The sequence below is a fragment of the Scleropages formosus genome, chromosome 20 (genome assembly GCF_900964775.1).
Source record: "Scleropages formosus chromosome 20, fSclFor1.1, whole genome shotgun sequence".
Taxonomy (NCBI): Eukaryota; Metazoa; Chordata; class Actinopteri; order Osteoglossiformes; family Osteoglossidae; genus Scleropages; species Scleropages formosus.
Genome location: NC_041825.1, coordinates 11586201 through 11643792, shown reverse-complemented (window position 1 = coordinate 11643792; position 57592 = coordinate 11586201). Strand labels below are relative to the sequence as shown.

Genomic DNA, 57592 nt, shown 5'->3' with positions numbered 1-57592 from the left:
GAGGACAGGAATTACACAAATACTGGAACTACTAAACAAATGGCAAGAAGGTTTTGAATGAAGAGATGGACCTTATGGGTTCGTGCCCATTTGGGATTTTGATCTCAGTCGCCAAACTAAATAAGAGGACAGCAGCAGTTTCTCATCCATTGGAATATATCTCATGATTAATGAACCACTTTAAGGCTCTTTCTTCAGTCCTGCATGTCAATGGCAGCTCTAGGTGATCACTTTGTGCACTCCAACTCGACACTCCAACATGCAGGATACATCATCCGTGGCTTTACAATATAAACACACACATATGCATGACAACCTCACAAGTAAAACTTAACTCATAAGCAGAACAGACACGAGGTGGAGAACTACTCCCATCGCTCCCACACGTGCCATGGCTGATACAAGCCATTGTAAAAGCCAGGCTCTTGACCAGAGAACCTCAGAGGGCCTCTGTCGATGCGCTGCTCACCGGGCCCCTGGGCCCCTATGCTGTTTCCACTGTCGAGCATGCCTTCCCCAACCCCGCCTCTGTTCCACTCAAATGCCAACACTAAAATCACCTTTATTTTGCTATTAAAAATAAAAATGAGCAAGTCTTCGGCTTACCCACAAAACATGCCAACACAAAAATTTGATTTTATTCTCCTCCATTTAAAAAAAAAAAAAAAAAAAAAAAAAAAAAAAAAAAAAAAAAAAGCAAAATCAACAAGGTTAACAAACAAAACCTTGACACTTCCACAAGACTTGTAAAGGAGATTGTACACATCTCCCATCAGCAGCTAAGGCAGTGGAAATGACTCAAAACTACATAAAAATGCGGTTCAGCTACATTTACCATTTGCACGACTGGCTTCCCTTAATTTTGAACATGCACAAAAAGTGATTTATGCATTCCATGCATATTTCACACCACCCACTCAAGTGCAAACCGCAGTCCCTATCAGCACACGTGAAGACACAAGGAGTTTGCGCTTGGCTCGCAGCAGCTAACGGAGTGCTGGAATGCTTCCGTTCAGGCTGTAGAAACAGAGGTGCGAACGCTTGAAGGATGAGGTTGATCTCTTCCAGAGACGCGCACATCTGGCCCCATCGGAACAGACCTCAGACTTGCCAAGAACTTGGGCACAAAAACACTTTCCATGTTGTCCTGCATATTGGAGCAGAGCTGACGACAGCAATCATCTCAAGCACCTAGAGGCTAACTCCCTCTTCATACCTTGTTTCATGTCAAACGCTGCTATCCAAACAATGCACAAAGATGCCACTTACCAATTAACAGAAGCTTATTTCAATGCTGCATTTCCAAACCAAATATTCTAAATGGCTTAAACAAGAAAGGTAATGATGTGATTCACCAAGTTAAACAAGTCTTAGACTCACAACTAGAGTGAAGAGGACACTAATTACTTGTCCATTGTAACAGAGTTACAATGGGAGATGACACCAACACAATGACCCCATCTATTACTTTCTGGTCGCCATGGCCCAACTGTGAATTACAAGTCATAGCCTCAGACTAGAACATAAATCATCTTCATCACTAACGGCAGCTAAAATAAAGCTATACCAAAAATTTAAATGGAACAGAGTTAGTTTTAAAAGTTCCATTTCTAGTCTCATGTTCTCCATACTGAAATGAGTTTCCAGCCAATTTTGGTTGTTCATTCCACAGAGAGCTACTGAAATTAGAGCTTTTAAAAGTCGGCAAACCATTCCGCTAAGTACATCCTTTTGAGTTCGTGACTTTTCCCTCCATGCAGTTTCAACGCACTCACACTTCACTGGTTTATTTCACCCAGTTCCCCACCATTATTTATCCAGCATTTAATTACGATCAAAAATAAGGCTGAATTTAGCACATTCTCATTACTACAATGTTCACGACTACAACCTAAAATGGAAAATTCATACTGGGACCAGAGACAAAGTTTTCATGTAATCCATGACGCTTGCAGTTCCACAAGAAAAAAAAAAAAAAAAATATTCACAGCTTGAAGGTGAAAAGGAAAATGGGAGACAGTGTACAATTAAATACAAAATAAGAGACACAATAGCACATGGTTCACAAAGCCAAACAGTTGGAATCATAAGGAAAAAGGTGAAAAGGAGGAAAAAGGGCAGAAACAGGTGCTCCTGTTGGTGTAGACAGCTAAAATGGGTGAAATCAGAGGCGCGTGACAGGGGCAAGAGAGAAGTTAGCTGCCAGCTTCACTTTGTTGCGAGAGGCCCTTTTACTGGGGCTGTCGGTCAGGCAGGCCTTGGGAACGCGGGGCTTGGTCACTGGAGAAGCTATCTCCGCTTTGAAGGGTTTGCTGTCCTTGACTGGTAGGGGAGAGGGGTCATCATGGCATGGGGCATGTTCGCAGATATCTGGTGCAGATGCAGGAGGCTCTGGGGTCTTTTTGCCTGCATTTACCCCAGAGAAAAGGGGAAATGGTGATTGAGGTGAGGTTATTATGATGTATTAATAACATCAGACCACAAAGAAAAACCATAACCACCATTCAATTGTGGCTTAGCTAACATTTTACTATTCGGTATTTTTCATTTGTATCCTGCACAAGGAATACTATAGTAGGTCTACTTTTGGAACTTGCAAACTTCAGGTAAAAAGTTCACATACTGAAACACTAGCTGCTTCCTCATTCACAAAACAAACACATTAAACCATAAAGGCTTGCTTGGGTTCACTGCTTGCTGGCACACCTGTTGTCAGTGAAGGCTGCTCCTCAAAATGGATCAGATCTGTGTGCTGCAGTAGGACAGGGTCAGGATGTAGCTGAGGAGAGGGCAGGCATGAGGGAACTGGACCACAGAGGAGGTCCACAGGTGAGTTTGAGTTCAGGCACAGCAACTCTGTCTCCACTGCACTGGCAGCTGGAAAACACAAAAGTGACCCCACCCACAGAGTGAAACGCATTCCTTCTATCAGATCAATAGGGTGGTCCATTATTCAGGTAGCGCAAGATATTCTGGCATATCACTTTAAGGTAATATTGTTTGCACGCTATAAATACCAGGATGAAACAGGTGTCTCAAGTTGCATAGCTAGTAATTTTCTGGAACCAGGTGAAGTTCTTTACACTCTGCCTTACATTAAAGCATCTTTATCATCAGGGTAATACACAAATGCCACAATACATCCTTATATTGTGCAGGTTTCAGTGGAGTCCTTCCTGGATTTTACCTGGACTCTGTTCCGCATGCTCTGTGGCTTTTTTTGCACTCTTGCTGCTCTCTCCTTCCAGCACCAGGCTCTCTACTGCAACTGGACTACAACGTGCTGGAGACACACAAAGAACATATCGAGAACGCAGAACTTGTGATAGGACATGTCTTATGATGAACACCCAGGAATCCGCTGAATTTACCTTTCATATCGTTTTTCAGAACGATAATCTTCTTGTGTCCGTGACCTTTAATCCAGACAACCTGTTGGAATCAGTGCCATTTACATTAGACATGCAGCACACTCACCCAAGCCACTTTGGTTTTGGCTGTACTCTGCTGATTAAGTGGGGGTGAAACCAGACACATATTTGGTATGTGCACCTGTGGAATCGCTGCCAGCAGCTCATCAACAGTGCTGTATCCATATGAGCGTGGCAACAAGCCTTTGCCTGTATACTTGCTGAAGGCTGCAGGGAACTCAGTCAAGAAGATCTGATGGTAATGGTAAGTGTGCAACAGAGCCCGCACGCTGCGGGCAAATTGATAGAGCCGAGTCAACCTGACCTGTTCCTTTCCATCACCCTCCTCACTCTCGAAAAGCTTGGGGGGGGGGGGGGGGGGGGGGGGGGAGAAGAGAAGAGGGGAAAAAAAAAATATTTTATATATAGTCCACTTTCAAGCATACTGTAGAGACCTTAGAAAGCAGGGTCTCTTAGCACAGCTATAGGAAGAATTCATAATGGGAGACTGCGGTTTGATTCTCCCTGCAAGTACTCCCCCAAAGGGTACACGCAATACATTTGACATTTTTTCCACATTCTCTGATCACAGACAATAAAACTGGATTTCATGTTAGAGATCATACAAGAAAAAAAAATTCTGGGAATACCTCTACCAGGTAAGGCAGACTCTTGAGGAGCTCACTGAGGGAAACAAAGCCATATTCACAAGGATTTAAGGGAGCACCATGCGTGGTTTCATACTGCTGGCTCAGCTCCTCCACCGTCACAGAGTTTTGCTCGACTGGCAGTGACATGAGTAAGGCCAACAGCTGGGTGGTAAGTGAGCGCAGGGACTTCCTATTGATTAGCTGCACCTCTCGACCATTCACTCCATCCACCACCTGGAAGGAGGCAGGGGTTGTTGGTTCTTGTCTTTTAATACAGCCAAGATTTTACAAATACAGTAGTCAGATCACAAATACAGTAAAAAACAGTTTCTGTAAAGTGTAAGAAAACACTCCCTCTAGTGGTCATGTGTGGCCATACCTTGACCACATGACACAGCTTCTGCAGCAGGGCTGGAACAGAACTGACGTCAAAGTCCTGGAGCTTCAGGCCGTAGCCAAAGGTCTTGCTATACTCAGAAAGCAGATCACTCATAGACAGACTACTGTCCTTCTGGGAGCGTAAAAGTTTCACAAACTGGGCAGCTAGCGCCTTCAACTTCTCCATCTCTGTCAGGGTTAAGATCTTCTCCTCTCCACACTCCAGCACCTGGCACACAAACCAAACAATAACTTGTCACAGGGATCACCAGAAACAGCAGCTGACAAACCTAGAGTAAGTCAGTGAGAGGGTAAATAAAAATGAATGCTTAGATGCCTTCATTCAAAGAAAGATCATATGTCCAGTTACCCAAGTTACACTTCAGCAAATTTAGACTGAAGTAATATTGGTCAAATACATTGTTCAAGGATTTATTTGTAAAGCCCTAGGGATTCACATTGCCTGATACCATATAAAGCTAACATGGTGTTCGTTCCACAACGCACCAGCAACACATCAGGAATAGCCTCAAAAAGCTCCATCAGTTTGGTAAACCCATAGTAGGTGAGCTTGCACTGCCGACCAAAGTGATGGTGGTAGGAGGGGATGAATTTGCTGAAGGGCATACGGCAGTGGGGCTGGTGGCGCAGGAGGTCTACCACTTCCTTAGCAAACTGCTTAGTTCTCTCCACCTCCTCTGGGGTTCGCTCTGCAAAGGAAAGGTGTTAAAATGAATGTCAAGGGTTCAAAAGTAGCTAGAGTACAGAGAAGCATTTGATATCCTCTGTCCAATAACCTCTCTTAGGAATAGAGACTATGGTGTCTGCATCTTGCTGGGTGATAGTAATTGTCGTATCAGGTATCTCTGCCAGCAGGTCCATGAGGTCACACATGCCATAATCGACCACCCTCCAGTCCCTGGAGAAGCACCTGAGAATACAAACACATATGGTTAAGTATGATCATCCCACACAAATTCCAAGTCTCCCATTTAAAGAGTCTGTCCTCTCAGAAACCACACCACAGTACAGGTTCCTGCTTTTACACCAAGATACTGACCAGTGGTAGGCCTGCATGAAGTCTCTGATGACCACCTGCTTGCTGACCTGGAACTTGAGCAGTTTGAGTAGGTCCTGCGTGAAGCGCTTCACCTGTGCACGGTGAGTCAAGGTGAGCATTCTCTTGGACCCCATGCCCAGGATCTGTAACCAGCAAGATGTTCAGGAAATAATGTTGAAGCAATATGCTTACAGGTACACTGAAAAAAGCAACACTCAAAAGTACTAAACCACACTACATTTCACTGTGAATCCATGTTCATAAATTTTATTATACCCACAATTTTTGTAAATATCTAAATATACAAAACATAAAAACCCAGGACATCGACCAAATGAATGTCTGACCTGCAAAACATGGGGCACGGCCTCAAGCAGTTCCAGTAGCTTTGAGTAGCCATAGTCAGACACACGGCACTGCTTTGCAAAGTGATGATGGTATGAGGGGATGAACTTGCTGACAGGCATGATGCAGCAAGGCTGACTCTTCATCAGGTCAATGACCTCTCGGCTAAACTGGATAAGCTGCGGGTTCCCTACGGGGCTCTTGCAGCGCTGAACCCAGGGGTCTGTCGGCAAAGAAAAATGCACCCTGTACTTTCTTTTGGGTCCACACTGCAGGTGGATATGACGGTTTACTGTTCAGGTTGACCCAGCAGGAGCTGGCCACATTCAACATCCCCAGCCTCCACTCACTGTGTGCTCAGCTGCAAGTCCTATGAGGTATATTGAAAACTGAAAAACTGGAGGCTTGTGCCCAGACTCAAACATGTTCTACAGATTGCATACACAGCAAACGATCTAGAGCATTAACTTCTACATACCTGCATTAGGTGCTGGTGGCTTGTTGTGGATCCACTTGATAACCTTGAAGCCATTCTGTGAAGTTACGATATTAATGCCTGGGATGCAGGTAATCAGGTGTTCCAGAGGTACTCCTCCCTCCAGCTCTCCTTCTTCACCTAATGTAAGTGGGCTGAATTCTGCTGCATAACACTCTGGGAAACTGGAAGGAATTTACCAAGCATTTAATAAGACGCAATAGCCGTTTTAGATCATACAAATTTATTTGTATGGAGACATGCTGGAGAAAAATATGGTTCTAGAGCACACCTAAGCAGTGGCACAGTTCCCTCGTGGGTCTGTAGTAGACTGTGTACTTGAGCAGAGAAGGACTTCAGGGACAACACGACAAATGGGACCCTGTATGAGTCCGGGTCGAAGTCAGACTCGCTGTCAAGATTAAGAACAGAGCGAACAAGAATGTAAAGGCCTAAGCATGCCGAGTTCTAAGCAGACCAAATTCTAAGCACAGCTGTAAGCAGCCTACCTGAAACTGTGCTGTGGGTGGTGGCGCTTGCACACTGGTTCGTGGTACTCAAGCTCCTCAAACACCACAGGGCTGCTGCTGGTTGAAGAGCCATCATGGGACTGAGAGGAGCCCAAGGGGCTCTGGCGTGTCTGGCTGCTGGGCAGCAGGCATACCAAACGGCTATTACCCTGATCACGTACTGCCACCACATCCGTCAGTCTGTATAGGTCACTCACTGCCAGCTTGCGGCTGAACCTGTAGAGCACAGCAGTCACGCAAAAACATGGAAGAAAAGGCAAACAGCTACAGCAGCACAAGGGTGTGTTCAGTTCAAAGGGAACCACAGGCATTTTTGGGGCTAACTGAAAATTGCAAAAAATATCAAGCACAAGCCATCCCTTTTCATATGGTTAATAACTAAGAGGGTAATACTGCAGATGTGGGAGAAGTACTGCAATAAATGCTGAAAAATGACTGATAGCACATCCACTATTCCATACCATAAATTCCATTAAAAGGTCTTCAATAGATGAAAAATAGACATGTAAAGATGACGACAGGTCGCATCAAAAACATGCAAATAAAAATTAGATTCTTACTTTTTCTCATAGATCTCAGTAAACTTGAACAGTGGTAGGCAACAGGCTGGAGCATCCTGGAGAATGCCAATTATTTCAGAGCTGCAGAAAACATAAAATTTTGACCCCATAAAGATCCAAAACATACTATTTAACAAACCAGAGGAAAAGTGAAATGAGTACAAGGTTTGTGGTACATACCTGAGGGGAGCAAGAGACTTGCTGTTGGCACCAGTGACCAGGGAAACATGGATGCGCTTACTGCCGATCTTGTAACGGTGCAAGCTGCTGACGGCACTAATGGCCTGCTGCAGGGAGCACATCTGCACGGTAGCCTTTAGCTGGTAGTCTGTGTGTGGGCTCAGCTCCACGTTCTTCACCTGCTAGCACAGTGGGAACAATCAGCTTACATATTAAAGGCCAGATGTGTGCCGTCATGTGCATTTCCCTTTGGTTCTCCAACAAACTGGGAGGAAATAAATGACAAGTGACATGTGATTCGCTGCAGAAGCACTGGTGTAGCTTTTGTATGAGACCCTGAGCCTTATAAGCATTCAGCAGACAGCCGCAGCGACGGAGACCAAAGGTCAAGGGAAAGTGCTCTTACCCGGCCATGCTTGGAAAAGGTATTATACAGGATTTGCTGCAGCTCCTTCCGAGACATCCTGTAGTCCATGTTGGCCACCTGGATATCCACGCCATCAGAGAAGGGCTCTGAGCTAGTATCTGGGATAGGGCTGCGAGATGGCACGGTCAGGGGGGAGGAGCGGTTGGACAGGCAAGGCGATGCACTCCTGCACAAAGGAGTAACAGTGAAAAGGCGATGAGCAGGCAGGGGGGCAAGGGCCAAAGCAAGCATCCATCAGGTTGCATCCACCTGCAGAGCTGTGTGCACCATAAACTGGAGACATGGGCCATATGCTCAAGGTGCAGCAGTTCACTTGACAAAAGATAACTCACCTGGATGACCAGGACCCTTGAGAGAGAATGAGAGGACTGAATGTTTTCTGCAGACTGAGTTTACTGAAGGCAGAGGGAGTGCTGACCTGGAACTCCACCCCGCTTCTATCAGTCCTTTCCACAGGTGAATCAGACATGCTGCGTGGGGTAGAGCAGTCCCGTCTGAGTGCAGAAAAAGGTCACGATCAGAATTTGACATTATGCAGAATGAGTGGTTTTCAAAGCAGGGACTTCTACGGAAAACTCAACCTTACCTTACACCGGCTCGCAGTGTTGTGTCTAGCATGCTATTGATTTTGGAGGACAGTTGGACCGTGCTCTCACCATCATTCTGAGAGGGCACAGTGTCACCGCTGCTCTTAATTTTGGGCTTTGGTTCCAAATTGCACAGCTCCTGGACAAAAGCAAGATGAGATATTCTTACTACTGAATGTGTCACCCATAAACCTCTACTTAGCCCTTAAAAAAAAAAGAAAGCTTAAAGCCAAGGGGTCAAATCACATAGCTTAGACAGAAAGAGAAATGATTACATTGCAGGGTACATGCATGGAGAATTGTAAAACTTTCAAGCAACCAGTTATGTTGCAGTAAAAAATTGCTGTTGAAAAGCCACCATAGCATTACACTGAAACCTAAATGCTACATTACTGCAGCCAACATGCAACATATGACTGGGTACTTCATTTTACTTTTCTCCAGATCCCGTTTTTCAAAACAAGGACAAATGCAACAGAAGCGGCAAGCAAAAGCCAGGCATGGTGGTTATATTCTGTTCTGCAGCAGAGGAGGGTTAATCGTAAGCGGGATGAGCTGGGATGAGGCCGTGGCTGGCAGGCTGCTGACCTGGAAGCTCCTTGCCGCAGGGCCACCAGCTGCAAGTGTGCATGAACCCTTCCGAGGGCTGAAGGCCTGCTCAGGGGCGGCATCCCGGCTGCTCTGGCACAGCCGGGCCACGCGACCTGTACGCCTTGGGGACCGAGGCTTCTCTACAGGCACAAATGTGCTGGCCAGGGGCAGTTTGGTGGCTTCCCCCCGCAAGCCCTCTTTGGCACGCGGGTGGAACGACACGCTGATGCGGTTGCCAAAGACGTCCTCATTCTCCATGCGTTTGCTGGCGCGCTCGGCAGCCTCCTGGCTGCCAAAGCGCAGCACGGCACAACCCGCCGAGATGCTCAGCACTTTTCCACCGCAGTTATCCGACAGGCGACGCAGCCTGTTGCTCACACTCTTGCCATCCCGGTTGGTTGGGAGGTTGTAGACATATAGCAGGTTGAAACAGGGCTGGTAAAAGCAAACAAAAATGTACGGCCTTTTTCTCCCCTTCTCGATTCAAGAATCCCTCTGGTCTCCCGAGTTAATTTCAGAGAATTCTAAGCATAGCATATCTCCGTTTATTTCAGTTTGTTCTGCAGAGGAAACCAGTTTGTGTTTTCTAGCATGGCACAGAATTTGCCATTTCCTGATAAAACCAAGTGCGATCAGAAAGTAGGCTGGAAGTGAAGTACGAGAAAGACAATCACACCACACAGACTTCCTTCATATTTTTTGTATTGAAATATAAGCCATATGTTACAAAATAAGGCAGCCTTGCTTCAGTGAAGCAATTTCTTTGGAGGTAGGGAGGAGCCAGTTAGTACGAGTTTCTGCATATCACGCAAGGTAAAAACTCACCTTACAGCAATGTGGGTTTCCAAGTGTGAAAAATGTACCTCTTATTTCACTTGACAGTATAAAGACAGTTATTTTGGTTTGTATAAAGAAAAACACAATGAAAGACAAGTTCAATACAGCTTAATCCCATCTATAACAGACAAGCCAAATATATTTATTTTAAAAAAGGAGGGGGGGGGACCACTTATGTTTCCAGTATTGTCATTAGGAATATGATTGCTCATCTCTGTGGCATGAGGATCAGAGGCCTACCTGCGATTTCATTGGCATTCTGGGAGGCAGGTCAGACACAAAGTCCTCGAAGGCCACATGCTGGTGTGCGTGCTGCAGCAGAGCTTCAGAGGCCTGATTCTTGTGCACCAGGATGACCTGGAAGCCATGTCTGTGACGGAGGTCGCTCAGCTCACTCGCAAAGTTCACGTCGGCTGCAAACAAAAGGAGGGCTCAGTGTACAGCATGGCTCACTGACCTTCATGCACAGCACGAGCAAAGATGAAGGCAAAGCTAATTCTTGCATTTGTCCTTTTTAGGGAGAAACTTACAGGAAACGAGCACCACGGTGGCAGGAGCTGTATGCGTGTCAGCAAAGCGGCGAAGGCTCTGTCTCAGCTTATCGTCTGCTGCATTTTTGGCAGTGGCATTAATGTGTGCCACTGTCACCTGAACAACATGATGAGCCTCTTATCTAAAGTGCCAAGCCAGTCAAGATCTATCAAATACTGCCAACAGACTCTTGCACATCATGAAACTCAGATTACAGTTCCTGTGAGAAACACCACATGACTACACAATTAGACCACGGCTATGAGTCAGCCACAGTGTGTTGAAGCACCTGGCAGTTGTTGAGCTCCTGGATGACCTCCTTATTCTCCTTGCTGATGTCACAGACGCAAATGAACTCTGCCTCACGGTGGCCCTGGAAGAAGTGGTTGCGAATCCTCTGCACCACAGCCCCAGCAGAGCGGCCGCTGGGCACAGAGCAGTTCTCAATATCCCAGAAGACCCCAATTGGAGGGAGGTTCTCCTGTCCCCCACCCTCTGGAGAACCTGATCCATTAGGGAACAGCAGACAGTCACTTCATTGAGAATAAAGTAATCCAATCTTCCCTAAACCACAAGATATAGATTTTGCTTAGGAAACTTGAAATCCTGATATAAAAAAAGTTACACACAACAATCAGAGCAGGTAAGTATGACTCACCATATTTTTGGCTGCTTTTGCCAAGGCTTGTTCCAAGCAACAAAAAGCCATCAGCTGAGGTCCCAGGGACACCGCACCCGTTGCACACAGGGATGGGTACGGGGGCCGACTGCGTTGCTGGAGGGGGGATGCTAGGCCATGCTTTTTTTGAATCTGTCACCAAACCTCTGGTGGACTGAATGGAAAATGAGGTGATTAAGTCATCAAAAATCACACTTGCTTTACCTATAACACTAATCTAAAATGACAAGTATAATAACATAACCAAAGGGCACATGCATGAGTAAGCAAGTAAACAAGGACTTTACTCTTCAATAAAGCGTCCTTTAAGTCCCTCCTTACACAGCTGCCTTAAGCACAAATATGGAGAGAACTTTGACATCTTACATTGAGATTTCTTTATATGCACAAACTTGCTCTAGCCTGTACATGCTGTCAAAACTAGCAAAACTATGTTATATGCAAGTTTATTCTAAGCTATGTGGAACACATCTACTAGTAGGAAGTTTGAAACCAGTTCCTTCAATTCCTATTGGTAGTACTCAAGTACACAAATGAAACAATTAAAAGGTCTAAAAGAAAAATTGAAATCCACAAACCTTTGACAAACACTCTCTGCAGTAGTGCGTGCCTTTCAGACAAACTGTGTGTTCAACATTTAGGTGCGAAGGATTGGTGCAAAGCTGTGTTGAAGTGGCGAGATCACCATGTGTCAGGAAATGCTGGTCCCCTCTGGCTCCAAGACTGTATTCCACACCACAGGGGTAAAACCCTGAAGAGGTCAAGCAGCCCCCATGCAAAGGGGCAGAGACAGAGGGTGCAGTGGAAAGGAGCTTGGACTGACCACAGGGAGGTGGAAATGGAGGGAGCGGGTGCACAGGCCTCAGTAGCCCGGTGCAACAAGGCAGGTGCTGGTGAGATGCAAGAGGCTGTGAGGTGGCCACTGAAGATAGCTGCAGCTCACAACTGCCTGAGGGATGGGCTTGCAGGCAGGCATTTGCCAAACCTGGGTAAGACGGTCGCAGGGTAGAGGTCCCTGGACACGTGAGCTCATCTCTTGTACCTTCAGGTTTAGAGAAATGAAGAGAGAAACTGCTACTACTCCCACCACCACAACTAACACCGCCACAACCCAGCGCCCTGTTGCCCTGCCTAGTGTCAGCACCTAGCTGAAAGTGCAGGTTCCCCTCACAGTGAGTGCACGCGCTTACTTTTGGGCTACTCAGCGGCTGCTGCTTTTGCGGGGATTCCTGGGGATAGGGCTGGAGACAGGGAGGGGGCCGAGGAAGGGAAGCGAGAGGGAAGGGTTTTGAAGAATCATGACGGGGAGGAGGGGGAATATCCTTCAATTCCAAGACAGGATTTCTGTTTTCCATGTACTCTTTCTGAAAAGCAAAGGAGAACAAAGCTAGTAGTTATGACAATTTCCCTTTAGAAACACACTAACACAGAAAATGCCTGTCAGTGTACATGGCAGGCAACATATACAAAAACAGCCTATGTTCAAACCAAAGGTTTCACATGTTTTTCTTGTTCTTAAAATGAAAAGAAATCATGTGCAAAGCAGTCCATCATCCCAGCCACTTTTATAAATAAAATAAAAAAAAAAAAAAAAAAAAAACCCTTGACACACAGACTATTATCATTAATTGTCCATAGTAGAAAGCATTCTGTATTCTTCATATGGTAAATTTGACCTGCATTTTGCCCAAGTCCTGGCATCAGTACAATTCTGGATTAAAGAAAAACTAAACTTCTCTCCGCTTATACTCCCCACATTTGGTTTAGAAAGTTGATCCCTCAAAAATGCAAAACAGTAAGTGTAACTCTCCAAAGTAGAGCCTTTACAAAGAATGCCAGAGCCTACCATGTCCCATATTATTATTCTCAGTGATGCATTAAAAAATGAGCAGGACTGTACATTAGTTATGCTTCTCACTAATGCTACTTATCACATATACATAAGATACACTACACTGAATCATTCACTCCTCAGTACAGGAGATGAATGCAACAGACACACATCAGAGTCAAGAATCCACCTGAAATTTTTTTTTTTAACAACTGTAGGAGGAAACCCATATTAACACAGGGAGAACATGCAAATACCACACAGACTGAGCTGGATTCGAACCCACAACCAAGGTAACAGCACTGTGCCACCCAACTATCCCCCGAAAAAATGGCTAAACTCCAAAATCAAGGTTTTCAGTTTGCTCTAGTTATCATGCCATTCTGGAACGACTGGAAGTGATTTAATCACGCCATGTTTGGAAAATAACTGCGATCGGGCAAAGTACATCTCCCCATCATGCATAGCTGCCGTGTGCTATGATTATTAAACACAACAGTCAAAGGCATGAGCTCACAGATGAGCAATAAAGACAAGCGTAGTTGTTTATAGGACCCAGGATGCGCTCGTGCGCGCGCGCGCGCGCACGCACACACACACACACACACACACACACACACACACACACACACACACACACGGCACCTTGCCTGTTTATCGGGCCGGGGAGGACTGGGTTCCGAGGAGGAGAAGCAGCTGGAGAGCTCCCACAGCCTGGAGGGAGCCTCATTCTCTGCTCCCTTCAGCCACCTGAAGGGCCTGGCAGCGCAAACAGAGCCTTCCTGTCCCACACCTTCCATGGCAGAGCCGGGCAGCAGACCTCACCATCCTCTCGAACAGCTGCTCGCTCATGCTTCCCTGAAACAGCAAGCCATATCTCAAAACAAGGAAGGGCACCGAAACGTGTTCCAGCTTTCCCGCAAGAGCTTAGATAGAGCCACTCTTCTCATTCCTTCATTTCAATCCATGTGAATAAAATTGTACGATTTCGATTACTGTGCAATGAGTGCCTGATGATGGTATAGCCCAGAGGACAGCTGGTAGCCAAGTGGTTAGATTACTGTCTTAAAGGTCGCAGGTCTGATTCCCCCCTCCGACTGTGACTGTGGGACCTCTGAGGTACTTACCTAAAATTGCTCTAGTAAAATTACCCAGCTAAAATGGGTAAAAGATTCTTTACAAAAAACACATTGCCATTATGGCATAAGTCGGGCAGAGGAAAAAAAGTAGCAGCTAAGAATAATTAATTTCAGTACACGCACTTCCACTGCTGCAAGATGAAAACTCGTATTAACACACACAACGTCACAAGCCACAGAATCACTAATTACCCGTGAAAACCAGAAGAACCAAACGATAAATTTACTGCTACCAAGTGTGGAGAGACGTGACGACGACGACGACGACGACGACAAACAAGGCAACTACTACTCACGAGCTCCCGCTGCGCTGTTAATTACAACACACCGGCTAAATAAGGAGCCAGAAGCAATGTATTCTCGAAACTGAGGAAACTTGTACGCGTACACCAGTTTAGTTTCGCGCTTAGTTGAACTTGAAGTGACGGAATCGTAAAACTATTATCCACTGTCTGTGTGGACCCCAACTTGGCTCGTCTCTTCTTAGTTATCGACCCGCCGTCGCGAGCGGGACCCGCGAGGCAGCCCAACGACGACGGGCTCGCGACAGACGACCGCGACGCTTCCCGACGCATGCTTCCGGATCCCTTGTTTACCAGCTATTGCTAACGAGAGAGGTACCCCATTCCGTAGCCTCACTACGTTGTTAGATGACGAACGTTACTTACGCGGTTAGCTATCGCGTTTTCAGGAGGATCACCGATGTTTATATATAGTTTCTGGTAATATCTTTTATCAACACATAAAGTTGTAACGAAAGTTTAAGACCGGAACCTTAAAATTTTACCTTTTCTTTCCCTTAATTCTTCATGGCTTTCTCCCTCCAGAAACTCTTGCTTTCTCCTTCCTATTTCCTTGGAAACGGGGGCCGTTTTCTAACCTGCATATGCCGCCAAACCAGGGCCCACTGTCGCAAAACGGCAAGTACGCCAGAATAACAGTGTTTTCAGTGGGCGGTCTTCGTAAACATCGGTTAAGCCCCCAAAACGCAACAAAAATATCACATCAAATCAACTGTATGGCAAACAGTTGATTTACTTACTAAACTTTCTGTCGGCGACAGAAAAAAAACGGTTGTTCTTTATGGTAGTAATATGGTTGTCTGGTTTACATGATAAGAGAAACAAAAATTTTCGCGAAGGCGTGGTGGTACAGCCCATTTCGTGCGGCGTTGTGTGTGTGTGTGTTGTTTTAGTTGTGTCTTAGTGAGCGTTTACGTATATTGTGCGAATTCTCTTGCGTTACAGTCACCGGATGTCTCATGGTGCAACTGTGTATTTGTAATATTATGGCTCACACCCAGTTATGTTGCACGTATGATATATTTCGTGAGTTTGCGTGAATCTGCTGGGTTAGGAGAATAAATGCATGGGAATGTGTTTCAACACTAGCTCTGTTTTTTTTCTTACATGACATGTTTTACATTACATTCTTCATGGCGATGTTTCAATTAAGATTGAGTTTTTAAAGTCTTTGGTTGTTCGTGTGTGTTATATATGAAACCATGTTTTTAGGACACATTTCCTCCTTAACCGTTATATGTTTTTTAAATCATAGAAAAAAAAAAAACGCCTAACTGCAGTACACTAATAATATTAATTGCACCTAGAGCGAGGCACTCCTGCAGTCACATGAACTAGTCCTATGCCAGAGTGCAATGACCAGTTGGATTTCACTCACTCTTACCAACAAACAGCCTATAGCACGCTGGCCAATCTGAAAAGGCTGACCAATAACGCGCTGAATCGTCACGATTCAGCAGCCAATAGCGCTCTGTGTCGTTAGACACTTCGAGCCAATAGGGCGCAGTTCCTGTTCAAGCTGTTAAGGTTTGGATTTTGACGGTGAGTAGTTGGGGGGTTTTGTCTTAACTTGCCACGGTGGTTTTCGGTTTAATTTCATTGTGCTTTATCGACTTGTTTAACGGTGTGCAGGGAATGAGAGGTAACTGCTGAATCCGTGTTGGGTTTTTTAGGTACGTTTTTATTCGGGCCTCCAGTGTTGGTGCGGATCTTCTGTGTGAAAAGAAACGCCTCAGTCTGTTACGACGACAAAGCCGCCGGGGTCCAACTGCCGCTGGTAGAGAACAGACTGGAGACCGACTACACACACGGGGTAGATATATGACACGTTTGGTACAGATGTGTAGGACGCATCGATATAATATATGTGGGGATAAGTTATACACAGACTCACTGGGCAGAGATGACGACAGAGGCGAAAAAACAATCGCATGGCATGATCATGATGGGGCGAGACAAAACAAGACTAGTCTAGTCTCAAAAATGATCATCAATAATTGTCGTTCTTGTTCGAGTCGATTTGACTCCTGGTGAAATTTACTTACTCACTACTGCGCCCACTTATTTATTTTTTCCGGTGCATTCTGATTCTCCTGTGTAGCCGCGACTTGTGTACAGTGTGTAGTCGGTTAATTCTTGTTGTGGCCCGACAGAGATGTTCTTGTTCACACACATCTAGTGAAGAGTGAAGTTATGTAGCCCCATGAATCATCGCGACGAGGGCAGCTCTTGGCCGCGGGTGACCGGGTCTCGGCGGTGCCCGCAATGGGGGGGGAAAAAAAAAATAACTTAATAAGGTGTTAAGTGTCCATCATCATGGTGGCGGTATTATAAAATATCTTCCGAGCTCTGCGGTGCTCCTTCACAGTACGATAAATGAATTAACTGGGAAAAAAATGTAATTCGTTAATAAGAGCGGAACCGTTATGGATAAACCCTGTGTTGATCATCATCATGTCTGTCAGAAGCTCGTCCTGCTGCGCTTAACTTAAGCAAACTCCGGCACTAAGGGGTTATCTTATTTCATTGCTGCTTTTTTTTAACTTTTTTTTTTAGTCATCGAGCTGTTGTAATCCTACATATCTGTGTAACTTTTTGAAGCTGTGTGTCTAACTTGATCCCACACTCCTGTCTTCTTAATGGTACAACTTTTTGCAAAAACTTTTTTTAAAATTTTTTTTTATTATTATTATTCTCCTTTTTACCAAAACAGCTTTATGAATATTCATTGCATACCTTCTTGGGTATTGTGGCTCTTCAAGTTAAGAGCACAATTTGGGTAGAATTCTGTTAAATCCAAAATCACTTACTGCCAAGTACTGGTCAATAAACACGTAATAAACCTGTCCGTCAATGTATTTCTCTGAAGATCTAAAAAGTCTTGGCTATAGATGGAATAATTTAAAAAAAAAAAAAAAAAAACACAATACTTTGAACTTATTTTTATTGAGCGCATAGTGCTGATCAGAGGCATAATATAAATAAAAGTTTGGCTGTATTGTATATTAAATTACCGCAGTTAACTGTTAGTGAGTCAACTGGCCATGGAGAAAAGGAACAAAAACCTGGGGATCCAAGTGTCCTTCCCCTCCTGGGCATCCCACATTTTAAGGAAACACTTATGTCTGTTTACAGCTCTTTGTAACGTTGTTAAATGCTAATACGTTTCTGAATAAAACTAAAATGAAAACTGTTGGCGGGGATAGCAAAGTATTAACCATATTTATCTGGGATTATTAAGACTGCTTGCTGAAATGAACAGACCATTTTTGAAGCATCATGAGAAGACTTTATAATTTGCCATTAAAGTGTTGACTGACTAGAGATATGTAAAACCTTAATATTGCAGATCCCCTAAATTTATAGGTTGTGTAAAATTCTGACAGCTGTAATGTGAACAATCAGCATAACTTATTTTCACTCACAGCTGCATTAGTTAGAACCAATTTAAAATAAAAATGTCTTTACGAACTTCTGTTCAGTCCCAATTGTTGACTGATTCATATGTAACATTCCTCATCTTCTTAACACTTTCAGATTTGTTTATGATGTCCATTTTGATCACCATAGTAACAGCATACATCTTTCTTACTTGTGCTTCTTACAAGCAGCTCCTCTAGTGTTATAACATTTTCCCCATCTAGTTTTAAAGTGGTGGTAGCTGGCTGATCTGGTAATTGTCTGAAGTGTTTTGCCCTTAGTGTAACTATGTTGCTATTTTTGTTTACCTTGTCACCCCCCCCCCCAGGCTCTGTAGTTTTGTCTGAGATTGTTTCCACACAGACATGGGAGAGCCCAAGTCACCACACTTTGCTTCCATACATGAAGAGTTGCATTACTGGAAGGAATTGGCAGCAAAGCATCAGCAAAGGTAAGGAATTTGAACCATGAGTCAGGGCAAGTCCTGCTTTAATGCCTTGTATACACTTCTTAAAATTAATCTTTTGATTCCAGACAGTTGAAACATTTAAGCATGATAACAGGAAAGAAAGAGCTTTTTATTGCGCTTTTGCTTGGCATGAAGTTACCATCTCCCGTAAACAGTAATGTTATTACACCTTTTACACAGAAAGTTCAAACCGCCCAAAGGTTTTATCTGAATAAAACAAAGGTGACAATAGAATAACTGCGCATGTTTATCCACAATGGGCCTGAAAAGCACTAAAGTTTTGGTTGAATCAATGTTCTGAGATTCTTTGAACCCAGATCCAGTGAAGTTTCCTTTTGAAATGTCTGATTTAATTTAAGGCCTGATTTGTTTTCCCTGTTGCGGTTGGCTGAAGTGAAAGCAGGTTTTTGTTATAAATGGACATGCTGCATTCTTAAATCTTTAGTGAGCATGTGGGCAAAGATGACTTTCTGAATAACTGAAATCTAAAAGATTTTTTTTTTTTGGGAAGGTGAGATTTTTGGACTCTCACTTTATTGTAGTTCTGATGCCTTGTGTCCAGATTGTTGGTCATTTGCTTCCTTAGCATGTTCGATCCATGTTCTCTCCATTCACAGGGTGGAAGAGGTCCAAGAGGAATTACAAGAGTTCCAACAGATGAGTCGCGATTATGAGGCAGAGCTGGAAACTGAGCTCAAGCAGTGTGAGGCTAGGAACCGTGAGCTACTGTCCCAAAACAACCGTCTGCGCATGGAGCTGGAGAGCTACAAGGTAGCACCACTTTCTGCCGTTCTTGGACTTGGACTTTCTCTAGGGCAGTGCTGCAGTGCTCACCTGAGAATACCAGATTGGTGGAAACTAAACTTCAGCAACTGATTTACATTGAAGTACATTTGACAGGCCACTGCAGACAGCGGTTGAATGAGATATGTGGGTGTTATCTGCAGGAGCCTGAGAGTGTATTTTGTGGCGGTACAATGCGCAGCAGTGCATGAACAGTGGCTGTGTGTGAGAGATCAGCAACTGCACACAAAGCAGGGACACAAACACAATTGCTATTCATAAATACAGCCACCAACAGAGGTCTGGTTCAGACCCGTGGAAGCAGCTGATAGTTATTTATGCTCTCTTGTCTGGAGGGGTGTGTGGAGTGATGAAATTAGTGAATGCTTGGTTGTGCTGGATGTCCCAATAGTGTTGTTATAGCCAACATTTTTGTTTCAGTTCTGGCAAAACATCCATTTTGAAGACTAACAAATGAGTGATCAAATAAGTCGAATGGCTTCCTTAGCTGGGGCAAATTGTAAAGCGATTCTGGACGTATTTATTTTATAGTCACCTATGAAGTCAATGTTTAAAGTTCAACCAAAGAAAAAATTCTGTTGGATGAGCTTGAAAATAACAAGCGGTGGGGATTTATTTCATGAAGTGAGATTGCAAGTTATCAGAAATCATGTCTGTAAGCGTTGACAAAATAGTTATTAGTTGTCCAGAATGTTATCCACAGTATTTATGTATTCTTTTGCTGAGTAATCTCGCTCTGAATGAAATTTTCTTCTGATAGTGACTTATTTTGTGTTTTCTTAAATTTAATGAATGAAAGAATTAATTTATATTTTATTTTTTAAAACTCGACAGGAAAAATTTGAGAGCCAGCATTCAGAAGCTTTCAGACAGATCTCCACCTTGGAAGGAGACCTGGCTGAGACTAAAGCTGTTAGGGACCATCTGCAGAAATACATCAGGGAACTGGAGCAGGCAAATGATGACCTCGAGAGAGCCAAAAGGTCAGGGTCTGTTCCACTGACGTATGAAATGCTTCTGTGCAGTTGGAAGATAGGCTTCTACTAATATGTTATAGCCCTACTCTTAAGCTTAAATCTTTTATTTAGGGCCACAATTATGTCACTGGAGGATTTTGAGCAGAGGATGAACCATGTAATTGAGAGGAATGCCTTTCTGGAGAGCGAGCTGGATGAGAAGGAGAATTTGCTGGTGTCTGTGCAGCGGCTGAAGGATGAAGCCAGAGGTTGGAACTGGGGCTGAAATCACGTGAACATGAGAAACTTCCCTCACTTAAAAAGGAGGGCACTACCTCACAACTGTAGATACAATAACTTTTGTTTTCTACATGTTATGACAAATTCATATGATACCTAAGATGGCAGTGGTGTGTATGGTTTCCACATAGACTCGCATGAATGGTGCCATTTCGTTCTGTGTGTACAAGGTTGAAATGGCGCTTCTGATGTGAAGCGTCTGTCTATCTTCTGTTCTTGTTTTGTGGCAGACCTGCGTCAAGAATTGGCAGTGCAGCAGAAGCAGGACCGCCGACCATCGCTCAGCATGTCCAAGGATACGGATAAGAGTGAAGCACTGTTGCGGGCTCCCTCCACCCCTTCTGGACCGCATGGCTCTGCTAATGCCTTCGCCACCCCTCCAGCCTCCTATCGTAGAGGTCAGGTTCTAAAATCAACTGCATTTTCTCTGACAAGTTTTCATTGTCGAGGTCACGTTCACATTAAAACTCACTCGAAATGCTGGTCCTGACTTTTAGCTAAATAATTAGAAATGAAGGGTATTATGGGCAGATGCGTGGAAGGAAGGGTGTAGCTAATTACATTTCTCCAGTAACCATGGTGTCTGTGCCTAGGTGACGGCTTGGCCGGCACTCCTCTCACCACATCTGCACGGATATCTGCACTCAATATTGTGGGAGAGCTGCTGAGGAAAGTTGGGGTAAGAACAAACGGGAGCGATACTTGTATCATTAGTTATATGTGATTTACCTGGACTTCTTACTGGGCAGACTTTTTATTTTTTAAATTTAAATCTAACTGTTGTGTGATGCCCTCAATATCTGCTTGAGCACATTTCTAGGTACTTAGTGCTTTTGTTGGAATTCACAAAAGAATTTCTATATCCTTCAGGGTGGTAGTGTTGTGTTCACTCTGTTAATGTTACCATTTCAGAACCTGGAGTCAAAGCTTGCCTCCTGTCGAGAATTTGTGTACGACCAGTCGCCAGGGCGTGTGGCTCTTGCTACCAGCCCAGGTGTAGCATCCATTCCCCGAGAGGTTCCAGAGAGTCAGTCCAGCCCTAGCAGCCTGCCTCTGTTTGAAAAGGGGTGAGCTTATCACTCAGTTGCAGAGGGTTTCTCACTTACTTTTACTTGTCCTGTTCTTCCACTGTCTTATGCTATTAATGCCTATGCTCACTTCAGACTGCTGTAAGATGGAAATTGCATGAGAGCAGCGCGAGTTTTAATAATTTACATGCTGTACAATTGTAAAGTTGTTAGTATACTTGCTATATAAGTGATTTTTTTTTTTTTTTTTTTTTCTCCCCCTCTTCTTCTCTCCCCCTCCATTTTTGTATAAATCCTAGTTTTATGTTTAGGTAGCCAGAATGTAATTTGATATCTCTGCAGGTGCTCAGTACTTTATGTGGAAATGACTGCTTGCATAAAGGATGCTGCCCTACTCTCTAGGGTGGCAGGTAGCTTAGTGGTTCAAGTCACATACTGTTGTAGTACCACTGAGCAAGGTGCTTGCCCTGAATTGCTCTGGTAAAATTTACTCTGCTGTGTAATGGGTAAAACCTTTTTTGTATCTTAACATTATAAGTTGTTTTGGAGAAAAACATCAGGTTAAGGAATAAATGTAAAGATAATGTCCAGTACTGACCTAAGGAAAACATTGGTTCTTTTTAAGAAAACGACATACTTTAACTGGAAATTAGTAGACAGGGCTTTGCTGCTTTTCATTTCTCCAGTCCTGTTTGTCACTTTTCTTTTTTCCTCCCCCCCCCTTCTTCCCACTCTCACATTTGGAACACAATTCTTAGTCCCTGTTGGGGAAATAGTGCTTTCAGCCTGTTTTCTGAGTGTCTGTACAGCAGTTCTCGCACTCCCCTACCACAGTGTCAGATACTGGCCGGCCTTTCCACGGATGAAAGCCAACCAGCGTCTTTACATCAGCATGTTTTTGTCAGAAGGAATCCTTTGTTTTCTTATCTTGGCCTGTTTTTACTGCTTTATATATCTGCATACAATTTATTTGTAACTGCACTGATACATCTCAAAGTAACTTGGACTGGTAAAGGCAAGGTAACCTGGCTGAAAGCATCTTAAGGATTCTGTTTTCAGCACATCTTTCTGTATTGCAGCTTGGTGAAGCGATTGGACTTTGGACCGGCGCCCTCCAGTGTTGCTTCTCAGTCAGCACAGTCTCCTCAGGGTGTGGTAAAGATTCTGCTTTGAGAGCACAAATACCGAACGCTGCTTCCGAAGAGATATGCTGCATTGCTCCCCCACCAGGCCTGTCAGTATTCAGAATTTTGCCTCGATCACAATGTAGCTTGACTGATCCCTGTTCTCCGAGGTCATGGGTTCTACACCCTAGGATTACTAAGAACACTCGGATATAGTGGACTATATGAATTAAAATGGGAGAAGCTAAGAATCCACCACCTGGCAATAATCCACTATTCTCTCCTTCTCATGGTAGCTCCCTAGGTTCCCCTCATAGCTGTCCTTCTGTAAGTAGTGGAGTGGAGCCTTTTTGCTTTTGCCGTTGCTGCCTTTTACAATGCTTTGTACAGTCCCATTCCTTTCACATTTAGGTTAGACTTTCCATACTCTGAATCTTAATTGCTGTCAAAATTCAGATGCAACTTATGTTCACTGTGCTTCCATTTGGTTAACAATCAACAATATCAAAATGTGTAAAGGAGATGCTCAAGCTCTTTTTTTTTTTTTTTTTTTTTTTTTAAACGGGGGGCAGTTGTCTTCTGCTGGGCAGGACAGGCACACCAAAGATGTAGTAAACATGGTGTATTTGTGTTTGTATGCTTCTGCCTACCAAGGGGAACGTCCTTGCTTTTATTTTGTTGAGGTACATACTGCATACCAAAACACTTGTAACAATGTAATTTGGGGAAATGACAAGAAGTGTCATTGTTAATGCCTGACTTTCTAATTTCACCTCAGTAATGTGAACCTAAATTTGCTTGTCAAGGCTGCTGTTAGAATGTTTCTTATGCATGTCACCTACTTTACTATTGTAAACAGTCATGGGGCCAACACTGGTATTGGGTGGGGGGGAAGAAATGTATAATTTTTTTTGAGGACAGTAAAGGTTTTGTTTTACTAACTTTGAATCAAATGAAAACATTTTGTTCTGTAAATATTAAAACTGTTTGGTGATCCTACTGTAATGAACATGTTTGGTAGAAGATGAGTATTCTGAATCATGCCTTTGTGGCTAATCTTTAGATACAGAGCAGGACTTGGCCATTTTAAAAGATGAAATGTGGCAATTCCATAGCCAAAGCCACTTGACAAGACACATTGTAGAGAAGAAATCTCTAGTTGGACTGAATGAGGTTACAATGTTAACTTTTCTTGTAAATGCATATCATGGTCCTATTCCAATAGTGCAGCACAGCTGATGGGTCATTGTATGTATTGACCTTAGAAAATTATACTTCAAGAATAATGTGAAGAATTGTGATTAAAATTATAGCAGGGCACAGGCAGTAATATGGGTTGATAAATCAACTTTAAATCGCACAACATAAGATAAAGGTCGTGTAATCTGAATGTCTACAGTGAAATTTTTGAGGTTACTGTAATACATGGTCATCAATCTTGTTGCAGTTAACATTTTACTTTAGATGGGTCTTTATTTAGAAATTGTTTACAGGTGATTAGTAGATCTAAATATTGCATAAAGATGAACAATGCATATGTCACATTTATCTAATCTGATTAATCTTTGTTGCAAGTGTAAAACATTTAAAAAAAAAAAAAAAAAAACTGTGACTCATGCCTTCATAAGATACATTAAATGTAGTGTTTGGGGCTGTCTGTAAAGGACCCAACATGGAAGCTTTAACACATTACACCCCTGGTTCTTGCACAGGGAGGAGACAGATGTGGGTAAGGTGCTACAAGACAGGTGGCACATGATGCAAAATTTATCCTTGTTTTGATAGCAATAAATGTTCAGAAGTTAATTATAGCCTATGGAGGTGTTGTCTGACCTGCTTTATATATAAAATGTTTGAAAAATTCTTTGCCTGTTGAATGTGGAAGCCTGCCCAGATATGGTTTGTGAGAGAAATGGCCGAGTTAAGGTGATATTGAGTTAATGAGACGGGGGTCATTTTAAAATGGCACATTTCTTTGAGCCAATATTTTTCTGTACTAAGAATGTTTGAAATGGACTTGGATGTCAGTGCTTCGATAAGTGTGTGTATGTTCCATGTTAAAAATGGGAAGGATTTGTAATGGCACGCAACTTTTGCTTTTACTTGTCGAGGGTACTAAGACTAGATGTTGTACAGTTTAGTATGTAGGCCTGGTTGTTACAGACTGCAGCTCAGGGGCAGAACTAATCTTTGCACTTTTAGCAATGTCTGCACATAAACATCCTAATAGTACTCAGTTATAAGTAGTTTATTTTTATATGGTTTTGGCTGTTACAGAACAAGGAGCAATCTGCTGCTATGTCATTTGTGCAGCTTGAATTAATAAAGTCAGAGTTTATTTACTAATTGCAAGGTAAAGTATGAGGTGTGTGTGGCATCCACACCATACAAGCTTTCCTGTATGTACCCAAGGTGGCTGTATCTAAAAACAGCAGTTTGATTTGCAAACATTTTTTATATCCAAACATCTGTATTAAAAATGTTCTTGAATGTTGAGTTGCAGTGTTGTCTTGCTGATTGGAATATGGGTGAGATAGTGACACTTTGGAAAGCAGCAAGCCTCTCAGGGTTGTGTTTACACACTTTATTTCATGTGCAAGTGGTTTCACAAATATATTGCAACTAGTAACACATTGATTTCAATTTAATTGAAATGTGGGACTATGCCAACTGAAACTTTTAGTGATTGGTGCATGAATTTGTGCAATAGCTGCTAATATTTTAATACAAAATACCTAAAATTGTATTCATTTATAAACTGTTGGATAGTTACATCTGTAAAATTCCTGTTCAAAAAGACTGCAGGGGAGTTTTTTAGTTTTACCTGTAATTCTCATTTTATGGATTTGCTAAATTTACAACCAAGGACTCCATGTTTTTCATACACTTTATGTATACACTGTTATACCTGTCCACAATACTAATCTTTAAAAAGTCTAAATTCCAAGTTTCTCATTTTGAAGTAAACTACTATTAAAGTGAGCAATAGAAACCTATAATCTAAGCAAGAACTTATGCAAAAGGGACTTTCTCCCAACTGCTTTTTAAAACCAGATGTTCTATTAAACTGTTAACTGATAAACATTGGTACCTTTAAGAGGCTTAGACAGGAAATGGAAAGCCAAAGTGCACACAAATTAAGGCCGTAACATGATCTCTTGGTATTAGCTATACTACAGTTCTATAAGCAGACCTCCTGAGTTTGAAAACCATTTGTCACAAATTATGGAACATCAATGAGTGCCCAACTAAACTGATTTAATTTTTCATTATCCAGTGTAATGATAAAAATGATCAGCTTCACCATGAAATAAGACAATGTGAAACAAATCTATTTGGAAAAATAGGTGTTAGATTTAGGAAGCATTGATGAACCATGACAAAAGTGTTCATATGAACTAGTCTGACATGGCTTTGCTTTGTCAGGACAGTTAAACAGCAGTTACAGAAAGTGAAGCGAAGGATTTACATTCCTCTATTAACTATGGGTCTTCCAACAGTTGAAAAATTATAAAAATTTCACAAATACCCACCAACATATAGACAGTAAAACATACCTCAGTTTGCAGTGCATTGATTGGGCTGTTTCACCTACTGCTCTGTAAGCGGGCTGCAAGTTTTTCGAAACGACCAAAAGCAGACCCTGTGATGTCACTGTAGATCAAAGTGATCACAGCTGTATCTGGCAGGTGTAATCGTTCATTAAAGTCAATGACAAAATCCACAGAAGGAATGTAATAATTTAGAGTGCAGTACAGGATATTGCAGCACAAATCAAACAAAAACTCAAACACTTAAACCAATGAGAATGAATGTTTTTGACAACAGAACACATGCTTTCACATTCCTTTTGGTAATGAGGACATAACATTATGCCCTGAAAAGCTGAGGGATCTGTTCACTCTTTGTGACTGGCTGACACTTATCTTTTGTTTGCTGTGCGTAATTGTGGTTGAAAAGTATAGATTAAGTAGGTGTTAATTTGGTTATGTTGCTAAGCATATCTGCCTGGCAACATATAAAGTACTTATTGAGAAGGCACTGCTGAAGAATCATTGTTTAGGGTCCTTTATTCGGCGCTCTTGGTTCCATTGAAATCCCCCTGTAAGTCTGCATCTTCTTCGGAAGCTTCTGTGTTATCGATCATTCCTCTCCGTCCCCCACCTCCAGAACGCCGTGGTGCACTGGTGAAGGATGGTTCGTTTCCACGCCTGAAAGTCCACAGAAACATATGGGGTGAATATCAAGGAATATCATACTGATGGACAGCTGTGACAAGTGGCAATGTTCTCTTTCAGAGCCTTTGTGGGGTATGACAACCTTTGACACTTAAGGTATAGAATCATCCTTTTAGCCTTAGAGCTGACTTAAAGATGGCATAGGAACAGTGCAAAAATACCACCTAATAGCTTACACTCTCCATGAAAGGCTCTAAATAAGATCTTACAACTTCCAGAATGTGACAATTTGCCACTCCTCTATTGCAAATCAAGACTATATACTGTAAAGGTTTCATGTAGGATCCTTCAGAGAAGGTATTACCTTTTAGCTCTTGAAACAATTCATTGGTACTCCAGTTCCAAATGTTCACTCTTCCCTAATGCTGTGAATATTCTTATTTTCTACTATCTCACTTAAGATGCACAAAGTGCAGCACATTGGATTTACATTAAAAAGATATTTTAGGCCTTTCCTAAAGAAAGGCAAACGGATGAGTCAGCCAAGGTTTACTATTTGACCTCATCCAGGTGCAACTAATTTTCTGATGATTTTAGTCACTTTCACATGTGTATAGCCAAAATAAGAGAAGAAAAGAAGAACTCTAAATGCAGAGCAGTAAGAATAAGGTATATAGATTTACTGGTAGGGATATACATAGGAAATGATGCCGTTACTTGCATGATAAGGTAAATGAAAGCTGTCAGAAAAGAGGGAACCACCCGTCACAAGGTGGAGCCCACAAAAGCAAGAGAAAGCCTTTCTATGCTTGGCTTTGCATTAGGCAATATGCCAACTTTTGTTATATAGCCCTGGTTATACTGTATACTATGACATGTTAATGATATTTTGATCCTTGCAAGCTTAAGTACTAAAAGCACAGATGGCAATAAGTTAGAGGGATGAAAGGTATAATGAGGCAGCTTGTGAAGACCACAGATACCTGCTGTCACTGCATGGGATCCTGATTGCCTCTGTAATAAAGACAGACTTTATATGATTTGATTTCCCTGAGCAAGGCAGACCTGGACTCGAAAGACAGACTCTTAATCTAAGGAGGTGTTTTCTGATTGACTCTATTAAGTGTCTGTTTTCAGTTTAAAACTATACCTTATTCATGGCATTAATAATAGATTTTCTATAAAACCAACAATCTGAGAAATAGTGTTAAACCCTGATGTATAGGAATGTGTGCTCAGTTGCTTAATATGAAAAATGAGTTCTATGAGCATCCTCTCAAGGGCTTATGCGACCTGAGGGAATGACACATTGGCTCTCTATGAAGAATGCTCCAGTAAACTGTTGTCAAAGACTCCACTGAACATTTGAGACAGAGATTCAGTCAACAGAGTTGTGTCCTCTTGTACATCAGCTCTTGTACCTGAGCTTGTTCTTCAATGCATTGACTTCTCGGTTCAGTGCTTCGTTGGCCTCTGTGGCTTCGTCCAGCTCCCTCTGCAGCTTTCTGCGTGCAGCAGTTATACGCTGAGACTCCTCCTCTGACTCCTCCAGTTGTCTCTTGAGTTGTTTCATCCTTGAGTTGGACTTGTCTGCCTGTTGAGTAGAGGGTTGGAGGCCTTCTTTAGTAGGACATGCAACAAAACCTCTCCCGGTTGACCAGTCCCTTGCTAGTGTGTAATGAGAGAATTTGTAGGAAAGTTCATGTATATAAAATTTTTGTGCAGAGATGGATCACCTGGTCCTTGTACTGCTCTGCTTGTTTCCGTTCATCCTCCACCTGGATCACCAAGTCCTTCAGCTTCTTGTCCTTCTGGCGTAAGGCCTTGGCAGATGTCTGCTTTTCCCTGTAGGGAAACAGGTATGTTACTAAACACTTCCAAGAAAAAAAAAAAAAAAAAAAACAAAATAGTAGCACTTTGAGCCGTTTCATTATGAATAAAACTGGCTTGTATGACCAAATACTTGCAGAGTAAGAATTCACAGTCAAGCCAATAAACCAATACACTGGGAATCACAAAGTATACGGTCAAAGTGATGACAGTGGTAGTAAGAAAGACTCACAGTAACCAGAAGATGAGAAAACTGATAGTGCTGCTCATGTTTTCAAGAGCCTTGTATGACTGTTTGCATTCCATGAGTAAATGTTCCATTTAACAATAAACTGATTCATATCCTTGCATATTATATTCATAAGCCAGCAGTATATTGCATTTTGACATAAGAATTATAAAGGTGTATAAATTGTTTCATTATAGTGTCATTATTACAAAGAGAACAGGTAAATTTCTCTCATGGTTTGTAGTCACCTGTTCTCCTGCTCCAGCTGTTCCTCCAGCTGTTGCACTTTGGCTTCCAGAGCCATGATGCTGGCTTTGAATTTGGACTTCACTTGGTTCTCCATCTCCTGGAGTTTGGCTTTAAGATCCTTGTTCTGCCTTTCCATCTGTTGCCGTGCACTCTCGTTCTTTTGAGCTGTAGTGCGCTCTGACTGGAGCTCATTGTTCAGCTGTTCAACCTAAGAAATAATGCAGAGAGACACAGAGGATGGGGTGTTGGTATAAAACTTTGTTATGCTTGGTATTTTCATGAAATGTACGATCATGACGCGTCCTGTTTTACTTGCTGCACACTCTTCCTCAGTCTGTCATTGACCATCTCCATATTGCTCTGCTCTTCCTCCAGTTCTTCTTCCAGCTGAGCAATTTTAGCTTCCAAGCGCCGTTTCTCATCAGAGAGTGCTGACCTGCACATGGAAAGAAGTTACTGCCATTGGCTTCAGCTTCACAAAAACTACACTGCATTTTAGGTGCTTGTTTCATTCTTCTGTGTTAACACTCACTTTCCAGATGTGTTGCTGGCCAGTTCATCAGCCAATTCATCTCTTTCAGCTTCAGCCTGTTTACGTGCCCTCTCTGCTGCTGCCAAGTCCTATAAATAGTCATATTTGCTGAAGTTAGGCCTATATTTGTAGGTTATCCTGGCTGAAGAGACCTGATTATGAACTTCATTGTAGTACCTCCTGCAACTGTATAAGCTCAGCCTCCAGACTCTTGTTTTTCTTCTCGCTTTCCTTGGCAGAGGCCAACACTTCTTCCCTGGCTGCACGAACATCATCCAGTTCTCTCTGGTAGTCCTTCATTTGGGCCTACAAGATGGAAAACAAAACTAATGAAATCAACACAACTTCTTTGAAGACCACCTCAATCATTTGCGTGTCGTTCACTCAACGCACCTGGATCTTGCGAAGCTGTTTGATAGCCTCATCCCTGCCTTTGTTGGCAGTCTCGATCTGACCCTCAAGGTCTTTGATATCTCCTTCTAACTTCTTCTTGGCTGCTGATGCTGTGGCTCTCTGCTTGCGCTCATCCTCCAGCTCTGACTCCAACTCCCGCACCTAAGAGAGATGTTGTATGACTTCTTATTCATTCATGCATTATCTATAACTGCTCTTCCAGTCCAGGGTTGCAGTGGTCTGAAGGCTATCGTGGAAGCATAGGGTGTGACACTAGGAAGGATGGTATAACTTTTCATGTGTTACCATTTCACCTGTGCACTGCAAAAGTAAACTTAAAACTTTATATGTGTCTCATAAGAAATATAAATAACAATGACTTTATGATTATAGAGGGCATTCCATCTATGAATTATATGTTGCAAAGAGCACCTAACCCCTATTTTACACCCTCTTGCATATTTTAATACATCAGGGCCTTTGTGGTCTACCTCTGATTTAACTGTCATGCAGAGGAATGAAGACGACAGATCACACCTGTTTAATCAGCTGTCGTTTCTTCTCCTCGCCTTGCTCATCCCTGCCCTGCAAGTCTCTTTCGAACTGGGCTTTGAGAGCCTGCATATTAACTTCAAGCCTAAGTTTGGCATCCTCAGCTGCCTGCAGCTCATCCTCCAGCTCCTCCAGCTGGGTCTTCATCTCTTCTACTTGTGCCTCAAGTCCACGCTTTGACTTCTCAAGTTCATGCACCTACAGGATGAAAAGATTTTATAAGAGAAGAGTTTGTCTCATTGGTCATGAGATGCTGATAAATGCATTAAAAAGAAATAGGAATAAAGAATCATATTCCAAATAATTTGTTTATGAAAAAGTGGAAAGCATGAACCACTAAGTCACTCACATTCTTTCCGACATCATCCTTGGAGCTGATCAGGTCTTCCATCTCTGTTCGCAAGGCTTTATTGATTCTCTCCAATTCTTCACGTGACTCCTGGGCTTCTTCTAGTGCCCGAGCAAGGGACAGGGCCTTGGTCTCTTTCTCTCGGGCCTCAGCCTCTGCACGATCACGCTCATCTGCATACTTGTTGGAAATGCTCTTCTCCTCAGCAAGCATCTGACAGAGGAGAAAAAGAAAAATAGGTGACTACCAGTTAACCATGTATGTGATTTGCCTCCTTCGCAAGATTTATCACAATATAAGCACTAACCTGGTCAAACTTCTTCTGCTTCTTCTCCAAGTTGGAAACTAGCTGCCTCTGGTTGTCAAGGTCCACTAATAGGTCCTCCAGTTCTTGCTGTAAACGATTCTTGGTCTTCTCCAACTTTTCATAAGCTGAGGCCTTTTCCTCAAACTGTGTGTTTGCTGCCTCCAAGTCTCTCTGCAGCCGTTTCTTGTTTTCCTCTAGGAGCTCTACATTGCTGACAAACTCCTCCAGCTTCTTCTTGGACTCTGACAGCTGGTTTTGGCATAAATAAGAAATTAGTGTTCAAAAAAAAAAAAAAAAAAAAAAAAAAAAAAAAAAAAGCTGCAAGCTTTGACAGAATGTATATGGAGACTAACATACATTTAGTACACATTGCTCATAAGTAATCTTCAACAACCAGTCACTAATTAGATAATTTCATCTTTTTTTTTTTTTTTTTTTAAATGAGGGATGTAAGACTAACCTGCACATTGAGAGTAGAGACATGCCTTTCCACTATCCTCTTGGACTCCACCTCCTCATCCAGCTGCTCCTGCAGTGCATTTCTATCATCTTCCATCTGACGTAGTCGCGTTGAGAAGTTTAGCTTCTGGCGGGTCTCTTCTGCTAGCAGTTCCTGAGAGGAAACATACATAATGAGTTTAATGGCAGGAATATAAAGTGAGATTTTTAGAAAAGTGTACAATTACCATACAAGTAGGTGGTAAAAGGTGGAATCACCCAAACTGTGCCAATACCTGTACATCCTGAATCTGAGACGTCAAACTGGTCACATCTTTGCTCAGCTTGATGTTCTTGCCTTCTGCTTCATTGAGAAGATTAGTCACACTGTCCAGTTCCACCTGTCAAAAAAGTTTTTTTTTGATAATTTTACACATATATTGCTTTCTGCGATAACTGGTTAATTGACTAAACTGAAGACATCGAACCTCGGTGCAGCAAGTGGTAGGGAACAAACTAGGTTTGCTTGAGACTTTCATGTCTGCAGCTATGTCTCCTTCTCTTAATGTAATGCATAAATTGTACTTTTGCTGAAATGTACATCACTTTGGACAAATGCATCTGCTAAATTAATAAATGTAAGACATCACACTTTCAGTTAAGAAAGAGCAGGCCAATGGTTTACTCACAGTAATTTTGGAGACACGCTCTCCAAGTTCTCCTTTTTGTCTTTCACTGTCATTGAACCGGGACTGCAAGTCAGCCAGCTGGCTTTCCACTTTCTTTCTCTTATTCTCCACCTCCTGCTTGGCTTGAGTCAGTGAGCGCACCTCCATTGTCAACTCTGATGTCTCCTTCTCCAGAGCCTGTTTTGACTTCTCTAGATTGGATTTCACCTGCAGAAAGGCAAAAAACATAAGGAAGGTGAGTTTCTCCAAGAAATTCAGATTTTGTCCCTTAATTCAAAATTTTTTATACCCAACAGAAAAGTGTTCTACATAATGCTCCAAATTTATATGATGCCTGCTCATAGAAAGGCTTGTACCCGTTTAGACTGCTCAAGCTGCTCTGTCAGCTCCTCCACAGCCTGTGTGTGCTTCTGCCGCATCTCCTGCACTTGTGCCTCATGTGAGCGTGCTTCTTCCTCGATTGCCTTCTTTAACATAGTTACTTCTTGTTCTCGTTTAGCCCTGCATAAATTCACTCAAGTTATGGCATCTGCAACACTAAACAATACCTGCATAATTTTATTGTTATTCTAATTAAGATGCTGTAATCCAGTTTGTTTGGAATGATTTTGCACAGTTACTGTTTCCAACAATATCATGATAGTACATTATTTTTCATAACTAATATTATAGTAATATTTCATAACTGCAAAGAAACAGTGTGGCATAAAAGGAAACAACGATGGACCAAGGAGTCATCACCTAAGCTCTTGCTGGGTTGCCGTTGTGTCTAGGGTATCCTCCAGCTCAGATTTGAGGGCTTCCAGCTCTTCACCCAAATCACGTTTTGTCTTCTCTGCTTTGTTGCGAGCTGCACGCTCAGATTCCAGGTCTTCCTGCAGGTCAGAGATGTGTCCTTCCAGCTCTCGGATCTTCTTCAGGGCATTGTTCTTCTGAGCCATCTCATCCTCCAGCCTGCCATGTGAGCACTCAGTTATATGCTGCTTCAGGCAGGACGCTTAACAATTAAAACACTTTAAATCTAATGCACTGATATATTCTACATACTTCTTTGAACTACCAAACAATGTGTATTTCGGGGTTCTACTGACATGAAGTGAATGTTACTCATCATCCATAGAACAACTTTAGAGAGTAGAGAATTTCAAAGGAAATGGGTTTTATTTGAAAACCAAATGAAGACCAACATGGCAAAACAAAACAAGTGTTGCCCTTGGGGTTCAGGGTCATACCTTGCCAGTGCAGCTTGTAGTTCCTCTTCTTTTTTGGCCAGCTGGGCTTTCAGCTCAGCTATCTGGGCTTGCAGGTCAGCAATCTGCTCCTGAAGGTCATTGGATTCTGCTTCCAGCTTACGCTTGGTCTTTTCCAGCTCCTGTCGGGTCTTCTCCTCTTTCTTCAAGCGCACTATAACAATGTGCAACAATGTTACAGTACTTGTGTGAGTAATTAAAAATCTGTAGATGTGCTATAACGCTGCGTACATACCCTCTAGTTCAGAAATCATAGATTCATGTTTGTTTTTCAGCTTTGTCAAGTTCTTTGATTTTTCCTCTTCTTCAGCCAGATTGGAACTGAAATCTGCTATCCTTTCCTCCAACTGCTTCCGCTCCTAAAATTGCAAGTGGTATTAAGTTTTTGGATCTTGTTGAACTTGGTTGGATATCCTATATTACCTAAATAAAGTTAACCAGCAGCCACTACCTTGAGCAGCTTATTATTGTGGTCCTCCATGATCAGGACATCATCCTCCAACTTTTTGATCTTGGCCTCAGCAGTCACCTTCTCCAGCTGTAGCTTCTGACGAGCATCTTCTTCCTCCTCCAGATGTTCTTCGAGATCCTTGGTACAAGAAAGACACACATATTTAGCAATTTTCACAACAAGGAGTCTATGAGATATATCATGATATATTATACATTTAGACATACGTCTGTAGGTATTCAGCATGTACTTCACTGGACGTTGTGTGTATGTGTGTTTGTGACACTGAGCTACAGAAAGAAAAACTTTGTTAGTGTGAGGAATGAAACCATACCTGAATCTGTTGCTGCATCTTTTTCCTTTCCACCTGCATGGCCTGTCCACGGTCCTCCTCCTCCTCTAGCCGTGCCTCCAGCTCATGTAAGATCTCCTCCAGCTCCTGTTTCTTGGCAGCCAGACGTACCCTCATCTCCTCAGCCTCTGCGTATAGCTCTGTCTCTGCCTGGAGCTGCTCCTGTAGACGGTTTCTCTCTTCCACCATCTGAATACAGGGGCAAAACTGTTTCAAGTTGGTGGTTCACACTTACACACCCAGTGCAGGTAAATGACAAGGAAAAATAAACATACCTGTGTGTGTTTTAGTGTGATCTCCTTCAGCTCTGTTTCACTCTTTTGCGCCTGTTCTTTGACTCTTTGGAGCTCTTCCTCCTTCAGGCTCATCTCTTCCTCTTGCCGTGTAACTTGTAGCAGGGGCTTGACCTAAGTGTTAAATCAGAGGATTTCCTTAACACTGAGCATCTGGGACAAAAATAATACAAACTAATACAAGTAAGATACTTTACATACAAGCATTCATTGCATTATATAAAGATGAAGTCCAATATCTCACCTTGGTGAAGAGTCTCCACCACTGCCAGTTGCGTAGTTTGAGGTAGGCTGCACAGTTCCTTTGAATCACCTTCATGGCTGTCAGCTGCTGCTGCCTCTTGGCAAAGGCCCTAGAAAGAATTAAAGTATAATTTTAAGAAAACGGGTAAAATATAAAATGTAAAAATTTCAACTATTGGCAATAAGATCTCCAAATCGTACTGCTACTGACACACATCAGTCATACTTCAGCTGACCTGAAAAAGCTTAGGAATGAACAAGACTCACTTTCTGGCCAGGTAGCCTCTGGCCTGTGCTTGGAAGGCAATGATGACAACAGTGATCTTCAGGTCACGCTCCTCCTCCAAGTGAGCCAATACCCCAGTGCGGAAGAAGATCTTGCTCTGACCAATGCGGTATAAGTTTGGGTCCAAATCCAAGTGCTTGATCTAAAGGATGAAATTTGAAAATTCTTGCATTCTCCCTGGATTTAGTATTCCTTGAAAAAACATTTATGGACATTTGCATATAAATATCAATATTAAACAGTTTCAAGAAAAAAAATTCTCTTCTCACCATTAGGCAACAAGCTTGTTTTCCATCCATGAAACCCTTAGGAATAGCATTTGCGGTCAGGATTTCATAACTATGTTAAGTGAATAAAGACAAAAAAAAAATTACAATATTCCTCTGAACTTGCTTAAATGTATAAATTACAATATACTTAGTCAGCTACTGGACATTGCTCAGAATATAGTCACAGCAAAAAAAAAAAAAAAAGTCTGTGCTGCTCACCGTTGCCGGAACTCCTGGAAGACAATTCGGTTGGGGAACCCTTGCCGACAAATGCGAATACCCTCCAGCACACCATTGCATCGCAGCTGCTCCAATACCAAATGAGCATCCAGCTTCCCTGCCTGAAGAGGGGGGGGGGGATATAAAAAAAATAATTAAAAAAAAAAAAAAAAACACAAACACAACATGCAATGATTTTCCTGCTTTATACTGAACAGTTTGTCAGAAGCTAACACCATAATACTGAATTTAACGAGAAGGTAACCGTCCTAAGAGCATCTGATTCCATATCAGCAGCATTCAGCATGGTCTCCATACCCTCTTTTCATGGTTGGGAATGATGCACCGCACAAAGTTGGGCTGAGTGTTATTCAGGGTGGTCATTAGCTTGGCAAGAGACTCCTTGTATAGCTGGCCCACTGTGCGAAACATGCCTTTCTTGGTTTTGGATGCACTGGGCATAGAGCTGTCTGACATCTTGGCGATTGTATCCAAGCCAACCACACGGTCCACTGCAAGTTGAGAGACAGGGCTTAGCTAGCTTAGTTTACTTAACTATATCTAAGTATTGAAACCCAAACTGTTTCTGAAGTAGCTTGTGTTTTTCATTCTTACAAACTGCTCTTTAGGTTGCCATCAATGCTTACCATCTTTCCATAGATCCTGAATGAATGGATTTGAGGAGCTGTTGAGCAGAGCAGTCACGTTGTCATTGAGTGGATCCATGTTCTTTGTCAACCAAGCAGTAGCGTTGTAATCCACCTAAAATTAAAAACATGCAGTTAACATTGAAGTATACTTAAAAAAAATGCTATTGAAAGATAAATATAAAAATTTTAGGCATAGACCTTTGTGGTATTTTATTAGGAAAAACTGGCAGAAATTATGTAACGTGTCATAAACGGACACCAACAGGTCAAGAGTACTTGTCTCAACTTCTACAAAAAAAAAAAAAAAACCTCTTCTCACCCTCCCAGCATAATGAAGCACGGAAAATTCTGTCTTGTCCTTCAGCTGCTTAGACTTGGCAAACTTGGTATGGTTGCCCTGTGTGTTGAACAGTTTCTCTACGAATGAGACATCTGTGGCCTTGGGAAACCAGCACTCCTCATCCAGAAGGGCAAGAATGCCTGGTGGGTTATTCTGTAGGGACATATGTATGTGTTAAACATCCAGCTCATGACCTGCAACATGATGACAGAATTGATTCACTACATTAAATTATAGTTTGCGATATCCATATCTTATGGAACCAAAAAGGTATACTGTATATGCTTTCATAAATACAAAATACAGTCCAAGAGAAGGAACATGGAACAAGAAGGCAAGTAGCCTAACTGGTCTCTCAATGAGCTCAATACAAGGCTGCAGGTCCAGGCCAAAATCAATGAAGTTCCACTCAATGCCCTCTCGCTGGTACTCTTCCTGCTCCAGGATGAACATGGTGTGGTTGAAGAGCTGCTGCAGCTTCTCATTAGTGTAATTGATGCAGAGCTGTTCAAAGGAATTGTCCTGTGGGAGAAAAACTCTGTAAGCGTGTGGCTTAGAAGAAAAAATAAATAAACAGATTTTAAGTTGTAACCTGTGCTTCTTGAAACTCAAAGACTTTTGCTTACCTCAAAAATCTCAAAGCCAGCGATATCCAAGATGCCCAGAAAGGAGGCTCCTTGACGTTTTGTTTTATCCAGAGCCTTGTTGACACGCATCAGGATCCAACGGAACAGGCGCTCGTACATTGCCTTAGCAAGGGCCTCCACAGCAAAATCAGCCTGTCAGAAGAAGAGGAAGGAGACCATTTTATTAAATGTACTTTATCAACAGACACTTTACACAATTAACTATATATATATATACACACTATATTTTTACCATAGTTCTTTACACCAGAAATTCAAGAAAGGCACATTGCCCAACTAGCGAAATTTAAGAGTCTTCATTTACTTGTTGCTTGTTTTGTAACGTACAGAAAGCAGTTTGCAACTATCACTCAAACATTTCATGCAACAGAAATTACTACAACAGGTATTATAGTCATATCATTACCTGTTCCTTAGTCTGTGCTTTTTGCACCACTTCTCGGCCCACTTTAATACGTGGCGTGAGGATGGCCCGGGTAAAATCTGTCACATTGATGCCTTGCAAATGACAAACCTTCTGGGCCGCTGAGAATTAAAAACAAGTGATTAACAGTAGTAGGAAAATTCCAGCAGAATCCTATAGTCCTTTGAAGAACTAGCTTAATAAATGCAAGAAACTGTTTCCAATACATCTTTTCAGTTGTTTCTCACCAGTGTTATCTGGCATGGTTGCCTGTTCTTGGTTCCTCTCTTTCTTGAATTCAATGTTCCCAAGCTGCAACACGCTAGAGACTACCTTTAAAATGTCTAAAGACAACATATGATAAGAACATAAACATAAAAAACTGAAAATACAGCAGCAGAGTTAATTTCTAACACCTGCATGAAATATGAGCGTTTGCATATGTTCATACACACACATAAACAGTGAAACTTCTTCAGCATCTTCAGATCTAAGATTAATTTCTGGTGTAAATCACAGGGAGTTGAAGGTAACATTCTATGGCCATGTGAGGATGTGCAAATGAATATTCCAACCTGCCCGCTCTTCCTGAGTGAATCCCATGATATCCATGGCCTCCATGGTCTCTTCATACATGGCATCATCCTCCTGACCTGGGATCTGCACATGTCCTGACACTAGGAAACGGTACTTGTTGAAGTTCTCCAGCAGCAGGTCCTCTGTGAAAAAGTACAATCAATATCACATACATTTGCCCGATTAACTGAAACTGCAACTTTATTTATAGAAAGAACAGGGCAAGTATGTTTATATATACACACAATATTTCCTTAATATTTCTAAAATCATAAGCATATTTTCAGATATACACCTTATACAGAAAATATAATACCTTACTCACAAACATAACTAACAGTGAATGACACCAATATATACCAACAGTAACTTCAGTATAAGTGAAATTTACTCATTGACACAACATAGCAATAAGAGTTATTTTTACCACGCAGCTTGTCCTTAGCCCCAGCCACCATATAGTAAAATATGTGGAAGGTCCTCTCCGTCTTGGCCTGTCTGATACAGCGAGACTTTTCCAGCAAGTCTGTAGTGATAACTGTGTTAAGAAGATTTTTTTTTTCCCAAAATAACAAGTCTCCCACTTGTTTGATATATTGTCACTGTCCAGCTGATAATTTACCTGCTTTGATATCACAACTAAGAAGATACAGCTACAAAAGAATGTGCACAATATCAATTTATGGAGAGGCAAGCAGTTGGATTTAAATAACCCAGGCTAAGTAAAAAGAACCCATGTAATTCCTGAAGTCCTTCTTTTCTCAATCACGTTACTTCAGGATACATGTCTCGATGTTGGCTCCAACAATGTAGCCTGTCACATCAAAGTTAATGCGGATGAATTTACCCTGTAGGAAGAAAGCATGAAATATAGGTAACTGAAAATAGTATGTAAATATGTATGGAATGTACAACACATGTAAGAACAGTATTAAAAAGTTATGATAAATGTATGAGGTGTCCTTTGTTAGTCTGTGGTAAGAATGTGGGGGGGAGGGAGGAGGAAGAAGGAAAAAAAAAGAAAAAAAACCACACACACACACACACACACACACACACACACACACACACACACACACACACACACACACACACACACACACACACAACGTGTGCTATATGTGTCTCTGAGGCTGACAAAATGAGGTACACTCACGAAGCGAGAGGAGTTGTCATTCTTGATGGTCTTAGCATTTCCGAAGGCCTCCAGAATGGGGTTGGCCTGCAAAAGCTGCTTCTCGAGCTCCCCCTAAAGTACCCGTGCGACAAGTTAATGACATCCGCTTCCAGACAACCTCTCAAATTCTGTGGCCTCCGAGGGAAACCGTTACGCTTACCGCTTGCTCGAAAGCAAAATGGAAACGGAAACATTAAGACATGCCCACAGAAATAGACGTGTAAAGGTAATATATGAACAATAAAAGACAAACTAAAATCACTCTGACCTTGCAACTCTGAGTCTGCAAATCATACATCACAAGACAAGGCCATCAGACTGATAGGTGGGTGACAATGACTATTTGGGGTGAAGCAAATAGCGTAGAAATAACCAGCGCTTGGGGGCCTCCTCACCAGTGGCAAAAGGGTGAACGGCTGTGTACCTCCATACAGGTGTCTACAGGCACACTAATGACCTATGGTGGGAAGGTAGAGGAAACACAAAGTGGCCTGTGTTCCCTTTCATTGGAGAAACAAAAGAGGCGTGCCACTGGGTGTGCACTGCAGGAGGTGTGTGCTTGTGTCAGTTCCTCCCTTAACAACTGGTTATGTGGAAGTGACCAAGTTAGGAGAAAACTTGGGTTTTAAAAAAAACTCAGTTGGGTTTCATGTGCTTTCAACACTGACTCATGTGACCAGCTGGTGTTATCGCATTACACGACACAGCTAGCTGCCAGGATTCATCCCCTGATGATTTTGAGATAACGGTTCATAGTGAAATATGATGCTTCCTTATTAAAGCGAGTTAACTTGTCAGCATTGACCGTGCATTTCTCAGTCTGTCTCATGGTGACTTGCCGTTACCGTTTCCTGAGTTCATGCATTACTCTGCGAAAGCGCTGAACTTTGATACAACGTTTAAGCTTAATTTTTGCGATCCGTTTCAAATGTGAAGAACCTTCAGCCTGATTTTCAAATTTCTTCTTCTTCGTATGAGCAGTTTTACCAGTTTTGCATTAAGAGTCAAATATATTCTGTGATCTCTTTGCGTCCTGGAGAGAGAACACTGCTGGTGTCAAGGTGCAGAAACAGAAGCATCAAGACTCAGTGTCACTCTGAGGAGCACTGATCCCCTGATCAAAGGCTGGGGAGTCAGCTGAGCAGTGGGGCCGAGAGGAGGGATCTGTCTACCTGAGGACATCTTAACCGAGTTGCATGGAAATTATTCACTGAGAACATCTGACACAAAGTCTCCTCAGCATGCAAATCCTCTCCAACAGAGTAACCAGCTCCAATTAATGTCCCCGATTTCACTGCGGATAGTAACCTTGTTAATGACACTATGTTAACAATAAAAACACCGCCATATTAATATATCTAGGTTACATATTGCACAAGTCGAGGAGAGGCAGGTAGCTACCAGACGGAGCTAATCTGAGAGAAAAAGACAGCAGAACAGCGGAAAAGAAAAGCAAGCAGTGGAGAGACTTACTGGACACTGACAGCGTTAAATATAACGATGGAAGAAAAGATGGAAAATTTACTGCTCGCCAGGACATACAAACACAGACAGAGAAACGCTTCTTAGAAATGATGTTGTGACTTTTTTTTTTGGAATACGCGATCACGACTTTACAGCACTCCTGAGGTAAGGGGCAGCTGAAGATGGCAAAAGTAAACATGGTATTAAATTGGGATTAAGTTCTCTGTAGCGGAAGAGCACGCCGCGCTCCTCCGAGCCTTACACTCGTAGCAGTACGTACGGTTCGAATGGGCCGAGTCCGTCAGGAGAGCTGCTTTTCGTGTCGGATCGTCGCCTCAACTAGGCCTCAAAGTGAAGCACTTTGGGGTTGACACTATGGTGGCAACGAGGTCATTGCTGCAAGTGTTTCCGAGCTCCACACTGTGCATCAAAGTGTACTACGGTTGGTAAAGGCACTTGTGGGACTCCCCGACAGGTGGGTAAGGAAGAGGAGGTCCGTGAGAGGTCCGTCGTTGAGGAAGAAAAGAGATGGGCATGCTCACACTGTGCTCATTGTTGTGCGACACACCGTTTCAATGTCAGCTTCAAGCGCCGACAGTGAAAGGGCTAAATATTCGTATAAAGTCCCCACTATGGTGGTACAGAGTAGAATATGTCATCTAACACCCTGAATAATAAAAATACTGCATAAAAACATCAGTATCATAAGAGTGATGTTATTGCACCTGCGCTACCCACACAGCTCGCCAACGTGAGCCAAATGCTACGTTGCATGTTAAAGCTTTAGATAACTTTGCAGGTACTGTATTTATTTTACAAACTGCAGTTTTTATCGTCAGTGTTATTTCAGGGCGATGGCCCACGTGGACAGGAAAGTCACTCCACAGGGGTAATGTTACTGCAGTATTTTATCCGGGTGAGACACGCTGGCATGCAGTTTGGAACCTACGGAAAACACACACACAACGAAAACAGAAACTAGGCATTCTCTTTTTACTCACGTAGGCAAACTGCGATCCTCCTTGTGGCTATTTGGAGGAAATTGTGATAGAGAAGTTAACCTTACAGGCGTCCTGAACATTCCACAGCGCTCGCCTTCTCTTGGAGCGAGGACTGTGACTCGGATGTCACAAGACGGCAGCTGCGACGCAAGCCGGCTCAACGCTAAAGTCGAGCGTATCTGCTAATTCACTTCAGAACATTTTTAAGTAAATATTTTATGGTATGGTAAAATATCATCTTACTAGCATTGTTTTCCTTTGGCACTAAATGTTGTATACTTGACTTATGCATTTCTGCTGATTGGTGCTCAGTGACCGCTTTGTTTACAGCAAAGGTAAGCAAGGAGCCTTCCAAGAACTGCAGTGTAACAAAAACATTTGCATTTTTTGATTACCTCGATTAAGTTTTCATAGCCTTTTTGACGCCATAGCTACAGGTCTCCCATAACAAAATGAAAAGTTGATCCTTTTCATGCTAATTGGATTCCCCCCCCCCCAAGAGTCGGGCTTTTTTTTCAACAGATGAAAAAGTGTCGGCCTGAGTATGTGTGACAAGTTCTGAGTACTGCATTACCGCAGAAAAATGTTCCCTTTTTTTCCCCCCCTTTTGCTGCAAGTATCACGTTTGGTCACTGACGCCACTCGGACAGAGGGCGGAGGCAGTCGGGTGCTGATACTCACAACGTTGGAGTCCTTCTTGCCTTTGTGAGAGGAGGCCACCACTGCCAGGTACTGGATGACCTTCTTGGTGTTCTCTGTTTTTCCAGCACCAGACTCTCCACTGCGGGTCAGGGGCGATGAGGAAGATGAGGTGGGGGGGGGAAGTCACCATAACATCACACCAGTTTCATCACTGACCACAAAAAAGACATGGTAATTCCTCATCCACCTAAACTATGACGACGTTCGCGGACCTCATCGATTTTCACAATGACTTGTTGCAGTGCTTGCAGTGTAGACTGCTGTGTCTCACGGTCTATGAAGAGTGACAGCGCCACCTCCTACGTCTGTTCCCGCAGATCTAATTTTCCTTTGATCTCTAATGTAAGAGACAAAGCGACGAGCGATTCCAGCCCACCAGCTAACCCTAACAACACCATAAAAGGCAAAACAGGCCAGTGATTCCCCAGGCCCTGCAATGGGCTTGTTTAGCACACGCAGGAATCCGGCACACGCCGTCGGAAAGCCCATTGTCGACCATGACCGAACCCTTTGCTTTCCACACCACGTGAGCGCCGACACCTCTGACTGACACGAAGGGAGGCTTCTGGACATGTCACACCATGAACCTATCAACACCACCCACTGTCACGCAGTCTGATATGTGTGTTAAAGGTTACTTAGGTCCATTTTTGAAATTCGATAGAAAAATAATTTCTTTACCCTTCCATATGGTTTACTTATTAAGTACAGCTAAGATTATATAAAAAGTTTAAAGTACAGGGCAATTCCTGGCCACTACTCCTCCAGACCTCTCACATCTTATTATACACTGATTGGTTTGGCACGGTTGCCTTTTCATCCGCTCTCTACATGTAAAGATGGTTTACAGGGGCAGCATAACATAGTTACAATACAAACTAAGTTCCCGCACTTTAAGGAAGAATTTACTGATGAAATAAAAATGCAGTGAAATTTTATTTGTACAAATTCCAAAGAGTGGAACAAATGCATCATAACTTGTTTTATTCATTTAGCCGACACTTTTCTCCAAAGTGACTTACAGGTGAAAGCTACTTACGTTACTTTACCCATTTCTACAGCTGGGTAATTTGTACAAGAACAATTCAAGGTAAGTACCTTGCGCAAGGGTACTACAGCAATAGGTGGGGTTTGAATGCATCTAAAGGCAGTAGCTCTAACCATTATGCTACCAGCTGCTATGCTATAATTCATATTAGTAACTTTTTTGTACTAGTAAAAATTTTGAAAACACATTATACCTCTTCTCATTGACCTAAATCATCTTAATGTTTCCTCGCATCCATTGATTTAAAAATACATTGATATTAATAGCAAAATGTTTCCGTTATGTGGCAGCTAAAATTAATTGCTGCTGCTGCCTTGCAAAAATTCTGTTCAAAAAGCAATGCAACATACTGGGATCCAAAAATAGTTTTCAGCTCCAAGCTAAAACTGATTGATTTTATTTTTCTTCAAAGACCTGGGAAGAAGACTAAGGCCTCTAGGCTCATTACTAAACATATTTGTTATTAGCCATAGAAACCCTGTAAACAACTAGGAAGTGAACATGCCATTATGCATAGCATTATAGCCAATACATAATGATATTTTTGCACTGTTGATTAATAACTTTTAGCTTCCCTCAAGTGAAGAAATTAAGTACAAATGTGACAACTTCTTACCACTCTATTATTATTTATTCCTTTAGCTGTTATGTTTCTCTAAAGTCGCAATGCACTATCCATGTCGCTATATACATTTGAGAATGTGATTTGGTTTTTATTGTTGTTGCTCAGCGTTTAGCAACATCAACATGTAGGCAGGGCACTTAAAGAACTGAGAACCCACAGGAAAGTACTCTGTGGTATAGAGAGAGCACCAAGATGCAATCAGTGAACACTACATCCTGGCATTAGCCAATTTGGGGAGGAGAGCGCTCAGGGCAGTGAGCTGGGAAAAGAACTCCCATTTCCGTCACAAGAGCCCAGACAGGAAAGGTGGGAGAGCCAGAGTTCAGCCTGAAAGATCATGTTTAAAGTCTGCTTAACCCCACAGGTTGCACTCGATATGGGAACCTTTGGGTCATCTTGCACATGGGACACCGGGCACCAGCGACGAGCTCCAGGAGGATGTGTTGGGGGGATTCTCCGCGCTTTCACAACTCTCTGCCCAGATCGGTTAATTTTATCCTCAACTGGCTTTCTCACAGGAGCCTGGCAGAATGCCGAAGAAATGGCTCATTTAGGGTTACCAGCTGAACCCTTTAATGCAGCCCATGTGGGCTTCTTAATGGGGACAAGAACAAAAGCTTAGAAACTGAAATAAAGGCTTACTGTTTAAATAAATTACCTTATCTTTTAGCATATCCACATAAGTTGCAGGAATCTCAAGGGTACAGTACCATTCTATATTAACGCAGCATTCGTCATAGCAGCTGAAATAGCATGCTTTGCTGCGGTGCAATTCCCAACAATCTGGCATGACCTCTAGTTTTGTGGGAAGAATATTTTTTTTAACCACAGAGGCCACATGTCAAGGCATCTCTTGTTGGACAAATCATGAAACAGTGATTTCAATTCTGTACGTGAGGTCAGTCAAACGTAGGGACCAACAAAAAATAGGGTGAATCTGCTTGGATTTTAAGTACAGAACCTTATGAACAGCAGAGGATTCTGCATTTATAAAACATTACTTATTTATACACTACTTTTTACTTATAAAATTTTACTAACAGAAAAGAGAAGGGAAAAAAACCTAATTCAGTCAACACAACTCTCAACATTGCTTATGATGAACATTAAGTAAACGAACACAAACATTGCCGCAGACTAATGAAATGACTCTTAAGGATGGATGTGGTTTTAGAATCAGGACATAGGGCTGGTTTCCTGTGAAGGGAGGTCAATTCTGAGGGGAGCTGAACCCTTGGGTTCATCTGGACCTTTCCCACTGCAGCCGTGAAATGAAAAATCCTCTAGACTTCCTGTCTGCCTCTTCTTAAATACCACTCAATTCAAAACTCCACGCAGCTATAATAGCAAATTCCCAGCGCTGTCTCTGCAAACACACCACAGTTTCTCAATGGTTGCCATGACACTGCAGCACGATTATAACACTGCCTTATAATGGTATATAACACGGCTCTAAAACACCATCGTGACAACCTTCTCCTTACTTCGCTGACCTGTTCTAGAAAGAACCTATTTCAGTACTTGTTGGGTCTCTGTAAATTAAAAAGGGAAAAACAGTAAATGTTGGTTATAGTAATTACTGTTCACTCACGTGCAGAGAATTGACTGGTCCTCTCGATCTGTGGGGGGGAAAGAAAAAAAAAAAGTGAAATATCAGGTTAGCTATTTCCTTTAACAAGTATGTAGCTGCCTGATGAATTTATGAAGGCAAATGACGTAAGGAAAAAAAGAAACGGGCAGGAAAAAAAGAATGAAACATCTGAATGTTTCTTAAAATGGGCCTCAGCGCTGGAATGAGAAACCCAAGAGGATGAATGTGATTTTAAATGAGTTTGGGAGCGGAATTGCACTTATTTTTTCCCCGAAATAGCAAACAGGCAACGCATGTAAAATAAAGCCGTTCCATTTATGGGAATTTTTAAAACGTATCCTTACATGTTCATCTGAACTGGGAGTCTTTGATAAGACTGTAAGGGACAGCCATCAAGTAAGACTAAACAAATGATTATTTGCGTTTACACAATCCTGACCGTTTTGGGCCTCCGAATACTATTAGAGTTTCGTATATGGCACATGTAGTAAAACAAGGAGGAAAGAACAGTCTCCAGATGGAAAGACCTTTGAAAGGTCCCTACAGGATCAGGTGGACACCTATGTGAGCGCAACAGTGTACGGCTGTGGCGTACTGTAAACACTGGGAGCAGCTATTCCTCATTATGGACATGACTTGGCTGGACTTAATTCCATACACAAAATGCTGCCTGTTCCATTTCTTCCTAATTAAGGCAGGCTCAGGGACATCCAGCGGTTTAAACTCGCGCCGGAGAATGCGAGACTGAGGGAGCGCGAGGCAATGGATGGCTTTCAGGATCTACGAGGTCAAAGCTTTCACGAGGACTTTCCAGAGTATGTGGTACGCGGCATTCGCAGTGATTATAAAGACCAGAATTTGTCGTGCCATTTAGGTGTTTGCTTACATCTAGCAAAACACTTATCGCTTACCATCTTTCAAGCAATTTATGGGAATTCCCTTTATCTTTCACATAGCTTCAAATACAAACTGTTTACAGTCCTGGTCAAGGAATGCTGATCTTGCCGAGGACAAAATTTCCGATTGCCCACAATCAGCACAAGCTTTGATTGCTGATAACTACAGAAAGTTTACTGCTTTTTTGGGGACAAGATTTACCTACGTTACACTGCATTATTATATACAGTAAATCTGTTAAAAAAGTGGATACAAATTTACATTTATTCGTTTAGCTGACACTTTTCTCAGAAGTAACTTGCAATGTTAAGGTTACAGATATTACAAGTTAAGCCATTTATACAGCTGGCTAATTTTACTGGAGCAATTTAGGGAAATACCTTGCTCAAGGGTACTACAGCCGGAGGCGGGGGTGAAACCTGCGACTTTTGGATCCAGAGGCCGTAGCGCTAACCACTACCCTACCAGCTGTCAAATATAATTTTTTTATATAACAACACTAATGCTTTACCTTGATACTTCTGATCTAACAGGAAAGTTTCACAATTAATACTCCGAATAATAAGTTCATGTGTTCATATCAGACCCGAATTCCACGACGCTTTACAACATCGTTATACATCATATATAGCGTATAGATTTCATAAAGATATCTGTGACCTGTTCAACATGCCACACTGACTGTGCAGGAAGAACATCACAGTTACGCCTAGCAATCCAAACTCACTCTGTTTGTGTTCATCTGGAGACCTATTTCCTCTATGCTGCTTCTTTACCCTGTTTACTCAAAGAGCTACATGTACACAACACTGAAGGACAGTGTAAACAAAAGTTTCGGTGGCATGTTTGTGCTGAAAAATTCAGTATTCTGAACTATGACAAAACCCGTATTCTGATTTAGAAGTACACAGAATTACTGAGACCCTTAAGAAAGCCAGAAATTCGGCAGCTTCAGTAAAACGCCAATTCTGATTGGCTGGAAACACACTAATGAGAAATATGTATCAATGCTAAATATTCATTCACTTTAACAGAAGCAATCAAGAAGGAGCATGGAGATGAAGTGCAGGTGCTTAAGAAATCTGACATTTTTTCCAAATGTTAATACGCAAGCATCTGGAACATTTTTCAGGATCTAAAACATTTGGGGAAAATCTTTGATAACTGCAGTGAACATTGATCGAAGAAATTATTAGCATAATTACTTCCACTTATGAGCTATAACTGCATAAACTAAGAAAGCAACCAATACATGATGAAAAATATATGGTCATCACAGCATGGTACTGCAGCTCAGGTGTACAGTGTACCTGTTGTCACTTAAAGAAATAAAGCAGTAAAATAAATTGTCTCATTAAAACTTTACCAACTGATAAAATAATTATTTCTGTTGTTTAACAAAACGACCACACATTTATAGTTTACTTAAGTTTCTTTTGTTTTTTTTTTTTTTTCCTCCCTTCTTTTCCTTCCAAGAGTGCTCCCCACCCTTGAGTGAATAAGTAAGGAAAATTAATAGATCTAAAGACTAAAAGGTGAGGTCATCTTTGTTCCAATTTGGCTTTGGCATGGGCTCTTGACCTAACTCGGTGCTCTTACATATTATTACAATTTGAGCAATAGTGAAATAAACCCCTGCAGGGTCATATTGCACAAACTCCACAAAGGTTTGTTGATTTCGTTTAACAGAGCAAAACCATGATCTCATTTCTTCATAACAAAACCCCCGGAGTGGTTTTTTTTCCTCATTCAGAGTGCAGAGCGCAGTGCGTGAGCAGTGATAGACCCTCATACAGTACAATAAGACAGGCACACTGCCAGGTCTTGTTCAATCATATATATTGTAGGCTATACAGTACGTAGGCTACTTTACTAGAGGAATGATGGCAGATCACACCTACAAAAGAATGTGCTCATTTATCTGCCTTGCTAGGGACTACATGCTCATTACTGCACACATGTCATTATCATTCTGATTTTGTCCCATGGAGAACACATTAAACATAATTTCAACTGGATGTGACCATAAGACAGTTCGGGGCGGTACATTGGTGCAGAGAGAAGCCATTTCACCTTAAAACTCCTGGGCTGTGGGTTCCAATACAGCTCTGTCAGTATAGTGTTTGTGTTCTCCCCTTGTTTGCAAGGGTTTTCTTTAGGTACTCTGGTTTCTTCCCATGGCCCATTGATGCATTTTCATTGAACTGGTGACTGCGAACTGTCGATCATGTGTGCTGTGCATGACTGGCCCTGCAATAGTTCCACCCATCTTGAACCGTACACTCTGCGATTCCTGGCATAAGCTCCAGACCAGTGCGATCCAGTACTGAATTAGCAGTTCTCCAGAATGAAAGTATGGCTGGCATAAGATAGTTCCTGATAGAACAGATCTACTGTACTGCTGCCCTGCGACAGGCTGGCATCCCACCCTGCGCCCCATGCTGCCGGGCGAGGTCGCGGCGAGCCGGTCGTGGGACATCAGTCTGTCGCAGGGCACCCCAAGCAGGACTCGAGCCCCAGACCCACCAGAGAGCAGGACCTGGCCAAAACCGCCACGTCACCATGTCCCCCACAGAAATTAGCGTTTATCATAAAGTAATGTACAACACTACACCTATAACAGTCCATCTTGTACATCTATTTAACAACAATTACACTTAAACATTCACGTAGGGAATATGAAGAGAGTGGCATCCCACTGAACTCTTACTAATTCAGTTTACAGAGAGTGTACAAGAAAGGGAAATTCGTCATTGCTGGCACTCTCCAGACAAGTGCACATGCATTTGACAAGAGCAATCTGTAAACAAAGTGCAAGCAGAGAAGTGTGTGGTGAGCTCCCACAATCTTATAACTCACCGTGGTCACTCAAGGCAGTGTTACTGTGATGGATGCATTTCACGAAGCCCTCACATTTCGGTAAAGAGAATAATACGACATCCCACAGCTGTTTTTAGAGTGTCCTACAACAAAACCTCAATGCTGTCAGAAGGCCCTTCAGCTGAGGAAATACCACTTTAAACTGCTGTTACTGTTAAGAACCAAAGCCTAAGTAGACATGGCCAATTTATATTAGGCTAGAAGCTAATTAACTGTTTATTTGTTTGCTGTCGATCAATACGGAGTATTCAGACGACAGTTCGGGAGACATGCATGTTTTGCAGTAGCTCATATCCAGATGAAGCCCTTTGTCTTTGTGAACGTGAAACCTATATACAACTGAATGGATTTCTCAATACTTTATAAAAACATCTGACAAATATTTGTTATTCGTGGTTCTTTAAAAGAAGAATCCAGAGTGGGTCCAGCAGTGGAGCACAAAAGTGTGCATAGGTTACCTTGCAACATGTTCCTGTAGGCATTGTCAGCGATCGCATAGATGTGAGGAGGAACCTCATGACGCTTCTTCCCCTTGTACATATCAATGATCTTCTCAGAATAAATGGGAAGCATCTTGTAGGGGTTCACCACCACACAGAATAGGCCCGAGTAGGTCTGTGGGAAAAAGAGCACACCATCAGAACTGACACATTTATACCTCTGAACTCAGGCTGTTTCATATTGGGATGAGTTCTACAGAATACCGTTTGGCAAGTTAGGAATGAGGCCGGAATCAGCAAAACAGGCTATATGATTAAGGTGGTTCCAGTGATGGTTCTTTCAAAGGCCAGTTCTCTTTACATTCAGCCAAAAGTGTTTACTGTACCCCATACGCTATAGTTCCATGTGAAGGTACTCAAGAGTGTATGGTGTTCCAAGTGTAATGAAGCCATACCCCTCCCTTTCATTCTTGGGCCCAAGGTAACACTCACATAGATGAGACCAGAGAAGTACCGCTCCCGCAGGTTGTGCAGCACGGACGCCTCGTTCAAGCATGTCAACTCAGCCATGTCTTCCACCTTGCTGAACTTAGGTGGGTTCATCTTCTGGATGTCATCCTTGTTAACGGTCGCCTTCTTACCATTGTCCACGAGCTCTACCAGCACTTCTTCTCCATGCTCTTCCTTGATGCTGGCAGCCTCGAACCCATGCTTCTCAGACGGGACCCACACCAATTTCTTTGCGGTCCAGTCGGCTTGTGCCACAGGACTGTTGATGAAGTCCTTGTCAACGAAGAGGAACTTCTCGTCCTCGCTTAAGGATTTTTTGGACATCTTGGAATTAGTTGACGAACTGCAAAAAGACAATTACTGCCATCACCGTTTTTCCGAAAGATCTTGTTTGAAATAATTATTATCCAATTAGAAAAACGTAAACAATTACCGCTAACCGGATCAACACTTAGTTTTATAGAGTATTTTAATGGAATATATTTATTTAGAACTGTATATTTAGTTATGAAATTATGAAAAAATATTAAGAATGCCATGAAGGTCTCTTAAAAAGTATTCTTGTGCAATTATATCCACAAAAAAAAATGCATACGGTGTTTTGTCTATAGGTCGGAAATTCATTTAAAAACAACACTACGTCACACAGCTTTTCTATATCAACCAGAAGCTGTGCAACTCCCTAAGAGCACTCATTCTCATAGATTCCCCTCTCCCTACACATACACAAATGCCGCAGCGGAGAAAACCGCAAACCCTAATTTAGCACTGTGGGCAATGCCCGGGAATTAAACACATTACAATTAAGACAAAGAAATGCCATTTACTTTTATGAACCGTGCAAACACCAAAGCGCCGGCAGAGCAGAGGAAAAAGCAGTGACAGAATATATAGTAAAACAGCTAGAGCAGCAATGATAACAGTTACTCTGTACACCAGAGCTGCGGTACCATGCTGTGATGACCATATAAGGGAACCTTCACTGCCGAGCCTTCTTTTTGTAGACCTAAACAGCGAAGCAAGTGAACTCCCAAACAAAGCCCTTATAGGGAATAATATGTCTGCAGCAAGGCTCGTAGTTTATGCCAAAATGATAACACAGAGCAGGGAGCTACAGGAGGTTGGAGTTAAATGTTCCTCTGCGCCCCTAACACGCTCATGAACAACATATGAATATTAAGAGGATACCTCATAATAACGCTCTGCTTAAGCTGTCAGTCATGAGTGACATTAAATGATAGCAGGGGCACTTTAACTTATTATTATGCTTGTTATGCCATTATTATACTTATTTTGCTACTGGGATGTTAAACGGAAATTTGTGCATGATAATATAGTTGCATTTCAGCAGAGATGGTTATTCCGTCTCCTGCCAAGTTCTGTGCTAAAATGCTGGACATTATGCTCTGTTAAGCAAAATACTTGGAAACATTACAGTGACATAGGAGACAAACCATTAAAAGTCTTTTCATGTTGTGGGACACACTGCTGGTAATGCAGTGAGGTGCTGCTGTGCCCATGTAAGACTGCTGCTTAAAGAAATTATACATATCTAGCAATTTATGAGTGGTGTGCATATAAATGGACAGGAGGAGTGGAATCTCTCAGGGATGGTCCACATTGTCCACTGGTTAGTCACAGATGTTTTAGAGTCCCTGTACCATCCAGTGCAGACCGTAAGCCCCTTGGGCACATTTCAGACCGACCAACAACCTCAGGAGTGCAGTCACATCTGAGAGCAGTCTGATCCCCAGTGAACCCAGAGACCAGCAAAGGGTGTATCTGCATTTTTCATACGGTTTAACATTTGGCAAAAAAAAAAACTGATTGGATGAAAAGTTTATTGCAGTCCTTATTTGTTGTAAGGACATAATCCAGAGAAAACAATCCAGAAAAGAAAACAAAGATTTCGACATCTGATATCTCACGCAACATTGTGCTGCACTTTAGATAGTCTTCTTTCATTGAGACTGAGGCTTGAATCTCATATTAACAAGCCTCATTTACAGTGGTGGTGGAAGCCCCCCCCCGTCTCCCCTCAGCGTGCACTGGAGACGGATGTCTAAATTGTGCTGACAGGCTGACAGTTTGCTGATAAGTGCCGGAGTGGTCCGTGCTTTGAGGATGCTGTGGATTAAAGAGCCCAGCTGCTCCCCACAGCCCTCACAAGTCATGGTCTGTCAGCACTCACTGTGGTGGGGACACATATGAATGAAACCCTAGATGTCCCCCCCCCCCCCGCCCAGCGAAATGCTTATTTGGATCCCTGCTGAAAATAAAACTAAACCAGAAAACCAAACAAAATCAAACCCAACAGAAGAAAACGATGAAAGGCAGAAGACAGGAATTTTTGCACAGGACAAAGATATCGGCAATATTTAAATTAAAAAATAAAAAAATAAAAAAATTGAGAGAGGAACATTTACAGTCACTGGTGTCATTTAAAGGACAGTCAATGTAAAGTTAAAGCATTTAACCTCTAAAATTTTTGAGATGGGAAAGGGGCGGTGAAGCATTTACTTATTGACAGTGTTAAATGAACGCTTTATTTGAAACACTAGAAATTTCAGCACAGCAAGTTTGAAGCTTTCATCCCTTTAAGTTTCTTATTTTAAAAACAAAAGTTCCAAGTTCCTTTGGCTGAAGGGGGGGGGAAATCAATTTTTCAGAAATACATTCGTACATAACTCACGATGTTTATTTAATTTGTCAAAACTGCATCTTTCTAAGCAAAAAATCCAGTGGAATTGGACACTGTTTAAGGCACTTGGCTCAGGGAATTAAGAGTACGACGAACAAGAGTACAAAGCAGTGAAATTATCTTTCAGTTGTCCCTTGTCGTCTCTTGTGTTTAAAACTCCAAGTATGAACAATCAGAAGCAACATATTTCAGTCTGAGCAGCTGTATACCCAACCTTTGGATATGAGAGCTTTGGCAAGGAAAGGGTGTATAAACTGTAAACTTTCTCCACATTTTTACTTCTACCCTTACAAATAATACTTATTTCTAAAAATCGCATGAAACTGTCTTTGATGGACATTTAAAATGAGAAGTGGAAAACACTAATTTTTAATACAGTTAATACATACATTTTTATTATCACAATGAGGCCAATTTGAGGAAAGAAAAACATTAATGCGGGTCGTTGGGTCCTGTGTAATCGGGACTGATGCCCAGGAGATCATGTGACCACCTATTTCAAAGATAGAACAATGACCCCTGGGCATGTGAAAGGTTATATTTTTCTCCTGCATTCAGCTCCTCGCAGTACTCCCCCTCCACCGGCCTCCAAAATGCAATTTGATTAGTTTCAGTAATCCACAGTAATGACACTTGATTTCTGGAAGTGTACCGGAGTCTTTATTTAGGTAATTAACATATGATTCTTAACTGAGATTAGTGTACTACGGGTTTGACTATGTTTTACCCCATAAAGGGACATGCTGGCACACAGGAGGGGAACGAAACAACTGTTGGAAATTTGCAAATTACGGTGCTTTGTCTCACAAAATAATTCCAATGTCTTCTCATTTATATGGACCTTACGTACTCTGATTTAGAGTACACAGTCTAGAGTTTAGTCTAGAGTTTTGCTGTTACTTTTACTACACAGCTTTTACTGAAAGGATCCAGTTCTCTTGTTCAACTGCATGTATACATACTAAATTTTGTTTTTACATACTCTATAGTACAAAACATTTAGTCTGTATAGCAGTCTTCATCCGAGTTTTACGCGTTATTCATCCATTTAATAGGAGAATATGCATCTTGCCAGTGTTTCAGAACCATGCTCAATTTAGGATTTGTCCTGTATTAATGAAAACAGAAAGATGCACACATTAAAAATGATGTGAGGTCATGAAACCAAACACATCTCTGGCAAAGACCCCGACTTTTCAGTGTTCTGTGAAACCTCCAAGTCTCTTTTTCAGACGGGATTAGTGAAGTGAAACATACAGTAAACACGGATTAAGGCTGTAAGACTACTTTAATGATAAGCGCTTGACTTTCTGTGATGCATCGTGCAAATTACTATTACTGCTTCTAAAATTCTGCAGCCAGTTATGATAATTAGAAGTATTATTCTCAATGTACTTTTCCAGTAGCATCAATAAAACCAGATTAAAAGCCTTGAAAAAAAATGTCTTGCAATTAATTAGCAGACTTCCTATGCAAATAATGATAAAATGATAAACCTGTAAAATGACTGGGTCGTTTTCACAGGTTGAAAAGACTACTGTAAACTTTGTATTCCCCAACAGTTTATTGTCTAGTTGCATAGCATAATAGAAACTGTCATGTGTACATGTGAAACAGGAAAAGCTCCAGCTGGGTTTAGCTCACAATCTTTCTTCTCTATTGAAAGTCTGTTTCCTCCATTTCCCACACCATTGTTTCCAACCACAAATAAACAGACCTGGGTCTTTTTAAGCCTTTCAAAAACTTCTCTTCTCCGAGTGTAAATGTTATATATGGAGCATTACTTTCTGTCCCCGAGTTTGAAAAATGAAAGATGCCTTACAGCGCATCACAAATTAACTCATGCCGTAAGTCTGACAGGTGGAAACACATAACACTCATAACTGCTTCTATACATATTAGTCAAAACTGGTGTGATGGGGGCGAGATGTTCTGCTGCAAAGTCAACTTTTCACACCTACACAGTGCAATTTCCCCATATCATTGCACTGACACCACCCCATGGTACACTTTACAGATAAATTGCTTGCAGTTTAAGCTCTAGTTTAAACACTATCATTCTTACACTGTTTATTACTGTTCTGAAACAACCCAAGTATAGCTGGTGGAAGAGGCACCTGCTGCCTTTAAGTTTACACCCCAAGGTCGCAGGTTCGAATTACAGCTCTGCAGTGCTACATTTGATTAAGGTGTAATCCAAGTTTTTGAAGATGTAAAATCCCTATGTACTGGAGCAATCCCAAACACTGATACTTTGGCTGTTACGCCAGCTTTTAAGATTTCTTTCATCAATTGTCTACTGATATTTGGTTTATGACTTTTTTGTGTGCTACACACGCTTATTCTCCCTTTGAGTGACTTACATCGTGGTCACTTTAAGAAATGTATTCACTTTAAGTTTAAGAAAGGGAGAGCTGGTAATGTGTAGTGGTTACAGCCGCCGCCTTTGGACCCGCTGGGCGTAGGCTTGAGTCCCACCTCCGGCCGTAGCACCTGGAGCCAGGTACCCCAATCGCACCAGTAAAATTTACTCAGCTGCGTGTAACTAAGTGCGTAAAAAATACTAGCTGTACGTCTTCTTTGAAGGAAAAGTGGGAGCTAAACGAATACATGTAATACTTGCTTTTGTGTCACATTTACACTTACTCTTCTTGTTTTGCGCACTAATCATCCTAGTATGTCGTGCACTTTCAAACTTGTCCTCCCCACACTTTGGGGAATGTAACGCTTACTTTCAAACGAGGGACGCAGCTGTCAGCTGAGCGGCGCCGGAGCGCGGTACTCAGTACTCGGTACTCACTACTCACAGGAGCGGCGAAGGGCTTCTTAACGCGCGGGTGGGGGAGGCTTTGGAGAGTCCGGTGCTCGCGGGGTAACTCCACAGGCGAACTGTCCGAGTTCACCGCGCCGCGGCCCCGGCGCCCTATTTAAACCGAGCCGCCCCCTCGCGAGGGAGGAGGAGCGGCGCGCGCGGCGGACAGATCCACCTTCCCGCACCTTCCTCCAGCTCGCGTCCCATCATCACATCACCTTCCCATCAATGGTCCCGAGTCCTCGATCGGCACGTACAGCACCGCTCTAATAATAATAATAAAAATAATAATAGCGTTTTCGAACTCACATTTTTTTGGGGTGTGAATTATTTGCACGAATTTTGCGATTGCATTATTACACGAATCCTTTAATTCTTCTTTGTTCCAAGTGTCCAGTCCATTTTACACCTTCACATCACTTACTGACACTGTAGTACACAAATGTCACATATATGCATTATACGTTACAGTTGTATTGACTGGGGCTGGGAGGCAATGCCATAAGTAATTTAATTACAAAAAAATTACCTTTATGACGCTTCTGGTGATTCTCTTCTGTGTGCTGATATTGTAAAAATAAATAAATAAATAGTGTAATGAATAAAAATAAAACCTTCAAAACCTCTGGTGATATGAGGCGCACTGTGGAATTTATTATTGTTCTCCTTGTATGCAATGGTAACATTTATTCCAATTCTTGATGTCAGATCCTTAAAAACCATATTTATTCATTCACACAATTTTTTGGCAGCACAATAAACAAGGCTGAAGTTTTTACCTACCCATACCTTAAGGGCTTAAAACAATGTACCAAAGAATTGAAAAATAAATTAATAATAATTTATTTGAGTGAAACATTGATCCAAGACAGATTATAAAGTTGAATAATCAACTTTGCAATGATTTACCCATTTAAACAGTGGGGGGGGGGGGTTGTTACTCCATCAGTTCAGGCTATATAGGTTGATCAAGGTCACTGCAGCAGGAAGGGGGATTTGAACCAGGGGCCATCAGATGAGAGGAGGAGAGCCCTAAACAGCATGATGCATGCTGCCCCGTATTAGTACAAAGCTCCTGCTAGTATGTCAGCCATTCCCCGGCGTGCCATTTCCTCTCCCAAAAAGGCAGAAGCGCTGTTATCATGGCGGAATCCCTGCAGCTCTCCAAGAGGTAGTTCCCCAGGACCGAATGGAACAACGGTGACAATGCCCCTGCGTGTGTCTGTGTGTGTGTGTCCCCTGCCGTCACATGCGTCACATTCCTGTCTGTCCCTTTCCAACTCCCCACCTTCCTCCTGACTCAGATGGAACTTTCTTTATAAGGAGAGCCTCTTAATTTGTCCAATAAATCACTGGAAGGATGCCTCTGTTTTCCAGGGCCAGAGATAGATAGGTATGTGAGCAAA

General features: G+C 42.2%; 3 protein-coding genes across 10 annotated transcripts; 1 reads left to right on the top strand and 2 right to left on the bottom strand.

Annotated features, from left to right (window-relative positions):
- Positions 1-680: 680 nt before the first annotated feature.
- marf1 (meiosis regulator and mRNA stability factor 1) lies at positions 681-15321 on the bottom strand. Of its 3 annotated transcripts, none has more exons than XM_029246622.1 (27): positions 14998-15321; positions 13722-13929; positions 11819-12604; positions 11220-11394; positions 10851-11065; positions 10561-10678; positions 10271-10443; positions 9191-9628; positions 8602-8741; positions 8348-8509; positions 7995-8181; positions 7589-7770; positions 7409-7489; positions 6828-7064; positions 6611-6730; positions 6322-6503; positions 5846-6066; positions 5499-5641; positions 5236-5369; positions 4946-5148; positions 4440-4667; positions 4061-4294; positions 3553-3771; positions 3372-3432; positions 3188-3283; positions 2707-2877; positions 681-2406 (listed from the first exon to the last, which is right to left on the bottom strand). In XM_029246622.1, the coding sequence occupies exons 2-27, from the start codon at positions 13869-13871 to the stop codon at positions 2165-2167; spliced, it is 5298 nt and encodes a 1765-aa protein (XP_029102455.1). In that variant the 5' UTR covers positions 13872-13929; positions 14998-15321; the 3' UTR covers positions 681-2164. The 3 variants fall into 3 exon arrangements, with proteins under 3 accessions (XP_029102455.1, XP_029102456.1, XP_029102457.1); XM_029246623.1 differs by having other exon boundaries at positions 7589-7767; positions 14998-15320; XM_029246624.1 differs by lacking the exon at positions 14998-15321 and having other exon boundaries at positions 13717-13780.
- nde1 (nudE neurodevelopment protein 1) lies at positions 14773-25123 on the top strand. 5 transcript variants are annotated; one of them, XM_018739837.2, is made up of 10 exons: positions 14773-14827; positions 16186-16325; positions 18261-18383; positions 19019-19172; positions 20040-20188; positions 20294-20430; positions 20692-20859; positions 21055-21140; positions 21374-21528; positions 22569-25123. In XM_018739837.2, the coding sequence occupies exons 3-10, from the start codon at positions 18298-18300 to the stop codon at positions 22660-22662; spliced, it is 1029 nt and encodes a 342-aa protein (XP_018595353.2). In that variant the 5' UTR covers positions 14773-14827; positions 16186-16325; positions 18261-18297; the 3' UTR covers positions 22663-25123. The 5 variants fall into 5 exon arrangements, with proteins under 5 accessions (XP_018595353.2, XP_018595369.2, XP_018595346.2 ...); XM_018739830.2 differs by lacking the exon at positions 14773-14827 and adding an exon at positions 15999-16054; XM_018739853.2 differs by lacking the exon at positions 16186-16325 and having other exon boundaries at positions 14792-14827.
- A 59-nt stretch (positions 25124-25182) lies between these two features.
- On the bottom strand, positions 25183-56284 carry myh11a (myosin, heavy chain 11a, smooth muscle). 2 transcript variants are annotated; one of them, XM_018739787.2, is made up of 42 exons: positions 56182-56284; positions 50656-51016; positions 50182-50338; positions 45947-45974; positions 42662-42761; positions 41981-42007; positions 39495-39587; positions 39123-39186; positions 38766-38864; positions 38338-38481; positions 38011-38106; positions 37766-37884; positions 37339-37491; positions 37061-37234; positions 36692-36865; positions 36370-36484; positions 36041-36234; positions 35723-35844; positions 35504-35573; positions 35216-35376; positions 34950-35058; positions 34688-34819; positions 34395-34601; positions 34061-34198; positions 33845-33968; positions 33592-33763; positions 33101-33313; positions 32716-32860; positions 32360-32566; positions 31967-32071; positions 31693-31845; positions 31233-31481; positions 30926-31138; positions 30562-30774; positions 30025-30186; positions 29809-29937; positions 29632-29720; positions 29412-29535; positions 29099-29307; positions 28528-28636; positions 28213-28385; positions 25183-26824 (listed from the first exon to the last, which is right to left on the bottom strand). In XM_018739787.2, the coding sequence occupies exons 2-42, from the start codon at positions 50995-50997 to the stop codon at positions 26683-26685; spliced, it is 5949 nt and encodes a 1982-aa protein (XP_018595303.1). In that variant the 5' UTR covers positions 50998-51016; positions 56182-56284; the 3' UTR covers positions 25183-26682. The 2 variants fall into 2 exon arrangements, with proteins under 2 accessions (XP_018595303.1, XP_018595312.1); XM_018739796.2 differs by lacking the exon at positions 41981-42007.
- Between the last annotated feature and the right edge of the window lie 1308 nt (positions 56285-57592).

Excerpts from the sequence above, each read along its gene's own strand:
- marf1 (XM_029246622.1), bottom strand. The coding sequence starts at position 13,871 with ATGGAAGGTGTGGGACAGGAAGGCTCTGTTTGCGCTGCCAGGCCCTTC. Across the intron at positions 9,629-10,270 it reads GAATGCCAATGAAATCGCAG|CCCTGTTTCAACCTGCTATA; the intron begins GTAGGCCTCTGA and ends TGCTTTTACCAG. Across the intron at positions 8,742-9,190 it reads CTGCGGCAAGGAGCTTCCAG|GAGCTGTGCAATTTGGAACC; the intron begins GTCAGCAGCCTG and ends GCTTTTGTCCAG.
- myh11a (XM_018739787.2), bottom strand. The coding sequence starts at position 50,997 with ATGTCCAAAAAATCCTTAAGCGAGGACGAGAAGTTCCTCTTCGTTGAC. Across the intron at positions 33,764-33,844 it reads TATGATTTCTGAACTAGAGG|TGCGCTTGAAGAAAGAGGAG; the intron begins GTATGTACGCAG and ends ACATTGTTATAG. Across the intron at positions 29,721-29,808 it reads AGCTTATACAGTTGCAGGAG|GACTTGGCAGCAGCAGAGAG; the intron begins GTACTACAATGA and ends GACTATTTATAG.
- nde1 (XM_018739837.2), top strand. The coding sequence starts at position 18,298 with ATGGGAGAGCCCAAGTCACCACACTTTGCTTCCATACATGAAGAGTTG. Across the intron at positions 20,860-21,054 it reads TCCAGCCTCCTATCGTAGAG|GTGACGGCTTGGCCGGCACT; the intron begins GTCAGGTTCTAA and ends GTCTGTGCCTAG. Across the intron at positions 21,141-21,373 it reads AGCTGCTGAGGAAAGTTGGG|AACCTGGAGTCAAAGCTTGC; the intron begins GTAAGAACAAAC and ends TTACCATTTCAG.